Below are 72089 nucleotides of genomic sequence, written 5' to 3' on the forward strand. Positions count from 1 at the left end.
CGGTCATTTCCAAAACAGCAGCACCACTTACGAAGTGCACTAAAAACAGGCCTGTCTAGAATAGTGCAAACTATGCAATATTATAATTAAAATGGCACTTAAAACGTTGCGCCGCTCAAATCCAAAGTTCAGTAGAAATGTCTCCACATTGCCTGCCTATATGTGTTGCAACACATATATGTAGAAAGTCAAACCAAACAATATGACTAGTTACCTCAAACAAACAAACAAATTAGTCGCGGCAAGCGTATCCTAAAACTGCCTTGCCAATCAAGACTACCAAAGGCTCGCAGCAAGTACCGTACAACGATTCTTACCAATCAAGAGCGTCCAGATTCCAACTGCCAAGTTCCAAATTCGCCCAAACGGCCACTATACGGCAAACCGACAGAAGAGATCTCAGTCGAAGACCGGCGCCACCCAGATGATCAGATCGGAAGGGAAGGAAGAATACCTCGGGATGCCAGGACTAAAGACGCCGCTGGCAGTGATCACGTCCTCGGCAAGGTTCCGATCCTTCGTCACGACCAATCCTTCGAGCATCCGAGTCATCGATGAGCCCCACGTGACGGGCGCCAATTGATGAGTACAGGCCTCAGCAAGGCCTGCGAATGCAAAGGGGTTCGCCCTTCTGTGCACGGAGTCCTCAGACTACACAAAGAAATTGTCACGGAAACTGGAAATACAAAAACATAATTTAATAAACCTTTAAAGGTGGTACTACAGCCCACACAACACTCTACAGTATTGTACAAGGTAGCACAAAGAACTCAGACATGTGGTCCCCTTTTATACACAAAGAAGGGGCTCATAAGTAGGCGGTTACAACTCAAAACATGATTTACAACCATATATGGGCATTTCCTGAACATGATCGATACATGGGTGGAGTTAACGGTTCTTGAGACCCGTCGAAATGCACATTCCAATCTACGCTAATCTGAGACAGATGTGACTCCTACTGAGCATGCGCTAGACGCACAAGGAACTATTTATAGCCTGTTGCTGGGCTAACTCCAGGGGTGACAATCAGTGAGGTAGGACTCGCCTCGTGGCGAGCACATGGCAATGTATGGCACACAAGATGGATGCCAGAAAACAAAATAGAGTCTGGCCGTATATTAGGTATGAGCGGGAAAACTAGAACAAAGACAAGATAGCATGTCTTCAGTGAATGCTTAATACTATCGCTGTTTTATTTCCAACAGACGAGTAAACTGATGTACTGGCAGTTTCTTGTCTGTGGTTTGATGGTGTCTCTAGACTGCCGTAGTATGGCTGCTGCGAAGTATCACAACAGTGCCCATTGGATGCAGCAAAGATCTACACAACTGATACCTATTGCAAAAGAAGACACACCTACAAATCACACTATAAAACACACCACATCAGAGACCTTGATCCTTTCACACTACACTGTAGCACAACAAGATAGGTGACATTGTTGGTGAGATAAGGCAGCCTTTTCCACAATATCCCATCACACACACACTCCATATACTTTTTTGCACTATTATCATCATCAATCCATGGTGAAAAGCCATTTTCAGTTTTTTTCACTGTCACTCTTGTGTTAAATTAACGTGTTACCTGCAAAAAATCCACGTTTCTCTGATCCCGAGTTGTCAATCCTGGTGAATTAAATCATTAGAGTAGAGTCAACAAAGTGAATACAGTAGGTACCACCCTGCACACAAAGGAGGACATTAGGAGGAGATGGCACAACCTGTGTACAAGGGTGAAGAACCAAGCCTCCAGGCACCACCTGGAGGCCCAGTAGAATGGTGGTGATCCTCCCTGCCCACCATAGAACTCACACACTAAGAAGAGAAGGTGCATGCCATTTTGCATTCTGAGACCTTAGCAGGGACTCTTGGGGAAATGGAGTTTGATAAGTAACACCCCACCAACTGTCACAAGATATCAATGTTTTGTTTGCACACATCTAAGCTTTTGCTATAGTGTAGTCCATCTACTTTTCCAATTTGCAGTAGCCAAAGTATCAGAGATGTGTTATTGTCACTTACAATCAGTAGCCTTGCATATAAGAGCACATGTTTCAATCTCCATTACTCCCCACGTGGTAATGCTCTCTGTAAGTGCATTACCATCAAATCATCATCCTAAGACCCATGATATGTGCAAATATCTACTAACCGCATTTTGCAAACAGGTATGTAACACAAACCACTTTTGCGAGTATTGCAAGTTGAAATTGAAAGTACTAAAATTAACTTGAGGCCTTGTGGTTTGAACACTTAACAAGATGTACTAGTCCCGTTTGCCCATAATCACTTGTCAGCCATGTGACTACTTATGTTCATCTCTCATGCATTTATCCATTGGTCAGGTGTGGGGTAGGAGAGATTGAAATGACTACATCTACCATGAGGCCCTGTACCTCTAACTCTAAACAAGAGGCACCAGCGTTGTTTGTCCATGCTCACTGGTCAGCCAAGGGATTATTGATGTTCACCTTACATGCAGTTAGCCATTGGTCAAGTGTCAGGTAGGAGAGATTGACATGACTACATCCTTCATTAGGCCCCATGCCTCAAACTCTGAACAAGAGTCACCAGTGTTGTTTGCACATACTCACTTTTCAGCCGTGTCACAACTGATCTGGGGGTCATATAGACTGAGCACTCTCTACATACAATGCTCTGGTCCATAGCTTAAAAAGAATGAGGCCTTGAGCGACACCATACCAAGTGTGTACATGAAATATCAGTAATGCATGAAGGTAAACTAGCTGATTTGAATTGGCTGGTGACCTATTAGCATTTCACTGCACATATGATCGCCAATGATAATTCTACTACCAAGTTGTGTGTATGCCTGTATTGTGCACAGCGTGGTCTTGGAATGTAAATATGCACATGTAACTTCTAGATTGTGTTGGGTTCAAGTTATTGGAAGATTGCATGTCCATCCCTCTTTTCAAAATGAAGCATATCAGGACAGCAAATGATAAGACCAATACCACTTCATGTAATGGATGTCTCCAAATGTCTTGAAAATGAGTCAAACTCGATGGGGATCACAAATTGTCTGCATATTGTTTTTTCACATTGTGCACTGCAATAAATTCACTTGTCACAAAATCATTAGCTCTTGTAGTTTTCATTCACATCTATCAAGTTAAGAAGTTATCCCCATGTGAATTACCAACTATAAATAGAAACTACTTGTGTAAGCATTGACATGTGGGATGTCATCAATGTGCAACTGAGTATCACAACCATTTCACTTCAACACAGACATTCAAGTGTACAGTCTCATGACATCTTTATTCCATTGTTCCAACCTCAGGCTCGCATAATGTCAAAACCAGAGCAAAATTATACTTCACTCAAATGATCTGTGTCAGTGATAACAAATGTCATTTGCAGACCTCAACAACATGGTCGGAGCGGATATATCTGACAATGTCAAATAGAATAGGCAATTAGTTTATATCATCAGCTGGATCCATATCGAATACCTCACAAAAGGAATCCCACATCATTGAACAAAAGAGATAAAAACATGTCAATACAACAGTTTCTAAGCACAGGTTCATTCCAATCCAGTGGTGCTGCATCTGGTGGAATGTCACACACAAATGTTAGTGGTGCACCTAAAGCACTATAGCATACAAAGATATCAACAGCTACATCCAGTTAGTACACATTGAGGACTTAGCCAATGTGGAAGGAGACTAGTATGATTTGGCTGAACAACAACATTGTTTTGAAGCACATGATGGCATGTATATTGCATTAGAACCACCATATGACAGGAACAAGCCCCAATGGATTCATTGCAGCTCCCATCCTTTCACTGTGCAAGTTTTATAGGTACCGGAATTGTACACCCAAAATCTGTGCCGTATATTCCCAGGAACAATCCAAGTCCACTTCGTACTTCGAAACACTATCATATACCTTATGATGTCACAACTCTGAAATGTCCCTATGAAGATGACATGTTGAAGGTACCTAAAACAGACTTTTACAAGCAGATTAGCCAGGAAACCATACATATGAAACCAATCAAAGTCAACTTCTGAAGTACACAGTACATGAGAAAATGACACCTTCACAACGCAAAATCAATAACGTGTGCATGTTTGAAGACCTTTCACCACAAACAACTGTGCACAGAGTTTGCCATAGCTGAACATACCTAACATGCATCCATGAATGGGCCCCTCACAGTATCACAACAGTCACTGCAACAGTCAAAGTCATGACATCTCACGACATACTTACACTCATGAAAAGAAGTTGTTGATGAGCTCTTGATGAATGTCAACTCCTTCCTCTTCACCATTATCATCATCACTTGGCATTTCATAATCTTCACATGATGGCTTCTTCTATTCACCACCCTCTGTGAGTAGAGGGATGTTCCGTCACAGTGTGAGGTTGTGGGGCATGTAGCAGGCTACGGTAATCTGACACACCATACTGGGCGAGTAGAGGAGGGCTACCCCAGTACTGTCCAGACATCTGAATCTGGCCCTCAAGAGTCTGCAGTGTTTTTTCATGGGCCTCATTGAAGAAGACTCCCCCTGGTGTTGTCGGATTCCTCAGTGGTGCCAACAACGATGGGTGCTTTCTCCTAGATGGAAGACACACATATGTGCAATAATGAGTCACACACTTTCAGATTATTCGACCTGACATCACACACACAAAGTTTAGACACATCATACTCACCAACGAGCTAGACCCTCTCCGGTAGAAGTTGTGACATTAGCTGAGGTACGCTGCAGTTCCGCAGTAGGAAGGAGTCATGGGCAGATCCTAGGAATCTGGCACAGACACATGAGATGTATAAATCTGGTAAACGGACCACTTGCAGATTGATAGAATGGAAGTGTTTCCTGTTCGGGTAGACTTACTCCCTGTCGTGTGGTGGTACTAAGGCAATATGTGTGCCATAAATAGCTCCGACCACATGTGAGATGCAACCAAAACCATAAAATTCACCCTTCCCATTGGCAAAAACTTCACGACTGGAAAACTGGATGTAGCTCTCCATGTGTCTCATCATCGCTGAAAGCACATCATGTAGTAGGCCAGTGAACATAGGTTGTGACATTGCACCAGATATAGCCACAGTGTAATGAAAGGAACCTGTGGCCAGGAAATGCAGAGCTGCCACAATTCTCACCATTAGTGGCAGAGATATGGGATATTTTCTTCGAGGACGTAAATGTGGTTCTAACCGGTGATATAAAACTTCTGTTGTCTGCCTTCCTGATGACGTCTCTATCTTCCACTGGGGTAAGGTCTGGAAATGGCTGGTACATTGGAGGCTGTCATCTCCTCTCACTGCCATGGTACCTATGTCTGGAAGGTACACACATATGGATATTGGTTACAGTGTCAAAACTAATATATAGCAAGACACAGCCAGAAGTCAAGTGACCAAACATACCTGCAAATTTTAACAGCACACAGCAATTTACATCATGACTGTATATTGACAATTGCATACATATCAACATTTTATATGGGGAAATTGGAAGAGATGCTCTGGAACAGACATTTCCCCAATTGTAGGAGAGGCATTCCAGGTGGGACACAGCCTATAAAAATAGACATTGAGTTTCCTGATAAACATTGGAGCGACCTGCCTGATTCGGATCCACTTCCATTACTGCAAGTTCCACCTAACATTCCCAATCTGGACTCCACATGTCTCTGTACCAGCACTGTTCATATCATAACACAAACTAAACTTGTATGATGGACATCCCCATGTTGCGGAGTCTGCATCAAATACATTACTACCATCATGGTTGGTATACAGTGCACTGCGGTAAGCATGGGTTGGTGCACAGTAATTCACTATACTGACATTTGAGTTTTGGTATGGGCAGATCAATGGTGTAATACAAAGGGTGACATGTTACAACATATTTGTAGTGATGGAAATGCACCACTTAGCAGATCATTTATCAACGTGGGTTTAAACACTAACATGGTGGATGCCTGACCTCGCTAATGGGATATGTGGAATCTCCAGCCGCCGGCAGAAGTCAACTGTGCGGTAGATGGCTTCATCAATGGCGGTCACAGCCATATGCTAACGTTGGATATTGTGACCGTTGTGGTCCATTGGTTCTGTCCATCTACACAGAAGACTGCCTCTGTAGCGTACTTGTATGTTGTGGTTTATAAACCAACTCACTTTTGTCCAGACATGCTGTTAACACCATCTCCTCAACGTTAGCTACTGTTTGCCACCACTGGGAGCAATCATGGCACGCTGTACAGGGAACCCTTGCCCTCACTCCAGAGGAGCTGGAGACCCTATTTAATAAGGACCTTCCGCTCTATCACTAGATTTATGGATCACCAGATGAGCAGGTAAGTAGTGCAACTACAGTGTGCATCCCTGCCAAGTGACCTGCATCACATATTAGTATAACGCAAAATGAGGGAATCCCCACATCACTGCATATACTATCATCAGTCACACTTAGCAGCTCTCTCAGCTGACAGCATAGTCACTGTTGTTTTGAAAGTAATATATGTTTGATCTGTTGAAGTGACTCTAAGCACCAACTGTTGGGGATGATTTCCCTGTGGCTTTCAATCTCATACTGCCACATGGAGCTTCATCTCCGTGCCACCAATGCTTTTCTCAGTGTTGCCAGTCATGGTGCCTGATGGGTCGAGTTGGCAGTTAGGTTACTGAGACTGAGATACAAAGTGCTGTGCTGCGACCAACCAATACTGTGTGTGCACGTTTACTGCTGTGTGCTAGTCAATTTGGCAGATGATAAATAGGATTGTCTCTGAACCAACAATAGATGGAAATATAGGAAGTATGTGCTGATCCAGATGCTGCCTTAAATCCCAGGCTCTCTCACTACTGATCTAAAGATGGCAAGGCTCTTGTGACTCTCGGCTCACATATCATGCATGAAGCAACTGTGAACTTGGGCAGTGAACTTGGCGACCATTGGTGTCTGACATTTTCTTTGCGTTTGCTAAATGGGACTGACTGGATGAAATCACAAACCACAACTGATGTAGTCAACTCTCCTATTGTTAATGAGAGTACCTGAATTTCTAAGCAGACTGCAGGCCCCTAATGAAAAGCAAAATCATCCCTGGCAAAGGTTTTCAGGCGAGCTCCACACTGCAGCAGACCATGACTGCAATGGGGCCGTGGGGGCTTTTATATTTAGATCACAACTGTCCACTCATTGCTGAAGGCGGGCCCCCCTTGCCTGCATTCTACTAGGAAAATGTGTGAGTGGCAGAATGGTCAGTCCCATCTGGCATCCTACAGACCCTCACACTTGTGGATTTCACAACAGTTGACTCTCCCTAAGCTAGTTTCTACATGTTTTTTGTTCTGGGGGAGGGATGGAATTGGGTACCAGAAGGCGGAGGATACACATTGAGGGGGCAAGGGGGATGAATAAAAAGGAGTTGACGATTTATTTCAGTTAAGCACCATGATTCCCTCTGAGGCTGTATCGAACAATGGTTAAAACTTTACCAGTACCCAATAATGTGCCTAGGATATGTATATAATTAAAGCTTTTAAATTGTATCAAAATCTTACTTTTCCTAATGCTGTTCAGTCTACTTGCTTATCCAATCCGTGGCCTTGCTGCAAAAGGCACAAAGTGACCTTCAAACAAGTCCTAATTTTAGGTAGCATGTTATGTGAAAGATATATAAATAAGTGGTGTGTGTGTGTGTGTGTGATTGTGTGTGTGTGTGTGTGAGAGAGAGAGAGAGACTGGTGGAGGGGCGCATAAGGAAGTGCATGCCTGCCATTCTTCCACAGACCGTAGTAATGTTTAGTTCAGTGTTTGCATCTTCAAAAGTGAAATATTTCAAATTCTAACTATTCACATCAAAACCATATACTCAGTTTAATATTTTACCTGACAATGCTAACAAGCCATAGGTCGGGCTTCCTTTGAGAGTCTGTTTATTGTTGTAGCATATGTCCGGATAAAATATAAAAAAATAGAGGAGCAACCAATTGAACTTTGCTTTCATTTATTCATTAGAAAGTGTCCACTCATTCGGCAGTAGAATGTCACTCATACACCCCAAAAAAACATAGAAATGTCATACATATGCAGTATCAAAACTTGGCAGCTGTGAGTCTGTACTCTACAATAATTATCCTATCCAATCCCATAGGCCACAATGTGCCTCTGAATCCCAGTCTAACATCTGAGTTAAGTATGTTAGATGGGGGGCGGAGCTTGTTTACAACCAAGATGGCCGCTTGAGCCCAGAGCTCCGTATCGTCGTCACGCCATCCTTCAGTTACCCGACAGCATTTTAATAAATAAGCTTTTCCCACCTGAGATTGGGCGACCAGAGTGCAGCGGCGAGCTTCCGGCCCAACTTTGATCCTTCTCCGGTCGGCAGTTCCGGAGTTATCGCCGCCTGAGGCTGATCGGCGACTGGGCCCGTAATCCCTGTCCTCGAGTGGAGCGGAAGATGGGGCTGAGATGACTGACGTGCAGCGGGATCACCCACGCTCCCGCCGGTGCCGGGGGACTCGAAGGTCCAGTGTGGGACTGTGGGGACCACTGCGGCTAGGTGCAGGAGAAGCAGAGAGGCACTGGCAGAGGTCCGACCGGTGTGTCTCAGCACCACGGACGCCCTCGACTGCGAGGCCACAAATGCATGCTACAGCGTGGGGGAGTGCACAGCCCTTGATGAATGCCGCATTGAGGTGAGCGGTGGACTCCTAACGCGCCTGCAAACACATGCGTCTGATATATCCTGACGTGGCGAGCACTGGGTGAGGCCCGACATGGTGAGCAGCCGCCATTTTATATATCCTAGCGCCGGAGGTGCAGTATTCTAGGACCGTTGGCGTGCGCTGCAGCAGTCACAGGTGTGTTCCCCCCATCTGGGCCAGAGACATGACAACAGGTGAGCCACATACTGCGGGGATCAGGGCATGAATGTGAAATACCATATGGTGGTGCTGGGAATCAGAGAACGACCTGAAGATTTTGGAAAGAGCTGATTGGGCAGCCTGGGCTGGGCTCTGCTGGATGGGTCCGCCTGGTGCTATTGGGTTCTGGAGTGCAGTGAGGAGCCCGCAAACTGCGTGGCTGCGATGCACCTTCGAGCAAAAGAGCTTGAAATCGCATGACTCCACTATGGAAGAGACATCTAGAACGCGAACATCCATGGACGTTGACCCAGGCATGGATATCCGTAGCATGCTTCTATCCATGGAAAATACTTTGCAAGGTGCATCAACTCCTTAGGCACAAAAATGTGCTACCCCCCATCGACTCCAAAACACTATCTGAACTGATGGCACGTGTTAAGTCAGGCTCACCACATGACATTTGTCCACCTTACATCATTAGGGAGATAGCACAGGCTATCCCCCAAAGTATTCTTCCGCTCTTAAATAAATCTCTTGAACAAGGCATGGTACCTGATAGCTTTAAGCAAGCACTGTTGATCCCTTTGATCAAGAAACCTGGCCTGGATCTTCATGATCCCTCAAGTTACAGGCCGATCTCCTTGTTGCCTTTTTTGTCGAAAATCCTAGAAGCACATGTCTCCAACTGTCTATCCAATTTTATCGAAAGCACAGAATATCTAGAACCCAATCAGGCAGGGTTTCGTCCCTGTCATTCTACAGAGACAGTGCTTTTGGCAGTTCAGAACACCTTGCGTTGCAACGCAGACAGGGACGTTCACCAGGCACTGGTACTCCTGGATTTTTCGGCCGCGTTCGACGCGGTTGACTATGCCATCTTGGTCAACCGTGTCTCCAACCGCACTCAAGCTGTGAGATTGGGAACATTCAAAGCCCCTAAGAGAAAGTCCACCTGCGGAGAGCCTCAGGGATCGTCTCTGTCTCCACTTTTATTTAATCTGTATCTGCGCCCCTTACTTTACTCTTTGAAAAACTATAAGGTCACTATTTTTAATTACGCAGTTGATCTGCAACTGGTATTTCCTCTGAATTCCCCTGATGCCGTGTCGGAATTTCAACAGGTCATGTGCCACATCCAGAGATTGATGAATCTAAACCCTTTGAAACTTAACCCAGGCAAGATAGAGTTGGTCTTGCCTGGGAAAAGTGAAATTAGCTGGGGGCCTCACTTCTGGGTCCCTTACCTGGGTGCCCCTCCGACTAAATCCAACACTGTCAAGAGTCTAGGGGTTACTCTTAGCAACGATTTATCTCTTAAAGCCCAGATTGGAACGGTTGTATCTTCTAGTTTTTTCCAACTGCGGAAGATTAAGAAAATTTCTCATTTGTTGACCCACTCTGCCCTCATTCAAGCAGTCATTGCCCTAGTCTTGTCCCGCCTAGACTATTCTAACAGTCTGTATCTAGGACTCCCAGCTGGGCAACTGAAAAGATTACAGTATGTCCAAAATCAGGCAGCTAGGCTTATCTATATTCTACCCAAATGGCAATCTATCAGGACAGGACTAGCTAACCTTCACTGGTTACCAATAGGTCAGAGAGCTATATTTAAAACCGGTTGCATTATATTCAAGGCTTTACAAGGGAAAGGCCCCAAATTTATGATCAACCTGGTATGTAAATATACCCCTTCACGCAATCTTAGATCTGCTCACAAAGATCTGTTAACTATCCCCTTAGTTAGGAGGAAGCGTCAAGGTGGTAGCTCTTTTCAGTTCCTGGCCGCCTCTTTGTGGAACTCTCTGCCTGCCTCCTTGAGACAAAGCGATAGTCTCCTTAATTTTAGACACGCCTTTAAGACCTGGCTTTTCAGACAGGCATATCCTTAGATTAGTTTTCTGACTTTCATTTTGTTGTGCTGTTGTGTTGCTGTTCCCAAAAGTTTCGATAGCGCCATGAAGCCCATGGGCGTACGTGCGCTGTATAAATTAAATTTAACATAACATAACATAACAAAAATGGATGCACTCTCCTACAGGATGGACAGAATGGTGCAACGCCTGGACGAGCATGCAGAACGTTTGGACATGTCTGAAAGGAGGCTTACCGAGGTGAAAGAGGCGCACAACACGTTGAACTCGTATCACAAGCAACTCAGAAAGGTCCTAGGCATCCTACCGGAAAAAACAGAGGATTTGGAGGTGGGTTCGCGTCGCTGCAATTTAAGAATCACTGGCCTGTCGGAGACAACTGCCACTGGTAACGTGGAACAATTCATTGAGAAGCTGTTGGTTACTCTTCTGGGGGAAGGTGTTTTTTCTAACCTGTAAGTGGTGGAGAGAGCGCATCGGTCCTTGGGTCCGCGGCCTCCCCTGGGAGCTCTGCTGAGACCAATCATCGCAAAACTGCTCAATTACAGAGACAGAGACGCTGCGCTGTGCAATGCACGTGAAAAACAAACTCTGTTGCACGAAGGCTCTACTATATCGCTTTACCCGGATTTTACTATTCGTGTACAGGAGGCATGTAGACAATTTGTCCCTATGAAGAAGCAAATGAGGGACTTGGGCCTGGATTACACCATGCTGTATACTGCCAAGTTAAGAGTTAATAGGCAAGGATGGTCGCACATCTTCACAGACCCAAAGGCTCTGCAGAAGGCGCTGAAGGGTTGGTCCAAGGAGCAGAGCGGAAGCCCGGAGCGACTTCTGCTCGACGAGGCGGCTGGCGGATCAATGTATGACCAGGATTGACACAGTTGGACACCCGTTTAACGATGAGTATAACTGAATGAGAATGGAATGATGACAACTTGGGTGGTCTTGATGGGGAGAGTCTGCCGCAGGATGATGGCAGTATTGTATAACTATCATTCAATTATATTCATGCTTTGTCTGGGATGCTCCGACACTGGTTACAAGTGGGCAGTACGTGCCTCTGAGACTGGCGTGGGGCTCCGGACACAGCTGGACTGAATTCTCCAGTGATGGATGAATGGGTGCAGATATAAGCTGGGGATGAGGGACAGCATAAGTGGTTTGGCACTGGAGACACTAGACTAGGACTGTTTAGTAGAAAATGCTGTTTCTAATAATGGCGACATACTTGAGACGGAGCTAATGAGTCTTTGCATTCTAACACCGGTGCATTGTGCGACCTCCGCCCACGAGTGAAACACACTAGAATTGTAATGGTTGGGTGTGGGAGGGAAAAAGGGGTTTGGTGGGGGTGCTCTGGGGAGCTGCGCGACCAAGTTGGGGGAGGTCTGCTGTGGGTGCGGGTGGGAGGGGAAGGGTTATGGTTAGATTGTATTGGTTGCTCGCAAATTTATGTTTCTTTACACATGCAGTGCACACTGCACACACAAACTGCAGGCCAGGAGATGATAGGAAAATCGACACTCCGGATGATGACACCTAGTGAGAACACTGCTTCAAAGCTGATAGATTACCTCCGAGCACTGTCATGGAACGTTCGGGGGCTTAATGACTACCGTAAACTTCAGAAGGTACTGAGCTACCTGAATTAGCAAAACATTGATATAACCTTACTCCAAGAGACACAACTCCCAAAAACAACCGCGATGCTGCGCAGTAGAGGCTTGCTGGATAATATCAATACTTCAAGATTTATGACACACGCCCGGGGGTACTGACCTGGGTTAACCCAAGATCTGCATACACGCTTCAACAGTTGACGTCAGATAATGAAGGGCGATTTGTGTTCTCTAGATGTCAGGGCAGGGACTTGGACTTGATTATTGTTAACATATATGGTCCCAATTACGACTGCCCTGAGTTCTTCACGTCATTAGAGACTGTAGAGAACAGGTACCAGGGCGTACAGATTCTCTGGGGTGGGGATTTCAATCTGTTTAGGAACCCGCAGTTAGATAGGTCAGCAGGTCCGCAAGACAGCTCGTTGCAGCGGCACGAAAGATGGAGAGTGTCATGGTTAGTAATATGGCCCTGAGCGATGTCTGGCAGATGCGGCACCCGGATAAGGGGGGCTACATGCACTATTCTCCCTACCACAATATACATACTCCCATAGATTACTGGTTTCTCACCACGTCATTATTGGAGCAGGTTCATAACTGCCTGGTACTCCCACGTACACTCTCGGAATACTCGCCACTGTTGCTGATATTGGACACACCTAAGAAATCTATACCACCCTTCACATGGCGTTTTCCCCTATATTCACTACTAGATCGCCTCTTCAAAGAAGAACTTACAGAATCCATAGACACGTTTTTTGCTACCAACATTGGATCAGTTGATAGCTTCCAGACTGTGTGGGAGGTTTTTAAAGTCTGCAGTGTAGCAATGGCTAAGCACTCGGGGGTTCTCAGGGCGATTCAGCAGAGACTAGTAAATCTAGAACAGAAATTGGGGAACTTGGAGTCATGACAGGTGGCTGAGGGGGGCGAGAAGCTCGAAAAAGAAATTAAAGACACGCTAGGTGAATACCAGGATGCGGCAGACAGAGAAGTCAAACATCTGGGTAAGTATGCCACAGCCCGTACTTACGGTGAGAGGGATAGGCCTGACACTGTCTTAGCACAAATTATGAAGACCAAGCATGGTAAAACATTGATAATAGACATTAGGTTGTCTGAAGGAACACTGCTGACTGAAGAGCAGGCATTGCAGATAGATTTAGGAAATTTTATTCTGATTTATACACTTCTCGCTCTTCATGCGCGGGTGAGGAAATACTTGATTATTTGGAACATATCAGGCTGCCATTCCTCACCAACATGCATAGAGAGTTCCTGAGGCACCCCATTGAAAAACTAACAGCGCCCCAGGGGCGGATGGATTAACTGTCGGCTTTTATAAAGCCTTTCTTGACATTCTGCTCCCCCATCTCTCAACGTTATTTGACGATATGTGCGTATCGGGTACAATGCCTTGGACGATGAGAGAGGCGATTATTGTCGCCATCCTCCAACCTGGTAAGCCGCCAGAGGAATGCCGGTCTTACCGATCCCTCTCATTGCTCAATGTCAATACCAAGATCTTTGCCAAAATATTGGCTAACCGCCTAGCCCCCCTATCCTCCACACTAGTAGCTCTGGAGCAGGCTGGATTCATCCCTGACAGGAACCTCACTTACAACATATGCATGGTGTTCCGAACTATGCAACATGTCAAATAGGACACTAGTGCGGTGGCGGTTTTCCTGGATATGGAGTAGGCCTTCGACTCTGTAGAGTGTGCCTTCATGCGGCAGGTGTTGACTAGGATGGGACTGTGTCAGTTTTCCTTCAGTTAATTGCAGTTTTGTACAATGCACCCACAGCGAGGATTCGGTTGGGCAATTTGGTCACTGACTCCTTTGCTATATATACAGAGGGACTAGAAAGGGATGCCCATTATCCCCCATACTGTATGCCTTGGTGGCTGAGCCGCTGGCATTTGCACTCAGAGAATATCATAGACATAGAGGCATCAGGTTTCCTGTCCTATAGGACAATTGTGTTGACATATGCGGATGACACCTTATTGTATGTCAGTGATCCGGTAAACAATCTTTCCCCAGTCCTCAGGGAGGTAGTGCACTTTGGTGCACTATCGGGTTTACAAGTCAATTGGGCTAAATCTCTTGTCTTCCCACTTAAGCCGATCACAGCAAATTTTAAAATGGTCTATCCCTTACAATGGACTACAGATTCTATTCAGTATCTGGATATTTGATTACATATAGACTCAGAGACAGTGTTTAGAGAGAACTATGGCACCGCAATAGATACATTGGAGGAAAATGTTGAGAACTGGATAAGGCTTCTGCTATCTTTACTTGGCCGAATCTCCATTATGAAAATGGAGATATTGCCCAGACTTCTATTCCTTTTTATGAATATCCCTATAGTATTGCCACGCACCTTCTTCCACAGACTCAATAAATTGATGGTTACATTGGCTTGGGCGGGTAAATTAGCACGGGTACATTGGCGAGTGCTCACATTACCGTACCATATGGGGGGGATGGGTTCACCAGACTTCGATCTCTATTACAGAGCGGCACAAGGGGCTCAAGCACATTATTGGATCCACAGTGCGTCGGACATACCGTTTCTCCTTATGGAAAATTTGTTTGCTGAGCCACTCCACTTCCAGCCATGATACTTGAACCCTTGTTCCGAGGACAGGGATAATAGACTCCATTATTATGACACAACACGCCTGGCATAGCTTATTGCACCTACAGGCATGGGCTCTGCTGTATGCCCCGGCAATGCAGATAGAATGGACACTTTGGCTAGCCTCCTGTAGAGATGGCAGGGCGATGCATGCATTGCACACATTGAATATTGCTACGACAGGAGACTTTTTTTAAGATGGAGTGGTTAAGACGTCGGACCAGGTAACGAGTGCGGCAGACGCAGGTACACTGTTACAGCACTTTCAGTTTTGCAAAGTCTGCAGGGCTTTACATGACTTGTTGGGGGAGGACATGGCTGAGCCCCCGGAGGTGCCAGAACTAGCCTATAATATAAAAACGAAGTCTCCCCACAAAATGGTTGCTACTATATACAAATTGGCTATGTCTCACAGAGCGAACCAATATACTGCAGCCCGGCTGGCCTGGCAAAGGGACCTACAATTAGCAATAGACGATCCTATGTGGAATTACAGTTGCACTAACACTAGGCGAATCTCACTACATGGCAGACACAGACTCATACACTTCAAGTACATCAATAGGGCATACTACACTCCAGAGAGACTGTACAGGTATGGGTTGAGGGAAGATGCGGGCTGCGACAGGTGCCATGACGTCTTAGCGGATTTCATGCATCTAGCTTGGCACTATCTGCGAGTGTTTACTTATTGGGAGACCCTGTAGTGTCACTCTTGGGCTATTCTAAGAAACTGCCTAAAGCAATACGTAAGCTAGTAGATATGGGTTTACTCATGGCAAAGCGCAGAGTAGCTATGTGTTGAATGAGAGGCCCCGTTCCAACTGTAGACCAATGGGCTCATGATAGGCTTTATTGCTGTTTACAATCGGAAGACTTCAGTGAACTGCTCCCGCCTTGTAGCAGACCCAAGAACTTCTGGGGGCTATACACTGCATATAGATTCAATAAGGCTGCGGATGCCGAAAATCAGACGATGACAGACCCAGAGGTACTTGTTTAATACTCCAGCATCCCAGAGCGCAGTTGGTAGTAAGCAGATGGCGGGACCATCTCCGCAGCATGATTAGAGGGACGCTTGCCCCCATGGAAAAAGCTGCTAGTTACGGCAAGAGACCTGAAGGAACCAGAGACAACGGGCATCATATTAGAGGGTCAAATCCTTTTCATATACCCGCCAGACTTTAACAAGCGCTGAGCCACTCCTGATTGCAGTACGTTTTGTTTTTATTATTATTGGTATTTGGTGCTGCAAAGATGGGATTTATGTGTAATTTATAGACAATATCGGATAGGAGACGCTGCCTTCCCCCCTTGGGTTGTTGGCCTTAAAGCTGTGTATCGTATTTCTTAGTATTGAGCGGCCGTCCCCAGGGTTGTAGGGGAAAGGCTGTGTATGTTTCCAAACTTTTTTCCTGTAATAAAACAAACAAAAAAAGTATGTTAGATAGTGTGGCCCCTACATAGGACAATCATGTCATGGCACTGTAACGCCGTTGACTCCCCAGCGAGATTTTAGGCGCCCTTTACTCAGTGGCTCTCAGAAAACGGAAAATTGAAAATTTAATTGTTTAAATACCACTCTGTTTTTACGCACTGTATATAATTTTTCACATTACACTTTGCGCCGACCACGCTGTTTTCACTGTCACCTGCATCGCCGTAGTGCCACTCACCTTTGCACTCGTGCACCTAGTACAATTTTGGGCTGTCACTTGTTATTGATTAATTGCAGTGCTGATACCGACTGTAATTGCATTTGTCCTTTACAATTTTTTAATATGCTGATATAAATGATGCCTTGAGCACATACGATAATCAAACTGAGTCTCCTTGCTCCTTTACAGATAATGCTGTATAGATATCCTGTTTAATTGTCTATAAATATTACCAGTTGGGATATTGTCCATTGTATAGATGTATTTTCGAGGTCACAACAGGACCTAGCTCATGAGCAATGTGAGGGTGTCACAGAAGATGATTGCTATGTTTTTCATAAGGAGGTGCTGTTTTGTTACCCTGTTTATTGCACACATCAGTACACCTGCTTCTGAGATGTGCACATGAACATTGTCAGTGATCTGGACATAGAGGGCATCATGCAGATGTGATGGGAACATACATTATGTGGTGTTGCGTACAGGGGCCCACTAAATATGTTTGGACAAGGGATACAATGTCCCTGGCCGTTATCCACAGTCCTGTGGCTCTAAGGGGGTGGTAAGTACTGCCACACCCTCATGATTGATGTATTCTGTAGCACGTAAATGGCAAGGAGTGCTTTCAGTCAGGTACTGTAACATTTCTGTAGATTTTTACTTGTAATGTTTTACACGCCCACACTGACGCATACATACATCTTCTATGTTGTGCTGGACTTGAAGTGTTGTGAATTTTGTGTTTTGTTGTGTCTTTCATGCCTTCCACATTAGGGCTTTGAGTGGGATGACTGTATTTGGGGGAGTCTCTCACAGGGGTGCAGCTGTTGTACATGAGGGTGTGGCTTACAAGCATGTAAGCTGTACATCTGTGATTGGCAAAGTACTACTTCTGTCATTGCATAACATCCAGATGTCTGAAACAACAAGTTCCATTGCACTTACAACAAGCCAGTACTATTGGATTAAAAAAAATGGTTGTTGTTGCAATAGATATTGCAGCAACAACTGTGGCTTCATTGCCTGGTATTATCATAACACTTCAGTTCCGGCATGATGAGACTGTGAATGGACTGTTACGGGTCTCTTTGCAGTTACATCTGCAACAATGGAAGGTGGTACTGGTGCCGAATTAAATGTATTTCTCACTCTGAGGATAAGGGCAAAAAGGCAGATTCTAATGGAACCCGTCTCAGCACCTGCTTTTTCGACCTGCTGGTGCTAAGCACCGACAGGCCCAGGGCCACTTCAAGGTCTGCTAATCAACTTGTACTACTCGATCTTTCCACTGCCCTTCAGGACCCTTCATTTCCTACTTTTCATGATATGTGTTTTGGCAAGATGTGATTATTTGGAAACAGGTTGCTCACACACTCCCACTCATACTGACTAGGCTACACCCCTGCTTTGTCATGGCAAAGCATTGATTTGCTGAGGACTCTGTGCACTGGTAAATGTAAGCCTTACCAGTGGTTGCTTCAATTACGGTGTTGATTTTGGGCATCATTGAGCAGGTACAGCAGCAGCAGGATGTTTGCTATCGGCTCTATGGTGACAGAAGACATGACACAAGACATGAGGAGGTGTGTATAGGTACGTTTTGGCCTCATATACTTAACTTTCCACCAGGGGGGTGGTACATAAGGCGGTCTGCTCTTTCGACCACAGGCAAACTGTTCAACAGCGTCATCCTGAACAGAATGATGGAACTGGTCGGCGCTCAGTTGCGAGACCAGCAGACTTGCTTCTTCAAAATTAGATCCTGCACAGGCCAGACTGCAACATTGCATATCGTTACGGATCAGTCGACGGAATGGAACTATCCCCTCTATGTGAACTTTACTGACTATGAAAAGGTATCCAGCAGCAGTGACAGCAAGACATGTTGGAAACTCATCAGAATCCTCAGGGACCGAAACCCTGAGCATCCACAGAGCCAGGTGGAAGAGCCTTCACCTACATTGCAGAAAGGTCCTGGAAACAAGCACTCTATCAACATCAGACGCGGCACTACTCTGCACATCTTCAGGAGGACCCTCAAGACCTGGCTCTTTGACTGACCAGAGCTGCACCCCGAGACCATTCTGGGTGAGTTGCACGCTTCACAATTCTCTGATTGATTGATTACAGGGGAATGACCTGCAAGATAGTCCATAGAGGACATTTCCTGGAAGCATTCCAAGAGACAACCGGAGTCTGCCAGGGTTGTTTGCTCTTGCCTTTTCTCTTCCTACATGCTATAGACTAGACAATGAAGACATCCACAGCAGGGAGAAGAAACAGAATCCAGTGGACACCTTGGTCCAGACCTTCATCATCTACTGTCTGAGGAAAATCCTAAAATATCTGCTGGCCAAACACCACCAGCAACAATGACCTATTGCAGTAGACTTACCGAATCCCAGCCCATGAAGAAATTATGCAAGCTTCTAAAAACACCATAAAGTCCGATGCCACATGAGTTAGGAACATGTAGCCAATCAGGACCTAGCACACATAGTGATCACATGCTCACTATTTTGGACATCTGGACAAATTCACCACTGGCCACACTGTGTCCATGTTAGGTCGAGACTCACCTATAGTTACTATTGACCATTAATTTATGACTCCAAAAGCAGCAAACAACATTCCTCACCATATACAGTACACCACAACGCGGTATTACCTGCTGCATTTTGTATACAAGAAGGACACAAACCAAATGTAAATGCAGACAGTCTTCAGACCTACTGCCTATAACAGTTCTCCCGCCAAAACTGTTTACTAAATAAGCTGTTCCTGTTTTGCCAAACGGCTCTTGTCTTCTGATTTTTTTTAAGGATTTCTTCTTTAAGCAAAGTTTGGCGAGCCAGCTAGGAGGGTTGGGACCTTGCACCTGACTGCAGATCTAATGTAATGTAATGTAAATTGATACTTGTATAGCGCACTACTCACCCGCAAGGGTTTCAAGGCACTTGTACGAATACCGCTGTGGAACCCATCCTGGCTTTCCCTGTGAGGCCTCCACTCCTGGGCACCCCCAAGGTGGAGGCCAAGCATCCTTAGTGTTGTGGGGGCCGTTGTGGAGATTAAGCAAGCTATTGCCCAGAGTTGCAGAGTGGGACTCCATGATTGGAATAGGCACCGAGGCGAGAATTATCAGGTCCATGGAATTTTTGAGCCCAAGACCTGCCGAGGCGGATAATTGAACCCTGGTCATGGGCTAAATCTCTGCATCAGAGTCTGCCGCTCTAACCATTGAGCCACACTTCTCCAGATGAAGGAAGGTGACCCCGTCTAGGCAGATTCATGTTTGTGCAATAAGAAAGGTGGACAGACACTGCATTTGATTGGAAGTTCTGCTGAATCCCTGGGGTGGAGGTCCGTCCTGAAGCAGCCATCACAGAGGGTAAGAGACTACAACTGAACCAAAAACATAGTCTAAGCTTTTAGCACATGGTAAACTAGGGAGAAGCGTAAAATGATAACCTGAGCACCTGCCACTGAGAAGGTCTGGCATATCACCTATTTTATATGTGCTCAATGTATAAGCTGTGGGGTGGCCTTATAGGCATTCCAGCGAAATTCACTTTTGTTTGATAGCTGACCCATAACTAAGGTGAATCTCTAGTGTATACTATGTATAGCCCTTGATAACTCCCAGGACACTGATTTTTGTGACATAGCTATCCTGATTTGGCAGACCTGACACCTCAGCCTCATAATTTTTTTAGTTCAATGGTTTCCCAGTACCAAAGAGGTTTTTTTTACATCCATAGTGTCTAGAAGGAGTGTGGGAGGCACATCTATCTTGACCCTTGGCATTACAGGGTGGAATTAGGATAGGGAAAACGTGGACCAAGGAAACTGGGCATATCTCGTTTGTGGCCAGGAGAGGCTGGCCACAATCAATTTAGTAGTAGGGTTACTACTAAATTGATTCTATAATTACCACCTTTGTCTAAGATCAGACAGTGGCAGACTATCCAGTTCACTTAGAAATGTATTTCACACTAGTCTTCTCTTGCTAGAGGATAATTTTGATGAATAATTCAAAAGAGAATCAGTGTTAGAATTGTTGGCTATCTTTGAAGAATTTCAATCCGATAACCTGACGATGTTGATAGCGAGTAAAGTGTCTGCACCTCCCCCACCATGTGGAGTAGACGAACAAAACTAGAAAAACATCATTTGAATTTTGTTCCCCAAATTACTAAACTTGCCATGGATTAGCCACAAAATTATATGGAAACTAGGTTCTCCAAACAGACAAAAATACTTAAGTCTTGCCAAGAGTGGCATTTAAACATACAGGCACACACATTTCCCTGCCCTGAGGAGCGAACATTTGACACAACTATAATTGAGCATACTAAAACACATATAAATAACAGATATACAGGACAGAAAAGAGACAAAAGAGTTTCATCTTTAGAATTGTTGGCTATCTTCGAAGAATTTCAATCCGATAACCTTACGATGCTGATAGCGAGTAAGGCATCTGTACCTCCCCACCATGTGGAGGGATGGAAGTACTCACACCAGCTCCCCCTGCATTAGGATATTCAAACCCAGTACTAGTAGAAGCCGATGAGCCCCCCACCAAAAGAAGGTCAATCAGGTCTAAGCCAGAGAAATCTAAACCAAGAATGCCCGGATGCCTCAAGCATGGCCCAAGTTCCTAGAGGAGCCCCCCAAAAGCTTGACTTCCGTCCACCAAACTCGACACGTGACACCTCAAAGGTGGGTAATTATTAAGAGTGCCCCACATATGAATTATCACTAGGAGTAGACAAACAAAACTAAAATAAATTGTTGCGTGCTTATCTAGGATCCTGATCGATACTGTGACCTTATGCCCCTATTCGGCTATAAATCCATTTGTTCCCTATATTGGCATAACCGTTCAAGTGCGATATTCAGAAAGTCATCTCTGGCCTCACACGAACAGAGTCACATTTCAGAATAGTTTTCTCTGCCACTTCCTTTGCAACCAATTAGTGCAATGACAGAGCAGAAGTCACTATCTGATATTCCTAGATTAACACTTCGAGTTCTTCAACAAGATAAAAACTCAGCAAACCTGGAAATCCCCGCTTGCTGTGTTTTGATTAGTAATGGAACTCTAATGAGCAACTGATAGCTATCACTTCCTAGTGACATCTTTAATTGACGTCTTATGTCCAGCAAACTTATGTCAAACAAGGCACCTTTCAGGTATAAATACTACCAACGTTGCCTTAAGCAATTGCTGGTGTCCCATTGCTGTTGTATGCTGTATGCAGTACGCTGATGCTGCTGCGTCCCGTTGCTGTTGGTGAAGCTACTGATACCATTATCGCTGCTAAAGCGCGAACGATGGTGTGGTGAGCTTAGGAGCTGAACAGCCGTCCTCTGCGAAGAGCCCAGCAGATGCCAGCTGCCCGCGGACGCTGTCCCCCCTCCTCCTCCTCGACGCGCTGAAGAAGAGACGCTGCCTTTCTCCTGCAGAGAAATCCAGCTCCAGCGTTTCTGGTCTACCCTTGCGGGTGACTGGGATACCGAGGTTCCCCTGAAGGAGATACCAGACCTCCATCATTCTATTCAGAGGTATGGTGTTGACTAAACCCTTAGAAGAGAATTCTTGAAGCAAACCTTGGCAAAACCAACTTAACTTAAAACTACTTACTTACTCCCCTTCCACGTGTTAGGCTTAGGTCAGGCACACTGGGGTAGGCGTAGTTAGAAGCACCAGTTGAGTATTTTAGCCTAATGTATATAGGACTGTATATATGTTTTATTACTTTTAAACCATTGTATGGCTAAGAAACCATATCAATGCTTTTACAGAATTATCTCGCAATACTTATCTTACTGTACGTACTTTTTATAATAACAAGTCTTGCAATTGTGGCAATACATTTCTCTTGTACGAGAAGAAAGACTGTTCAATAAATGTTAACCCTTTATTGACAAACGTCCGTCTCTCTATTCTCTACATATTGTGAAAGTAATCTGCACTAATCTGACTGAGTAAAATAACTGTCTATTGTTTCACACGACCCTAGAGATTGACTCTTGATCTGAGGAGCAAAGTTGTCATGTTGCACGGTTGTTGGAAAACTGAATCCGTTCTTGTCTGTGCCAGGGAAGCTGATCACTTCCTATGCAGAGAAGAAAGTTTCCAGTGACCTCTGAGCTAGGTGGTAACAAACCCAATTAAGTTTAGCATAGTCAGTGGAGGCCTGGAAGATCCGCACTTCTACGTCGATACTACTGTTTATGTTATTCCAATGCGCAGGGCCTAGTGGGAAACTAGGAACTACACTACATGGCGCCCAATGTTTGGTAAGGCGATAAACTAACGCAAGACGTTAGAGTAACTCAGTCGTGCATATTTCACACAGACCCCTTTCTCCCGTAAATACTCCAATAGACGTCTGGAGTGGGTGAAAGGTTAAAATCGGACCGACCTTAGTAGGAAGAGATTCCTATGTAAAGCTCTGGTTTATTCAACGTTGAAGGATACAGTGTTCCAAAATATTGTGCACCTAATCTTTGTCTCCTTGGAGACCAACTCTGCAAAGCCTGCATTAATAAAATGACAGACAGTGAAGAAGAAAGGGAAGCAGTTAGACCGCCAGCCCTACTAATAGAGGAAGACTCGAGTCTACTACAGATTGACCCGGATGCTATCGACATCCCGGTCCACTTGAGAAAGTCTATAACGTTAAAACTTATAGAAAACGGACTGACACCACAAGGTGGTACAGTAATTTTCGTGATAGAGGCACACGAATATCGGCAGACAGAGGTATTCTATTCATGGATAAACTTTCCAGCGGCAAACGCTAGAACAAAAGAGTTTCACTATTACAAAATAGAGGAACCTCCGGAAGAGTACGCTCCTTTCGAGGAGACTGAAATCCCACTAAAATTCCAAGAGCACCTGCTCTGGTTTAATGGCGCCCTAAAACATAATGATCACATTACCAGGCTCGGTCCACTAGGTAGACCAGGAGCAACGTGGCCGGTTCTTGCCGGCTACACACCACATCCTGACATTGCAAAAATGAAGAGCTGTTAGTACAGCTAAAAACATTAATAAAAATACATAGGCAATTAGTCCAATATGTAATGCGGACTGCAACAGTCCAACCAGCTGTAAATGTACCACAGCTGACCCCTCATCAGGGGAACACTAATAAAATTACACCACAGAACATACAGTCATGTCTTGGTAAAACACCCGTAAAACGGGAACAAATTCCTTTCTGGTTAGCACAGAAAATCACTCAAATAGAGGCAGTATTTCCTGATACTACCCCTATAGAGAAACACAGAATCTTGACCATCTGCTTTCCTATGGGAATCGCACCACACGTGGAGGACTGTGACACTTGGGGTACAGTCTTTGCTTCCATTTACACAAAAACACATGGTGTTCCGTCTATGCCGGTAATATCAGAAGTGCTAAAACAGATTCAGAACGAATACGGTCCAGAGCCCGCTTTAACTCTTGGTATGAAATTATTGAAAGACTTCAAGCAGGTCTCGGCTATATTATTAGCCAAAATAAAAGGAGAAGCAGCATCTGTGGCGATTCGCCAGAAGTTGAGGCAAACAGATATAAAAGATCAGCCAGTTGAGCTTGCCAAAATCATAGAAAAATGCTATGAAGAATTAGGTAGAGACAGCTTGGGTGGAAAACCGGTAAAGCCCCAACTGCTCGAAAATCCTGAAAAATTATTTATTAAAAATAATTTAAACACTCCTAAAAAGAGCTGGGATGGAAATAAACAATCCACTCCCAAGGAAAAAGTTTTCCAGTCCAGAGGAAGGTCTTCTCGACCGAGGGAAAGAACTCCGACTCGAGAACACCAGTCTCCCCAGAGGGAGCCCTCTGAGAAAAGATATAACCTTAGAAATAGAGATAATCTGAAAAAACCTGATAGATATCAAAGTATTGATACACATCCCTCTCGATCTTTTTCGCAGAAATCGGAAAGAAGAGGACGGTCAGACCCAGGAGAGCACACCAAGTCCAAAGACAAGGAACCTGCTCAAAATAAGAAATCACAATTTCCTAAAAAGAAGGTAGCCAGTATTAGAGTAATCGAACATGCCGAGAATACTGAGGACACAGTTGAAAAACGGGGAGTGGGCATTGACAATGTTGGACAGTGCAGCAGAAATCAGTATAGCGCGCAAGATCTTGATGAGTCATCTGGAGACAGTGGACACGAATGAATACATTCAGGTTGAAACTGCTGACACCAGACTTAGCGAGCCCCATAAGATATACGAAATAACATTGCGTATAGAGGGTGATAAGACTAGGAAAATAAGGGGTCTATTTTGGGATAAACTCTCAAAAGGCTATGATATTCTGTTAGCTGAAAAAGATTGGCCCCCAGAGTTTTTCAGGGAGTGCCCTCGTGACGAAGAAATGATTATGCCTGCCTTCTCGAATCACATTCCGATTCACAAAAAATATACTTTGGCAAGGAAATGGGCAGCCTGCATTATATAAAAATCATGTAGGATGGGATGAGGACTCTCCCCCTCACAAAATCCAATTAAAAAGTGAACCAACTGCCCAAAGGCAGTATCCCATTAAGCAAGAAGCTAAAAAACAAGTCAGGGAGATCTTAGATCAACTTGAATACCAGGGGGTGATTGAAACATGCACCTCTCAAATGAACAATCCTTTGTTTCCTGTCTCCAAGCCAGACAATTCATATCGTCTAGTTTTGAACTACAGACACCTTAACTCGTGTTGCAAAACATTTGCAGTACAAAATTCGCATAGTGCAGCCCTAATGAATAACATAGTTAGGAAAAAATATAAAACGACATTAGACATATCAAATGGTTTCTTTTGTCAAAACATTGCACCAGAAAGCAGATATTTAACCGCTTTCTCAGCATTTGGGTCGCAGAAAAAATTCTGTCAACTCCCACAGGGGTTCAAGAACAGCCCAGGACTATTCTCAGCTAGAGTAACAGAGTTACTACAAATATATGATGATGAGGCATTATCTTAAGTAGATGATATTTATCTCACAGACGACGACTTGGATACTCACTTGAAAAGAGTGAACACCATTATACTTGGGTTCGCAGCAGAGGGTTACAAATTCAACTTTAAAAAGTCTTGAATTGCCCATCTGACAGTACTATTCTTAGGGTACGAATTATCAAGTGAAGGAAAAAGCCTAGCGGACAACTTCTTAGAGAAGTGCGCTGTACTCCAAGCTCCAAAAACGCAGAAGAATTTACAATCCATACTAGGTTTTCTGAATTTCGGAAGAACTTACATTCTAAATTACGCAGAGAGGGTTAAACCTCTCTACGAACTAATTAAACCTGATTTTAAACAAATCAATTGGACTCAAAAACACACAGAAATGTTGAGATCACTGCAAACAGACATGTTAGCAAAAACAAAATTAGATACACGTGACAACACACGCGATCTTGTAATACGAGTCATCCCAGGAGGATGCGGATTCACGTACCTGACCTCTAATGAGGGAGATAAGGTACCAATTTCAATTAAATCTCACTTGCACACACAAGTAGAAAAAACATTCAGTCACACAGAAAGAACTGTGAAAGCAGTGCAAATTGCATTAGCAAATGAAAGAGAACTAGCACATGGCAAACGGATTAATATCCTCACAGCGGAATCCGCCTTCGAGGCGCTATTCCGCCCAGTAAACCTGCCTACAGTGTCACTGGATCCGAAATGGATACAGTGTGTAGATTCTCTAGGAGCGGAAGATGTGAAATACTATTTCGCTCCGCAATTTAAAGAACTGAATGATTTAGAATATGAGGAAGAATATCCTCTGCCAATCGAAGTTCTGCCTCTCCCACAGTACGCCTGTATAATCTATACAGATAGATTTGTACAGCATTTCAACGTAGAGAGCAAATCCTACGATGCAGCCTGTGCGATTGTTAAAGGTCGTTGGCTGTGCGGTAAATTCAGACCAAAAGTAACAAAAACTGAATCTGTAAGAAACTGTTCGGTTCAGAGAACTGAAATCAGATGTTTAAAGATGGCGCTCGAAAATGCAGAACGTGAATTCCCGACACTTATCGTGTGCAATTCTCATTTTTGCGTCAACTCTTACAACAATAAATTGCAGAGGTGGATTGAAAACGATTACAAAGATGACACAGGTGCGACAATAAAGCATAAATTGCTCTGGAAACAGGTAGCTCTTTTACAGAAAGAACTACAAAAGACTCACGTGATTCACGCACAAAGTCTTCAACGTGATGGCGTTCACGTTGCAGGGAATTCATTGGCTAATACAGCCACAGCGGAAGCAACTAACCCGGTTTCCGTAGCCACAAAAAAGCGTACAGAAAAATACATAGATGGGGAAACCATGCTGGCAGTTAAAACGACCGTAAAAGGCGACTGTGCAGCACTGCCCGTGAACTATCCACTCAATTATGCATACGTAATCGATGCAAACTCCGTTCCTTTTGCTCGAATCCCTGGAGTGGGGGACAGAGTAATTCCAAACAGGAGCAGGAGGGGCTTCCTCTTACTGGAAGCACACATGGGGTTGGGTCTGAGACACCAAACAATTAAGGTTTATCTGAAAGAATTACAATCAGAGTACTGGTGGCCAGGAATGAGCATAGATATTCAATGTTTTGCTCAAAATTGTGAAGACTGCAACAGAGATCGCAGTAATGAACAGGCCAGTGTAGTTTCAGGAACCCTGATGGACAGCATAAGGCGGTCTATCTGCGCAATCAAAGAAGAGAAGCGCGTCCCATTGTACACAGTTAAGGCTAAACACACTTAAAAAATGTAGCCTCCAGCGCTTGGCTGACGCCTAGAACTGTTATAAGAGAGATCTGCGAGTCCATATCGGCATATACGCAATTACCACGTTCCATTCTGACCAGGGTCCTGCTTTCAGCTCTCGAGCTTATAAGGAGGCCATGGCCGGCATGGGAATTGGGTTGCGGTATTCTTGTCCGTCGCACCCCGAAGGGAATAGTGTGGTTGAAAGAAAAAACGAGACATAAAGCGATCTATAACAGCGAAGGTATTAGGTTCAGGCGCTGGGTGGGTCAAACATTTAATAAGTGTCCAGACTAGTCTTAATAACTTGCCAAGAAATTTTCTAAAAGGTTTCAGCCCATACGAACTATTGTTCGGAATTAGAATGAACATTCAGGACCTCGATAGTCAGATGTCAGTGGTACAAGAAAAAACAACGCACTTTGATGTAAAGGATCGTTTGGCTGTTTTACAGGAACTGAATGAAACAAGAAAATCCTTAAGCAACATAAAGTTAAAGCAACAGCCATCTACCACTGACGAGGCACCACAAGCAACAGCCCCAGCAAGGCCTGTCTGGATTCCAAAGATTGGGGATCTAGTCAGAGAAAAAATCGCGGTGAAGAAGGAATTTGGGCCTTCTTACAGAAAAGCAGTACCTGTCTTGGCAGTCACCGGATCAAGATCAGTTGTACTACCGCCCCTTGCTGGTAAAAAGGAGAACAGAGTTGTGTCTATCGACCTGGTAAAACCACAAGCATGTGGCCTATAATCAACAGTAGGCCCAGTGGACTCCCAAGAAACAACAGAATACCCAAACTTGCAACAATCCAAGGGGTTCAAACTGAAAGACTAATCACATTCGATCAGCCTGCAGTGCACAGAGAAGGACTATGCAATAATGCCATGGAACTCGTGCCTCTTGGGACACAGATTGAAACAGTTCGTCAAGAAACACCAGTCTACAATAATGTGGCATCAGAATCTGCTACTGAGAGACAGATTGAAAGAACAATCCCAACAATTGACAGAACTGCCTCTGGTTATTTCATCAACTTCGACAACTTCTCTGAAGATCAAAACGACCCCGAAGTGATGCCAGAAACAAAAAAGTATTTTAAAGAAAAAGAAACGGAACTCTTTCATCAACTGAAGGAAATCTACCTTATTTCCCTATGGTTAGAGTTCTGGTTCGGTCTAGGTGTATTTTTCCTCCTGCTTTGGCTCATCGTGGTACTTTGTTTGGGAAAATTCATTGAGGGAAAATATAGTACAATGGACACAGCAAGTGAGAACATCAACTTAGTCCTGAAACCACACAGATCATCCCACGTGAAGAAAAGAGAACTGTCAACAGTAAATGTCACAGCCATTCCAATACCTGGTGGGGTAGTATGGGAGAAAACTGACTATGAGATCTATGGTCCGGTCGAAATCCTGAAGTATCCTCATCAACTGAAGGTTTCCTTAAGTGACTTTGTAAATCCTAGTACATTCTCTGATGATTGGGACTTTAATAGTATTAATGACATGATGTCTGATTTAGTAATGTCAGCTAGATTCACAGATTATGATTATTTACAAGGTTCATCTAGTTATGAGCAATTATTCTGTTATACACATTATGGTGATCATTATTTGCATAAATCTGCACAGCCTAGAAATGTTTTTATGTATAATCAATGGGAACATTGTGCTACACCACCTAAAAACAGTTCTAAGACATTCTTTGAGAAATTCAAGTACTTCTCAGGGTTTAACACCAGTGATGCAGAAACGTTTTATTATAAACTGTTAGATAAAACAGGGGTGAAAACAATGCTGACAAATTCTAAATTGATATATTCAGAAGCATTTTATGATAAAATGATGACATTTGGTTTTGATTATTGGAAAAATAACATTGAAACGAAAACAATTTGGGGTACAAAAGATTGGCAGGTACAAGGCCTTGAAGCACTATTCAGAACCTGCATGATACCAGAACAAATGATGTTTTTAAATGACACAATTGAATTCACCAAACATCCTGTCTTGGCCTAGCTAAGATCAAAGACCTTAAAACACCGTCTATTCCGAAGCCAATACCTGATAATACAACTACAGATATTGAGTTAGACGTTTCACAAATTTTACATTTTAACAGAACACATCCTGATTGGAAAAAGTGGTTAATCTGGCCTACTGACACAAACAACTGTCAAGATAGATTCCTGAATAAAACACAGGGGTTAAAAATGACCAGACAAGACCCTAGATACTCCCAGAGACAACATCCAGGGATAGTAACAACATACAGTGTAGGGAAACTCTGCCTCGAATGGCTAGGATCATCCACACTGGCTGAAATTAAGCAACACTTGTCCTTACTAAAAGATGGTGCTGATTTGCGCGATTTCATTCTTGGACCACGCAAACAGCGTCAAAAGCGTTTCATAGCGACCAGTATCTATGCTGTGTACAACGAGGCTTGGAAAGTCACACAAATTGAAACAGCTGAAAAAATACGAGAAATTGATCGTATTAATTTGGAGAAATCACTTTCTGTAGTGGACAATGGGTTAATGACTCTGTCCTCCAGAATATATTCGTTGGACAATATTGTATCTTCTGCCTTTGACATAATAGACAGAGACTTGCTAATGTTACAACATGGCCAATCTCAATTACGTTCTATTGTACAATTGGGCTGGACGCTGCAAAATCTTCGTTCAGGCTATGTGCCTTGGCGTTTAATCAACACAACGTCATTATTTTCCATCTTTAACCTTACTGATTAACAAATCAGTTTGGCACAGAAAGGAGCAGACTATACAATCCTGAGCATCGAAAAACTTGAGAGATCACCATTGACAATGTCAGAGAGTCCTGTCATTGAATGGATAATACACGGAATTATCACCATTCCGATAACAACTTTCCGATTTAAAAAGTGCCTTGAGTACATATCTACTGGCCAGTATGAACGATTGGGTAAAGGATATGTAAAATCAGAATGGAAATTACCATACACACATTCTTGCTATAGTGACAGTGACAAAAATGTATTTCTTAGTGGTGAAAACTGTAAACATTCACTAAGCGGTATACTTTTGTGCCAGTGTATTAATTTACACGGAGCTTGTGATGGAAATTCTAACAACCTTTCATGCCACCAGCTTTTCACACCTGCAACTCAGATGGAGCCCTTCTTTATGCAACCACGGGCGCGCCAAAGGCGAGCCCGTCTGCGCCCGTCCGCGCCGGATCCGGGCCTAGGGCCACCACCCCTGGCCTGTCTGCGACACAGAAAAAGCTGACCTACACGCATAACAGCCTATTGGCACTACGGCCGCCACCTAATCTATGTTGTACGAGATTAGACCTTTGTCTGACCCCAATGGACCTCACCAAACAATGTGTATATTGTTATTACAAAATACCTACACAACTGCCTCCGATTAACATCCCCCAAGTAAGCAATACAAAAGAGAAGCTCACTACAGTTGCTCTGATCAACGCCCGCTCACTTGGTAAGCACAGGCAAGAGATTGCGGATTTTATAACTGACACCAGACTCGACATCCTGTTCGTCACCGAAACTTGGATGGACGAATCATCTGGGCCAGACTTGGCAATTGCAGTACCGGACGGATACAAAGTATACCGTCAGGATAGAGGCAGGAGGAAAAAAGGAGGAGGATTGGCTATTATAGCCAGAGAACAGTTCCCGGCCAGAACGAACTTAAAACCATCCACCGCTTGTGAAGCGATGCAGTTTGATATTAAGCTAACAGCTCTTTCTAATTTTAAAGGAATCTTGATATATCGCCCACCTGGACCGAAGGCGGGATTCCTTGCCAGTATCAACACTATTATGGAATCAGTCGCTACTGAAAGCTCACTCACTGTCCTAGGCGACCTAAATTTTCATTTGGACAAAAATAATCAAACTGATACAGTTGCGCTAACATCAGATATGGAAACACTGGGCCTAAAACAATTAGTCACTTCCCCTACCCACTCGGCAGGCCACATTCTGGATGCCATATTTTCTAGCGTAGATGGTCTCCAAATAACCAACATCCTTCCTATGCCATGGACAGACCACTACGCCATACTTGCCAAGCTCGCCACTAACTCCTTTCTTAATAAATCATCAGTCCCAACATTTCAAAAATCGTTTAAAGACTGGAAAAATATAAATCAGGAGGAGTTTAGCACCAGACTGGACCAAACTTGCCCAATTATATCTGACGAACCCAATTTGGCACTACAACAATTCCAGACCTGGTTGGGTCAGGCAGCTAATCAGCTAGCTCCGACCAAAGTAATTTCCAGAAATAGAGCCAAACCTACTGCCCCGTGGTATACTAAAGAACTGAGGGCACAAAAACTAATTAATAGAAACAAAGAAAGATTATGGAGGAATACCTACGACACAGCCAGTAGGATATGCTACAAAGAGTCACTGGCACTGTACAAAGATATGATCACAAAGGCAAAAAAAGCTTTCTACTCGGAACAAATTCATGAAGCAAAAAACTCAAGTAGACGACTGTACCAAATCACTAAACTTCTGTCAGGTAACACTCCAGATCTTACCCCTCCCCCATCACAAGCATTATGTGATTCCCTGGCTACTTATTTCTACACCAAGGTTGACGATATCTATCAAACTTTTGCTGCCAAACCATCTCTAGGGACCGGCAGCTCCCTCACACCTCGGACAGAAAACACGTTCTCAAGTTTCCAAACTGTAACAAAAGATAACATAAGAACAATTGTGTCAACAATAAAAACAGGCTCGGCCTTAGATCCTTGCCCTTTCTCAATTCTACCGCCTGTAATGGAGTCCATTATTCCAGCACTTACCCAAGTCTGTAACTCAATTATGCTTTCAGGCACATATCCAGACTCGCTAAACAACACTTTATTAAAACCCCTACTAAAAAAACCCTCCCTTGATAAACAAGATTTGAAAAACTACAGGCCCATTGCGAGTCTCCCCTTCGTGGCCAAAGTAGTAGAAAAGGCCATGAACACCCAGCTATCCGAATACATTGAAAAACATCATATACTAGATGACACACAATTCGGTTTTCGGAAACACCATGGGACAGAAACAGCCTTGATAAAGGCTGCTGATGACATACGGGCAATTAAGGATCAGGGGGGAACAGCGATCCTGGTAATGCTGGATCTGTCTGCAGCCTTCGACACGGTCGACCATACCATCTTGGTCGACCGTGTCGAAAAGATTGGCCTCTGTCACTTTGCCAAAGACTTGCTGGCATCTTTTTTAGCCAATAGAACCCAAGCAGTCACCTTAGGACCCTATCAATCGACACCACAATCGTCACCATGTGGAGTTCCTCAAGGCTCATCCCTCAGTCCGACACTTTTTAATATCTATGTGTCGGACCTTGCTAATGTCATCAAAGCACATGGGATGAGCCTAACCTCCTATGCTGACGACACTCAGTTGGTGCTAGCTATTAAAGGCGATGGACCTCAAATAGCAAAGAAATTTAATAAAGGACTGCTAGATATAGGAGAATGGATGGCCAGTAATTGTTTAAGACTGAACTCAGATAAAACTGAGGTGGTCATCTTTGGACCCCTTCTCCCAAGTTGGCCATTAAATTGGTGGCCAGAAACTTTTGGCATCCCCCCAACCCCAACAGCCAAGGTGAGGAATTTGGGCATCATCTTCGATGATGGACTAAACTTTATGGACCACGCTAATAAAACAGCATCCACAGCCCATTTTAAATTGAAGATGATTAGGAAGATTCGTCCTTTTCTCCCAGAAACAGCCATCAAAACTTTGGTTAGCTCATTAGTCCTGTCCACTTTGGACTACTGCAACGGATTATTCCTTAACGCACAATCCAGAGTCATAGGGAAACTTCAATCCATTCAAAATGCGGCAGCTCGCCTACTCGCGAGGAAAACAAAGTTTGAGCCCACATCAAAAGTTATAAAGGAATATCACTGGCTCACAATCAGGAACAGAATACACTTTAAATCCTTATGCATAGTATATAAGGCTTTGAATGATCAAGGTCCATACTTCCTAAAAGAGCAACTCCAACTCTATAAACCAGGCAGACCGCTCCGATCAGCCACCCTCCAGCAGTTAACCGTTCCATGGGCCAGAACAGTTTCCTGGGGCGATCGCCGCTTTTTGGTGGCTGCCCCAAAACTGTGGAATACTCTCCCCCGACATATCAGGCAAAGCCCTTCCCTTTTTCAGTTTCGTAAACAACTAAAAACTTGGCTCTTTGAGCAGTAGCCTTCCCACCATGATACTCAGCTTTCCCAATGACAAATAATTGCAGTTTAGCGCCAAGACGCCCACGGGTATATGTTGCGCTTTAGAAATGTCAACAAATAAATAAATAAATAAATAAATAACTTGCAAACGGGAGTTACATTCTTAGAACGGATCACATATGTTGTGGCCTTGTGCCAGGGAAAAGTTATCTAGTAAGAGTAACATCCATGGTCAAATGCTGTATGCAGGCATTGTTTCCGAGTGGGCCTGCAGACACAGTGGCTCCCATCTGGCCTCGTCTGAATCTCTATTCTATACGAATTGATACTTTAAGCAAAATGAAGTCTGTGCTTTTACAGACAACAGTGCCTATAACGTCATCAAAAGAGACGTATGTCAAGTCAAGTCAAGTCAAGTCAAAGAATTTATATAGCGCACTACATACCCAGAGGGTTTCAAGGTGCTTAGGGAGGGGAGGAGGATTACTTGTCAAATATCCACGTTTTAAGTTGCTTTCTGAATGCTAGGTGGTTCTGGGTAAGGCGAAGGTAAGTGGGGAGTGAGTTCCATGTTTTAGCTGCCAGGTATGAGAAGGATCTACCTCCCATGGTGGTCTTGTTGATGCGAGGTACAGTGGCGAGGGCTTGGCTGGAAGAACGTAGTTGGCGGGAGGGGGTGTAGAAGGACAGTCGTGAGTTGAGGCATTCTGGTCCGATATCGTAGAGTGATTTGTGTGCGTGGGTTAGAAGTCGGAAAGTGATCCTCTTATTGACGGGTAGCCAGTGGAGGTTTTTCAGGTGATCAGAGATGTGTTCGTTACGCGGGATGTCTAATATGATCCTGGCTGAGGCGTTTTGGATTCGTTGGAGTTTTTTCTGGAGTTTAGCGGTAGTACCTGCGTAGAGGGTGTTTCCGTAGTCCAGTCGGCTTGTGACCAGAGCATGGGTGACTGTTTTTCTTGTTTCGGTGGGGATCCAGCGAAATGTTTTTTTGAGCATGCGAAGAATGTTGAAGCAGGATGAGGAGACGGCGCTGACTTGTCTGTTCATTGAAAGTGAAGAATCCAGGATAACGCCTAGGTTCCGTGCGTGGTCTGTCGGGGTGGGTGCTTTTCCAAGGGCTTCCGGCCACCAAGAGTCGTCCCATGCAGAGGGGGATGTACCTAAGATGAGGACTTCTGTTTTATCTGAGTTCAGTTTCAGACGGCTGTGTTTCATCCATTCGGCAACTTCTTTCATTCCTTCGTGTAGGTTAGTTTTGGCGGTGCTGGGGTCATTGGTGAGAGAAAGGATCAGTTGAGTGTCATCCGCGTAAGAGATGATGTTGAGGTTGTGTTGGCGGGCGATGGCCGCGAGGGGGCTCATGTATATGTTGAAGAGGGTGGGACTGAGTGAGGATCCTTGTGGTACGCCACAGATGACTTCAGTGGCCTCGGACTTGAATGGTGGAAGGCGGACTCTCTGGGTTCTTCCGGTGAGGAACGAGGTGATCCATTCAAGTGCTTTTCCTTGTATTCCGATGTTTCTGAGGCGTTGTAAAAGGGTGCTGTGGCAGACTGTGTCGAAGGCTGCAGAGAGGTCGAGGAGGATGAGGGCGACTGTGTCTCCATTGTCCAGTAGAGTTCGAATGTCGTCTGTTGCTGCGATGAGGGCGGTCTCAGTGCTGTGTTTTGTTCGGAAGCCAGACTGTGAGGAGTCGAGGGATTTGTTGGCTTCGAGGAAGGCGGTGAGCTGGTAGTTAACAGCTTTCTCGATGACTTTGGCCGGGAAAGGAAGGAGCGAGATGGGGCGGTAATTTTTGAGTTCGGTGGGGTCCGCTGTGGGTTTTTTCAGAAGGGCGATGAGTTCAGCGTGTTTCCAGCTTTCCGGGAAGGTGGCGGAGTTGAAGGAGCAGTTGATGACGTCTCGGAGGTGCGGTGCTATGACGGAGTCTGCTTTGTTGAAGATGTGGTGAGGACATGGGTCTGTGGGGGATCCTGAGTGGATGGAGTTCATCAGGCGGATGGTGTCCTCAGTGGAGATTGGGTTCCAGTCGTTGAGGGTGTTCAAGGGGGGAGAATGTTCAGCATATGGTTGGGTGGGTTGGTCTCCGGGTTGGTTGTCGAAGCTGTTGTGGATGTCTGCAATTTTGTTGTGGAAGAATAAAGCCAGGGAGTCGCAGAGGGCTTGAGAGGGGGTGATGTCGTTGGAGTTGGCCGAGGGATTGGTAAATTCCTTGACGATGTTGAAAAGTTCCTTGCTGTTGTGAGCGTTGTTGTCTAGTCGATCCTTGAATGCTGATTTCTTGGCCTTTCGGATTAGTTGGTGGTGTGTGCGGGTGGCCTTTTTGAAGGCGTCCTTGGTGCTAGTGGTTGGGTCTTTTTTCCAGGCCTTTTCAAGGGAGCGGCAGAGTTTCTTGGACTTCTTAAGATCATCGTTGAACCATGAGGCCTTCTTGCTGCCAGGTTTGCTTTGACGTTTTTTCAGTGGTGCTAGGATGTCGGCGCTGTTGGATAACCATAGGGTGAAGTTGGTGGCGGCTTGGTCTGGGTTAGAAGAGTGGGCTGGGGTGTTTAGAAGGAGCGATGAGGAGATCTGGTCGATGGTGATTTTGTTCCAGTTTCTTTGCAGAGTTGGTTAGGGGTGGTTGATGGGTTTCGGCTTGTTGTAGGTGAAGTGAACGCAGCTGTGGTCAGTCCGGAGGAGATCCGTAGTGTGGCTGAAGGAGACATGGTTGCTGGAGGTGAAGATAGGGTCGAGTGTGTGACCTGCGATGTGGGTGGGGGAAGTGACCAGTTGTTTAAGTCCGAGGTTGGCGAGGTTGTCCAAGAGGGAGGTGGTGTTGCGGTCGTTGTTCTTTTCAAGGTGAAAGTTGAGGTCTCCCAGAAGGATGTAATCTTTGGAGGGGAGCGAGTGTGGAGTGATGAAGTCCGTGATGTCTTCACTGAATTTTGCGCGGGGTCCTGGTGGTCTGTAGAGGAGGGTGCCTCTGAGTGTGGTCTTGGGGTCGATGTGGATCTGGAAGTGAAAATGTTCGGAGTTGGCGAGATTGACGTCAGAGCTGGTTGAGATGTGGATAGATTTTTTATGGACGATAGCGATTCCTCCTTCTGTGTGGCCGGTACGGTCCTTGCGTGTGATCTTATATTCTTCAGGGATGGCAATGGTGATGTCTGGGGCGGAGGAAGCGTTCATCCATGTTTCTGTTAGGAAGGCGACGTCTGGAGAGATGGTGTCTAGTAGATTCCATAGGTCAATGGCGTGCCTGTGGACCGATCGGGTGTTGAGAAGGATGCATTGTAGGTGGTTGGTGTCGGGAATCTGAGGTGTGATCGTAGCGGAGTTGGTGACGGTACCGATGAATTTGCAGGAGTAGCATGAGAAAGGTCCATGGGTGTGTCCAGGAGCGGCTTGGACGCAGTTGGGGGAACGGCCGGGGTTGAGGGCTAGGAGGGTGGTGGCATCGTAGGTAAAGCGGGAGGGCTGGGCAGCGCGAGGGGCAGGGGGTCTGGCGCTGGGCGCAGTCCAGGCGCGGACGGGCGTAGACGGGCTTACCTTTGGCGCACCTTCGGCGCAGATTGGGTGCGGTCGCTGCGCGTGAACGCTGCGCGCGGGAAGAACTGTCATATATGGATAGTGGGGGGGAGGGGCGAGGGCGGCTCAGCTGGGAGGCGGGGCGGGCTCCAGAGGGCGACCACAACAAACAAACAAAATGGAGGCGGAGGGGTCAGCAGAGCGGAGCGCTTGTGGAGAAACGCACAATACCAGTTACAGTAGCAATAGCGCTTTAAATATGCTAAAAGAGTAAAGCGGCAAGCAGGGCAGACTGCAGGCAACAATTAGGAGGCAGTAAATAAAGTAAATGCGGAGCAACGATACCACAGGTCACCAGGGGAGCAGGGGAGCGACCACTCAGCTCGAGAGCGAAGCGAGTCACAGCGCGTTCAGGTAACGGAGCGCTGTTTGTACTTAGTGGGAGGGCGGCTCAGCTGGGAGGCGGGGCGGGCTCCAGAGGGCGACCACAACAAACAAACAAAATGGAGGCGGAGGGGTCAGCAGAGCGGAGCGCTTGTGGAGAAACGCACAATACCAGTTACAGTAGCAATAGCGCTTTAAATATGCTAAAAGAGTAAAGCGGCAAGCAGGGCAGACTGCAGGCAACAATTAGGAGGCAGTAAATAAAGTAAATGCGGAGCAACGATACCACAGGTCACCAGGGGAGCGACCACTCAGCTCGAGAGCGAAGCGAGTCACAGCGCGTTCAGGTAACAGAGCACTGTTTGTACTTAGTGGGAGGGCGGCTCAGCTGGGAGGCGGGGCGGGCTCCAGAGGGCGACCACAACAAACAAACAAAATGGAGGCGGAGGGGTCAGCAGAGCGGAGCGCTTGTGGAGAAATGCGCAATACCAGTTACAGTAGCAATAGCGCTTTAAATATGCTAAAAGAGTAAAGCGGCAAGCAGGGCAGACTGCAGGCAACAATTAGGAGGCAGTAAATAAAGTAAATGCAGAGCAACGATACCACAGGTCACCAGGGGAGCAGGGGAGCGACCACTCAGCTCGAGAGCTTCTAGTTGCAAGGACAGCTACTGAAGTTCATGAACTTTTATCAACAAATTGCCCCGTGCATTTCGTAGAAATGCTTAGCCAACTCCTTAACATGTCTAGTGCCACAGGCATCCCAGGCATATTTAAGACGATTTTTACGGGACTGCTAACACCTTTTCAAGCAATTCTGGGAATCATTCCTAATTTTGTCCACTCTGTTTTTGGCGGCATACCCCTATTTTTGGGACTTGTAGCAGGGATTTTATTTTTGACCGTCCTGCTTCGTTATGGCAAGCCAAAGCTCAGACATAGCTCCCATGGGAATGGAAGAAACAATCCTAGCAATGCGCTACCGGGACAGGATAACTAACGTCCTTGGATTGGCCAGGCTGAGAGATCTAAACATGACCTGGTTCCTTTCATTCAGACCTATATGGCAGAACTGTATCTTACCGGTACTTCGATGTATGCTATGCGGAGATGAGTGCGTGTTGGACATCTGTCTTTCACTTCCATCAGCAGTACCAATGGACGTCGATACTTTGCTCAGTCCGATAACGGCTCACGCATTGTGTTGTCCCCAGCGGCTACCAATCCTGATGACGGCATTCGTTGAGACTCCTGTGCTACGACTAGGTGGTAACAGTGGAGCGAGTGACAAAAGCAACATCACCCAGGTACGACCTTCTGTGAGCATTGCTGCTCCTGATTATGATGACAGCAATCATTCTCACACCTGCCAAGTTACAGCACTATGGAATTTGGTTGAACTGTCACCTGATTTTGTAGACCAATTCTTTGAGAGCCTGTCTGATATGATGTTCTCACCCGAACAGAAACAATAACTTTGAGAAGCTTTCCGACACACAGCGTTCCCATGAACTCTGAATTCGGCCTTCAGTTTTGAACAACAAAAACTGCTAAAAGCGTTGGAACTCTATTTCCCCGTTCAAGCATTAATTCTTTTGAATTGAACATTTTTTAATATTGACCTTTTTTGGCACGAAAAATTCTTTGCCTAAAGTAAAAACTATTCTTAGAGAACAGAAGCTTCAACTTCTATTTCTAAAACACATCTAGAGACATAATAACTTTACATCAGCCTCTAGCACATTTATTGCAATGCATTTATATGTGATGATTTATCTCGCCCTTCTTCTTTTTCAGAGATATTTCATGTGTAATTATTTTTGCATAATCATTCATTGATTCCATATGCAGTAATTTTTGAATGATTTCTATGCTTCAAAAAAACGTACAGTACCTAAAATTTCACGTATTACAATATACGCCTATTTCAAATGCATATATGTATTTTGGGGTGGGCAATGTTACACATGCATCTTATTGCTCTAGTTTTAGTAATTTGATGGACATGAACCCGTGGAGTGGGTGTTGCGTGCTTATCTAGGATCCTGATCGATACTGTGACCTTATGCCCCTATTCGGCTATAAATCCATTTGTTCCCTATATTGGCATAACCGTTCAAGTGCGATATTCAGAAAGTCATCTCTGGCCTCACACGAACAGAGCCACATTTCAGAAAAGTTTTCTCTGCCACTTCCTTTGCAACCAATTAGTGCAATGACAGAGCAGAAGTCACTATCTGATATTCCTAGATTAACACTCCGAGTTCTTCAACAAGATAAAAACTCAGCAAACCTGGAAATCCCCGCTTGCTGTGTTTTGATTAGTAATGGAACTCTAATGAGCAACTGATAGCTATCACTTCCTAGTGACATCTTTAATTGACGTCTTATGTCCAGCAAACTTACGTCAAACAAGGCACCTTTCAGGTATAAATACTACCAACGTTGCCTTAAGCAATTGCTGGTGTCCCATTGCTGTTGAATGCTGTATGCAATACGCTGATGCTGCTGCTGTCCCGTTGCTGTTGGTGAAGCTACTGATACCGTTATCGCTGCTAAAGCGCCAACGATGGTGTGGTGAGCTTAGGAGCTGAACAGCCGTCCTCTGCGAAGAGCCCAGCAGATGCCAGCTGCCCGCGGACGCTGTCCCCCCTCCTCCTCCTCGACGCGCTGAAGAAGAGACGCTGCCTTTCAACTGCAGAGAAATCCAGCTCCAGCGTTTCTGGTCTACCCTTGCGGGTGACTGGGATACCGAGTTTCCCCTGAAGGAGATACCAGACCTCCATCATTCTATTCAGAGGTATGGTGTTGACTAAACCCTTAGAAGAGAATTCTTGAAGCAAACCTTGGCAAAACCAACTTAACTTAAAGCTACTTACTTACTCCCCTTCCACGTGTTAGGCTTAGGTCAGGCACACTGGGGTAGGCGTAGTTAGAAGCACCAGTTGAGTATTTTAGCCTAATGTATATATGACTGTATATATGTTTTATTACTTTTAAACCATTGTATGGCTAAGAAACCATATCAATGCTTTTACAGTATTATCTCGCAATACTTATCTTACTGTACGTACTTTTTATAATAACAAGTCTTGCAATTGTGGCAATACATTTCTCTTGTACGAGAAGAAAGACTGTTCAATAAATGTTAACCCTTTATTGACAAACGCCCGTCTCTCTATCCTCTACATATTGTGAAAGTAATCTGCACTAATCTGACTGAGTAAAATAACTGTCTATTGTTTCACACGACCCTAGAGATTGACTCTTGATCTGAGGAGCAAAGTTGTCATGTTGCACGGTTGTTGGAAAACTGAATCCCTTCTTGTCTGTGCCAGGGAAGCTGATCACTTCCTATGCAGAGAAGAAAGTTTCCAGTGACCTCTGAGCTAGTTGGTAACAAACCCAATTAAGTTTAGCATAGTCAGTGGAGGCCTGGAAGATCCACACTTCTACATCGATACTACTGTTTATGTTATTCCAATGCGCAGGGCCTAGTGGGAAACTAGGAACTACACTACAAAATCAGTTGAATTGTATTCTCCAAATTACTAAACTGGCCATGGATTCTCCACTAAATCATACGTAGATTAGGTTCTCCAAATAGATAAAAATACTTACATTTTGCCAAGAGTGGCATTTACACATAATGGCACACACATTTCTCTGCCCTAAGGAGGGAACATTTGACACAAATATAATTGAGCACACTAAAACACCTATAAATAACAGACATAAAGGAAAGAAAAGAGACAAAAGAGAATCAATGTTAGAAATGTTGGCTATCTTTGAAGAATTTCAATCCGATAACCTGACAACGCTGATAACAAGCAAGGCGTCTGCACCTCCCCCACCATGTGAAGGGATGAAAGTACTCACACCAGCTCCCCCTGCATTAGGATATTCAAAAATAGTACTAGTAGAAGCAAAAGAAGGTTAGTCAGGTCTAAGCCTGAGAAACCTAAACCAAGCAAGCCCAGAGGCCTCCAGCATGGTCTAGGGAAGGCCCTCAAAAGCTTGACTTCACGTCCACCACACTTGACACGTGACACCTCAAAGTTGAGTAAAATACACATTACCATTCAGTCGGGTGAAGGATAACTGTGTGCTAGGGACGTTTGTGGAGGCTCCCGATAGTGACACAGTGAGCTCGAAGATGAAGAGAGCTCCAGTCCCCCGGGAACCAGTGATGAGGGTGGGGCTATTTCTTTTGCCCAAGTAGCAGAGGAGGAGAGCAAATTTGAGGGTGAGGGCAAGCTAACTAAAGCAGCGTGTAGTTCTATGCAAAAGGAACAGTCCAGATGGTGCGAGGAAGAGAGGTGTGATGGAGGCTCGAGAGATGATGGGTATGTGTAGCGGGGTGGGGAGGCTACGTAGGGGTGACGAGTGGTGGACCCCCAGGAATGACCTAGTACACCCTCATTCGTTGCAGACTGAGACATGGGGGTCGGACCATGACGAACCTGATGAGGAGGAACATGGCTCCTTTAAGTGGGCGTACTCGGAGGAGGAGGACCGGCCTTCGACGCACGTCACCGGACCCGGATTGGATATGAAGGAGGAAGTGTATTACTTGGCGTGTGACATCACCCCAGGAGTGGCGGCGAGGAGCGGAGACGGAGACGAAGAACCGGAGAGCGAGGAGAGAAGGAGAAAACCGGAGGAATTCCTAGAAGCAAGCGGAGGAGAGTCCGAGGGAGAGCCAGGAGGCCAACGACCCTGCGAGCCGCCGTGCCACTCTCCCGGGGGAGGAGCGTGGCTTTCCCAGGTACGGCAGCGTATGGCGGCTTGGGTGGAAAGCAAGTTTATGTGATAGTGTAAATAGCCACTGTTTGTGTCCTGCGTGGTCCCACCCCTTTTGTTTCACTTTACCCCGCGTATACCCCTCACCGTCTTGTACCTTCCCTCCCCCACACTGCACGGACCTAGGATTGAGTGACAAGTTCACTGGTGACAACTATTCCCTCACATCTCACCTGTCCCTTCGGTGCATATCTACCCAGTGGACGGCTGAACTAACGGCTCCCTCTCTGTTGGTCTTATCTTTACATGGGGCACCGGAGCCAAGACCTTGCCTAACCCCAGGACCCTGACCAGACCTAGAAGGCAGCGCTGTGTCCAGGAAAGGAAACGGAAGAACACCAACCGCCAAGACGGATCCCAGCCAGTTCGCAAAGGAGAGGCTCACCTTTAGAACCAGGAGAACATTGATGCTAAAAACTAATCGAGGCATCCCAATAAAACCTTCGTTAACCCCACGCACCGCTGTCGCAGTCGTTTCTGTTTCGGCACCACAAACAGCCATCTCTAGTGCCTCAGGTCAACCAGCCCAGTCCACAGTGGTGTCAGAAGTGGGATCTACTCCCTCCGAACAGGACCCAATCATGGAACAAGTCATTCAAACCCTCATCGAGGGACAACAGAAACTGGAGTGGGCTATTGGCCAGCAAATCAGTGCTGCGGATGCAGACCGAGCCCTATTTCGCAGCACCATGACCCAACAGATGGATAACCTTCAGAAAGTGGTGCAGACACCAGGGGCTGCAGTGTCGGTAGACCGGAGACCCTTCGGGCCCCATCCCTCGGGGGTCTCCCTCCAAAAGTACATCATAGGTGAAGACCCGGACGCCTTCTTAGTAAATTTTGAACGAGCTGCCCGAGCCTGTGGGTGGCCAGAAGATAAATGGCCTTTCTTCCTCGCACCCCTGCTGACGGGAGAAGCCCAGACAGCATACCAGGTTGCTAACAATACCGGAACATCCACCTATGCCGAGATCAAGGGGGTGATACTGGATCACCTTGGTATGGATGCAGAGGCATACAGGCTTAGGTTCCGGAAAGAAAAAGGTATCACAGGGGAAAATCCTAAGACTCTATATTTACGTCTGAAAATGGAGGCCGAAAAATGGCTGAGACCGGACAACAGGAGCAAAGAAGAGGTCATGACAAGTATTATACTTGAACAATTCATGGAAGCTCTGCCATACGGGACTCAAAGATGGTTGAGGCAACATCCAGGCCTGACCGCAGCCCAAGCGATCGAGATGGCAGCGAACTATACCAGGGCCGCCCCTCGGACCTTTCCATGGGAGACGGAGAAGTCGTCTAAGACCCCAGTCCCTCCACCCAAGTTGGATAAAAAGAAGACCATTGTCGAACCACTGAAACCAAGGCCCTTCCGCACAGACCTTCCACCTTTAAGGGGTCCGCAGTGCTTCGAGTGCGGGGAATGGGGCCACATAGCAAGGTTGTGTCCCAGGAGAAAACCCGCGGAGGAACCCATGGAGGTTGGATATATCCCTAAGGCAGTTATGTACAGCGCAGAAATGGGTCCTTCATACTATGTAAAGGTACGGGTGAACCACACTCCGGTAAAAGCACTCCTGGACTCTGGTTGTAGACAATCTGTAATAAGGGAGAAACTAGTGTACCCCAGTCAGATAGGGCAGGAGGGCGAAGTTCACATTCGGTGCGTTCATGGGGACGTCAAAACGTATCCTATAGCGCGCATAACCATTCACCCTATAGGAAGGGAGCCTTGCACCGTAAGAGTTGGAGTGGTGGGGTCCTTGCCGGAAGAACTGATTTTAGGGGTGGACAATCCACAATTCCTAGCCTTGTTCAAAGGGGAGATAGACAAACGCCCTGCTGAGGCCTACCTCTCTACCGAGCCCTGGGTCATAGACAGGGGGTTCCAGTATGCACAAGCTAACGATCCCACCCTGCTGAATGCGTGGGAAGCCGCCCACGTTGCCCTGACTTCTGACTCTCCTCAGCGATACCCCCGCTTTAGTATAGACAATGACCTGTTATACAGAGAAGGGAAGGAGGGAGAACCCAGGCAATTAGTGGTACCCCGTGCATTCCGAGAACAGATTTTGTTCTATGCACACACCCATTTGACAGCTGGACACAGCGGGGCAGAGAAGACTACCCAAAACATTTTGCGTTTGTTTTTCTGGCCAGGCATCTATAAAGAAACGGAGGTCTATTGTCAACAATGTGAGGTGTGCCAGAAAAGGAACATGTCCAAGCCCCCAGCGCTGCCGTTACAACCCCTCCCTGTGATTGGCAATCCCTGGGAACGGGTGGGTATGGACCTCATAGGGCCATTGCCCCGTTCATCCAGGGGGCATACCTATGCATTAGTGGTGGTGGATTACGCCACCCGTTTCCCGGAGGCCTTTCCCCTAAGCAGTCCCACCACAAAGAATGTGGCAGAAAGGCTAGTAGAACTGTTTTCAAGGGTAGGGTTTCCGAGGGAGATCCTAACGGATCAAGGGACGCCCTTTGTATCACGCATGATGGCAGAAGTATGTAAAACACTAGACCTACAACACATCCGCACATCCGCATACCACCCACAAACGGATGGTTTAGTGGAAAGATACAACCGGACCCTGAAATCCACCCTCAAGAAACTGTTGTCATCTGAAAATAAGGAGTGGGACAGAATGCTTCCGTTGGCTCTCTATGTAGTAAGAGCACAGGTCCAGAGTAGCCTTGGATACTCTCCCTTCGAACTGCTATATGGCCGGCAGCCGAGGTCCTTGCTAGAAATAACCAGGGACACATGGGAGAGAGAAGAGGCTAACGAGCAACTGTCCCTTCTAGAGTACACCCAGCAGTTGAGGTCCCGGTTGGGGAAACTGAGGGATTTGGCCTATTCAAATCTGAAGGCAGCCCAGAGTCGCCAAAAACGGTGCTACGATAAAGGCAAAAGATGGAGGACCATGGCTCTAGGGGACTGGGCATTGGTTTTAATGCCTTCCTCCACACAGAAATTTAGGAGCGAGTGGAAAGGGCCATATCAAGTAATAGAGAAGTTTGGCAACACCACATATCAGTTACAAATGACGCCCACACGTAAACAAACCTTTCACATGAATCTACTGAAGAAATGGTTGGGACCGGTACCTCGCTCCTCCAATCTAGCCCTCCCTGAAAGCAGGGAAGAATCCACCCTGACCTTCTTACCAATCAACCCGGAGTTGTCGGACTCGGCGAGACAAGAACTATTGGATGTGCTCCGCCCTTTTTCTCCATTGTTTTCGGATACCCCTGGCTGCACCCACCTGGCAGAACATGAAATACGCACCACCCAGGGCAGTATAGTAAAACAAAGGGCCTATCGCGTACCCGCCGCAAAAAGGGCGGATGTGAGAAGGGAAGTGGCTAGTATGCTAGAGCTTGGTGTCATCAGACCCTCAAAAAGTAATTGGTCATCCCCAATAGTCATGGTGCCCAAACCTGACGGGACCACCCGTTTTTGCATGGACTTCAGGGCATTGAACGCCGTTTCCTCCTTCGATGCGTTCCCCATTCCCAGGGTGGACGAATTGATTGAACGCATAGGGGAGGCCAAATACATAACGACCCTGGACCTGACAAAGGGTTATTGGCAGGTACCCTTAAGGGAGGGGGACCGCCACAAAACTGCCTTCGCCACCGAGGAGGGACTATACGAATTCAATGTACTCCCCTTCGGCCTCCACGGTGCGCCTGCCACCTTTCAGAGGCTTATGAATACGGTACTGGCCCCACATAGCCGATACAGTTCCGTGTATTTGGATGACATAGTCATCTTCAGTAATACATGGTCTGAGCACCTGGAACATGTATCACAGGTCATGGCCTCTCTGCGTGACGCCCGATTGCAGGTCAACGCCCGAAAATCCAGAGCGGCTTATTCAAGAGTGAAATATCTCGGGTTTATGTTGGGGGACGGAGTGATAGCACCCCAAGAGGAGAAGATCAAGGCAATCACCGAAACTCCGTTTCCAACCACCAAAAAGGAACTCAGGGCCTTTTTAGGCCTCATGGGATATTATAGGCGGTTTTTACAGAATTTTGCTGAGATTGCCACCCCCTTAACCAATTTGCTCCAAAAAAACGTCAAGGACACCTTACCACGGCCCCCTTCACAGGAAGCCATGAATGCCTTCATTTTGTTGAAGAGAGCCATAACCACTAGTCCTGTGTTACTGCCTCCAGACTTTGAAAAGCCGTTTTCCCTAGCCACTGATGCTTCGGATACGGGTATAGGAGCAGTTTTATCTCAAATGGGAGAGGACCAGATCGAACACCCGATCCTGTACATCAGCAGAAAGCTCCACCCTCGGGAACAGCGGTTTCCGAGCGTGGAAAAAGAGTGTCTGGCAATAAGGTGGGTGGTGGAAAAGTTGCTATATCACCTGGAGGGGAAGGCCTTTATCCTCTACTCGGACCATGCCCCTTTGCAGTGGATGCAAAAGAACCGGACCCAGAACGCTAGAATACTGAGGTGGTTTCTCTTCCTCCAGCCCTTTTCCTTTACCGTTGTGCATAGGAAGGGGAGGGATAATGGGAACGCGGATTACCTGTCTCGCATGCCGATGCCCATTCTCCCCGATCGGGAGAATCCAGGGGGGGAGGAGTGTAGCGGGGTGGGGAGGCTACGTAGGGGTGACGAGTGGTGGACCCCCAGGAATGACCTAGTACACCCTCATTCGTTGCAGACTGAGACATGGGGGTCGGACCATGACGAACCTGATGAGGAGGAACATGGCTCCTTTAAGTGGGCGTACTCGGAGGAGGAGGACCGGCCTTCGACGCACGTCACCGGACCCGGATTGGATATGAAGGAGGAAGTGTATTACTTGGCGTGTGACATCACCCCAGGAGTGGCGGCGAGGAGCGGAGACGGAGACGAAGAACCGGAGAGCGAGGAGAGAAGGAGAAAACCGGAGGAATTCCTAGAAGCAAGCGGAGGAGAGTCCGAGGGAGAGCCAGGAGGCCAATGACCCTGCGAGCCGCCGTGCCACTCTCCCGGGGGAGGAGCGTGGCTTTCCCAGGTACGGCAGCGTATGGCGGCTTGGGTGGAAAGCAAGTTTATGTGATAGTGTAAATAGCCACTGTTTGTGTCCTGCGTGGTCCCACCCCTTTTGTTTCACTTTACCCCGCGTATACCCCTCACCGTCTTGTACCTTCCCTCCCCCACACTGCACGGACCTAGGATTGAGTGACAAGTTCACTGGTGACAACTATTCCCTCACATCTCACCTGGTCCCTTCGGTGCATATCTACCCAGTGGACGCTGAACTAACGGCTCCCTCTCTGTTGGTCTTATCTTTACATGGGGCACCGGAGCCAAGACCTTGCCTAACCCCAGGACCCTGACCAGACCTAGAAGGCAGTGCTGTGTCCAGGAAAGTAAAACGGAAGTACACCAACCGCCAAGACGGATCCCAGCCAGTTCGCAAAGGAGAGGCTCACCTTTAGAACCAGGAGAACATTGATGCTAAAAACTAATCGAGGCATCCCAATAAAACCTTCGTTAACCCCACGCACCGCTGTCCCAGTCGTTTCTGTTTCGGCACCACAAACAGCCATCTCTAGTGCCTCAGGTCAACCAGCCCAGTCCACAGTATGCAGCAGGGATTTGGAGAGAGGGTAAAGGACAGCGCACTCTCCTCATGAGGAGGTTAATGAAAGGCTACTAGCAGGGCTCAGAGCCACATTGTTTGGTCAACATAGGAGAGGAGCTGACCAAGAGATGAAGGAACAAGGCAGCCTGGTACTTACCCAACTGCGACGCAGTAAATACATGATGGCACCAGGAGGCGCACATGAGGGAAGCAGCAACAAGGATTTGCATTGCTCCTCATGGGTGCACAACAAAAATAGACAAACTCAGAGGGATGTAGTAGCTAAAAGCAAATGCAAGATATTTGGGTACCCGTTGTGAGACCTGTTAGCAGACTGGACTGAGGAGAGGGAACAGTATGACAGGTCTTGGCCAAGGAAAGGATCGTTTGAGCCAGAGGACATGGCAGTAGAGAAGGACTGCATCAGGCATAAAAAGGAAACCCTAAGTGTGACTTCCTCTACATGCAGCAATGCCTCACAGGATGAGAACGCTATTTTGAGATGAAACCCATAGTGTGAGGGTGTGCCCCTTACTACAGGGCAAGGCGGGTATTGTAATGTGCCCCATGCCCAGTTAGATAAAGAGGGGTTGAGGACAAAGTTAGCGTCATTGCGAAATTGGGCAGGAAACGGACTACATGTTTCAAGAAAAACAACACAGTTATCAATCTAGTGATAGGAGACATTAAGAGTTTGCAAAGCGGTCTAATTGGGGAGCAGAATAACATTGTGTTTGCCCAAGCTCGCATTTCAGCAATCATGCTAACAGATACCCAGCATGACGGGCTGCATTTCATATGCACAGACACCAGATCTGGACCATCCTGAGAATTACTACTTGACTTCCTGGAGGGCTAATGACAGAGACCATGAAGCCAGATGAAAGCATAAGTGGTTTCCTGAATAGAACGTGGGAAAGATGGTGACAAGAAACCAGACAGCCTACACATTTCTCTACAATATTCACATTTTTCTACAATATTCTTAAGAAAGGGTTACCAACAGAGAGACAGAGTGGGCTGGAAAGCGTAGTTGCTTTAGACACCAAACCCTGGTGGGACATACAAGCTCATTCACTCCACTACCACAGGAAAGAGCAAGATGAGGGTAGGTAGAGAGAGAAGAAGGACAAAAAGAAGCAGAGACAGAACCAGGATACCACTGTGGATTCATCACAAGGCGCCTGGGAACCGATGCACCTGTAAAGAGCAGCTGTTGCCATAGCAGTGAAGAAAGCAGTGGTAACAATGTGGGTACTGCTACAGAGTTATATAAAGGGCAAAGCAGGTAGTAGGGGGACAAGAGGAAGTAGTACACAGTGGACAGAGAGAAATGGCCAGACATCACAGAACTCCCATTGACAAGACACAGTCACAGTTCCTCCTTAGTTCCCATGAGAAAATAGGGCACGGGACAACCATGGTTGACCCAGCATCTTGTACATGGGGAAAACACACAACCACACTTTCCACATATTATCAGTCATGCTCCAATCTGAAGAAGAACCCACATTAACAGTACTTGCAAAAAACACACCGTATAGTGTTCTGAGATACACTGGGCAACAAAGTCATACCTAAGGGATCAGGTAATCCCTTTATCAACACGTATGACAATGGGCTGAATGAAATGAGCGAAATCAGCCATGTAATATGATACCAATAACATTTATGGTGACCCTCTGTTGAAAAGAGCCAACAAACCCCAGCAAACTGTGTCACAACGTGTGTAGATTCATTGAAAAACAGTACAGTGACTTTGACGGCCGTCATGAATATATTTGCACTCCTCCCACTGCAAAGAGAAATTTTGAGGCCAAAAAGTTTATAATAATATTGACAACCTGCTTAATAAATACAAACCATATTCACACCACAGATCCTTCAAAATAGACAAATTTTAAGAGGAAAGCGGCAATCCAACCGAACCTGACCAAAGATTGCCGGTATTGAGACACAGTCAGGCAAGCTTGAACGTAGATCCAGAAAGCGGAAGTGACCTGACGCATCTCCTTGTTGACAAAAACCGAAGAGGGACTGTGAAGCCGAAGATGCCACTGCACCGCAGAGCAGGAGAGACGCGTAAGTGAACGAAGAAGCACTGCCTGCATTGAGGATTCTCCGCCGTACCAGCGCCACCTACAAAAGCCTGGGAAATATGGCGACGCCCTAAAGTTGAGAACCGGTTGACGGCAAAATACGAAGCCATATGGTATGCCAAAAAAGACCATGAGCAACACGCATGTGTGTACCGCCTCCCACTTTTGAAATCGCAGCATTGTTGACCACAACGCTATGGGTGAAGGAGATCACGGTACAAAAAAGATGCTTAGAACACACCGTGGGCCTGTCTTCCATCTTCATTACTTTGTCTGCCATCGCGGGTACCATTTATTATAAGCACCACTGGAAATATCACAGTTGAAGCCTGGAAGCACCTTCGTCCCCTGTATGTTTTAACACAGTAGACATTTTAAAGGAAACCCACTCCATGCAATTCACATGATGTATAGGATCCATGTGTCAGACAATAACCGGCACTAATGCTTCCTTCCCACTTCTCCCTGTTTCTCTTCCCCAGCTCACACCACAGTTAAGAAGCACAAGGACCCCACAATCAGACCTTATTGGGCCTCTAACAAATCATTACGGTATGTGCTTGGTTCCCATTCTCCTGAGATAAGTTCCTTCTCAGAAATTATACTTATTGAATACACTGATATTGATGTTAGTTTTTGTTTTTAAACTCACTTAGGTACGCAAGTCCTGTTGTGAATGATGGAGCAAGTATTTGCACGTTCAGCAACTTGCTTGTATCAAAAACCTCAAATAATGTTAATAAATGAATTCAACTTGTTTGTCTTACTAATATTGCACATTTTACACTACACGGGGGTGTCCTAGAGATGCTTGCCTATGTGTTTACTAAACAGTAATAATGCTTTAAAATGGTCGCTGCTTTGCGGGAAGTTGGTCTGCGCATGCGTCGGTCATGTGATGTGACGCACTCGCAGTTCTGGAGGGAACTTGTTGCTCATGCGCAGTACTGCTAAAATGGCCGCTTTGTTTTCTCACATGCTCAGTGCTTGCATTGCCGCTTTTGCAAAGCTGTCTGTTCTGCCTAACTCCTAATGCTATAGTTATTATAAAGTAAAGGGTGTAGTATAGCCACTCACGGTATACAGTATATTCATTTTTTCCTGTGTTTCTAAATTGTTTTCGTTTATTTTGCATGTATCATACTCCTTGGGCCTGGGAGGCGCTTGCTACTCCATATTCGAAGCTCCTATGGTCCCAGTCACGTGATGGGGGGAAATGAACCTGGCCGCAGTGGAAATCAGCCAGCTGCCAGCCGAGGCTAAGATGTTCATGAGAAACGACCTACTACCCAGCAAGACGAAGCTGAACTGTATCTGCATTTGCAACATTTGTATTAAACCTACTGTGTACCCTATTGTATTCTATAAATCTTATGCCATGGGAACGGGAATGTAAGGGGTGGGTTCAAATATGAATATTAAGCCTGAGAAAGTCTAAATTTTAGGAGGTCCGATGACCTAACCTCCTCCTTATGACCAATCAGAATTTAGGGAACCTTTCACTTGCAACATTTGTGGGTGGTACACCGACCCGAAAACAGTATAACTAGTCTAGGTTTAGCTAGAGAAATTGTCCGACTTGTCCGAATAGCTGACCTGTCACTGACCCAACGAACTCTATAGGTGATTGATACAGAGAGCTGCGGAGCACTCTGTCCGTAATTTCCACAGACTAAATCGCGGTTTGGGAAACATTAAGTGTTGGCGAAGCACTTTGCTGGGAGATTCGAGAACCCATTCGGGGTTATTGGCAGATTCCTTGCAGAGAGGTGGTAGCGCAGGCGTTGCATCCGAAGCTGCAGGTGTTGGTCGTGCCCTTTGGTGAGCCCGGTCCTGATCCAAATCCTGGGGTTATCCTGTCCTGACTGTCCATGAGCTGTACCTGCTCGCCTACTGGTAGCCTAAGTCCTTGAGGGTTCCTTCCCGCCTTTTCCAACTGACCCATGGCCAGGGTTAGTCTTCAACCTATCCTACGTAAATATAATTGAGTGTGGGTGTTTGTCTATCTAAACTTCTCTCTATTATCCTGAATAAAGCATAATTGCCTATGTCCTTTCCCTGTTACCTATACATAAGGTTTTCGTGTAAACTGGTCTATTAGCATGTTCCATTTTCTTCCTACCCTTAGTCAAATGCAGAACCGTTTGCATATATAGTTTTTTCCATTCTTACTTTCCCTTTACAGAATAAGCGCATCTGGATAAATCAAATTGCATAAGTTTTGTTTCTTATAAACCGTTAGTGAAACTTGAAAGTCTGTTTTTGATTAGTATGTTCCCTTTCTTACCCGCCTTTAGTGAAGTTGTGAAAGTCTGCTGACTAAAAATAGCGTGTTCCTTATTTCTCCCTTCCTTTTATTTTTCGATTTCTAAATGTTTTTACTCTCATTCATAGCTATACCATCTTTTAAATTCTAGTTATAGACAGTTTGATCTGTGTAAATTTGTGGCTCATGGCATTCGATGAACAAGATGATTAGATAAAGGTGTTGAAAACCTCTTGCGTCTGTGGTCATTATAAAAAGTACAAACCATTATTGCAATATTGCATGGTATTTTTGGTGCTGTCTACTTAATCCCACAGCTAGCTCCTGATCCATTGTGATCTTAGGTACCTATTTCAAGGATTGGTAAGTCAGGTACACGGAAGTAGAAAGAAGTAAACAGAATTACTTATAACAGTGTGTGGGTTACCTGATTAAAGTATACATGAAAATTATTTTTATGGGCCCAAGTGTGCATTGTGTTTAGTCGGGTGACCTGCGCGCTCTATCAGTAATTTTCTGGTAGCAGTAATATGGTTAGGACTAGTTAAGATAGGTAGATAGGTTACTTGTTGATAAACTGCGAAAAATAAAAAATTGCTGTTAACAATTTTATTTCTGCTAAATCGATCAATCGAAAATAAAATTGCTTTGAAATGTTATGAAATGTTTTAGAAACGTTTTGATGAAATGCTGCTATATGATTTTTATGTATTAACAACTCGTTAGTGATTGTTTTATGTTGTCTGGAATCCCCGGGGGAAGAATAGTGGGTGGTGAGGAGAATCCACTTTGCAGAGAGGTCACTTACAGTGAGGAAAATTAGTGCATGGTTAGGCAGAACTGGAAGCGCTTATTAGGGTTTCTGTATGAATAGTTGAATAAATGATAGCAACGAGTTTGCTAATGAAACTTCAGTTGTGATCTAACCGAGTAAGGGTCACACGAGAAGGAGTAGTAGGTTCGTCGGAGCTTGAGTGATAGCGAAGGAGTTCGCTAGTAAAACTTTAGACTTAGTATATATCCCGAAAAGAGTGGATGAGTCAAAGAAGTAGCAGGTTCTCTAATGCTTGTGTGAAGGGTAGGCAGAAAGGGTCTATCCGTAGTGTATGAAAAGTAGACAAAAGAGGTTTACTTGCAGTGAAACAAATCTTTCCTTTCTAGACACTCGAGTACAGTGGCGAATGTTATACGTTGTAAATTAAATAAAGCACTTGCACTTTAAGAAAGAAATCAAGTGTCCGTTACCTTGTGAAGGAGGAAGTCAGTCGCGGAGCTGCGCTGACGTCACTCTGTGCCGCGCTGGTATTGGTCGAAACAGCGGGTGTGTAACGGAGCTGGTATTGTAAAGGAGGGGTGAGTGCTGGAGCGTGAGACCATGTCTCACGGAAAGGCCGCGCACCCATTGGTTGAAATTATTTGCAATCACAGTGTTGATTGGTTGGTGAAATTTACAAGACGAGCTAGCATTGGAAGAAAATTAGTAAACAAGAGTACATAATTCACGCACAAATTTAGTTTTACGAGGTATATGTGGTATCCCGAATTTTTACCTGATCCGAAAGATTTAGGTTTTGGTAAGGATCAGATGCTTAGAGGCAGACCTTGTAATATGTACGGAAGCAAGAGAAAAATGACTCTCGTAGACAAGGTTAAAAATTACTTCAAGAAGGATAAACTCATCAAAACTAGAGAGCGTATACTCATTCCACCACCTAATACTCCCTCATCTTTCATGTTATTTGCTAGAGGGTATCATACCTGTGTATGGTAGGAAAATTGGGTGGAATATACCAAAGATGACGAGGTTTTTACATTTCCCTTATATGGTACCTTTAATGGTAGAATTCTGATTAATTTGAGGACCCGAATGAATGATTTACATCCCAGACCAAGATTGACGCAATATGAGGCATTAGAAGAATGGGAGATTGAGGCCTTTGAGCGAGACAGACCTAGAATTGACAAGGGAATAAGCAAATGGTATCCGAAAATGCATGAGGAGGCAAAAGAGAAAAAAAATGAAACAGTGGAGACAGAACATGATGATAGAAGGACTATTCCCAGTACGTGCTGTAGACGAACCCATAGGAGGAAAAAGGACAGAGAAGATCCGACACTTAATGACTGCGGGTGATTCAGAAGACGAATACCTGGAGGATTTTTTAATGAAAAATCCACCCCCATATGATGAGGAGTCTAGGTCCTTGAGTTCAAAAATCCATTCTTTTGGCCTTCCAGTAATAGAAGGGCCAGTGCAGCTGATACGATAGGTCCAGGTTATAGGCCTAGTAGTAATTAGGGATTGAGCATGCCCGATACAACTGTTCCATGTTATAGACCGTCCTGTGGTGAAGGACTAAGTATGACAATTCCAACTGCACCGAATGTTTACCCTCCTTTAATTCCACAAGTAATACATGAACCCTCCGTGGAAAAGGTTTTGCAGGAACGAGAAAGAGAAGCCTTAGCTAAACAGAGAAATTAACTCATTCAGAAAATATCACAGTTAAATTCAAGTCCTGAAGCTCTGATAATTCCAGTAACCACTGGCCCAGTTGTTCCTCTTTATGGGGATAGGCAGGCTAGACCAAAGACTCCAGTTATTACTCCAGCTGTAATGCAGCCAAGAAAAGAGCCCTTAATAGTTGATGACCAGGCAAGTGAATGCAAGTCTGTAATTTCCCTGATGGATTTGCCCATAAGGGAACCGGAAGGCAGTGCACAGAGAAAGAACACTCAGACTAGTGCAAGGAAAGTCCTGACAGAGTCAGCTTCAGGTACTCGAAGTGACACGGTAGTGACTCCGGAAGAAATAAATCGATGGAGAATTAGATTAGATAAATCCTCAGCCAAAACCATTAGATATTTACAAGTTAAGAATAGAATTGGAAGAACTAATGCTGGGAATGTAGGACTGGACAGGCTGAACACGCTTAGTGAGGAAGAGCTACTGTTTATTTGTAAAAGTATTACCAGAAACACCAGAGTGTTCCATGAGAAACTAATGGACCTAGCAGCTAATATAGGAATAGATGTCAGCAGATCCAAAGTATCTAAAAAACCTTACAGGGCAGAATTTTCTGATAAAGATTTAGAAAACATGAACGTGTCAGGGAAAAAGGTGCAGATAAGAGAATTGCTGAACCTATTACAGAAATGGGGAGATCTAAAAAAATGGAAAGCCAGGTGGGCAAAGAAAAAGGAAGACAGTAGATCCAGACAAGTGTCCTCTGAATATGTCCTAAAAGAAGCTGACAAGGCAGAAACATTGTATCCTATGAGAGAAGTGCCAGGTGGAGGATATGTACATGTTCCATGGTCCAGACAGGATATTGTGTCATTTACAAATGATTTCCAAAAATTACGAGAGAAACCTGTAGACTGGTACCGATAGGTCGAGAGATTTGTTAAAGTGCAGAAATGTCTCCTGAAAGATCTAGATGGGTTCTTTGACATTGTGGTTCCAGTAGATTTGTGGACAGAATGTAAAATTGCTGTTGATTGGCCAAGTGAAGAATATGCCAGAGACAAAAAGACAGGAGCTCCCTCTGTGGAGGTGATGAGAAAGTATGACCAGGTAATACTGTACTTGAAAGGAAAGGTAGCTGCTAAAGAAACTGATTGGACCCGCATAGATAGAACTACCCAAAATCGTGATGAAACTGTGCATTCATACTATGAACGACTGTTACAGGTGTTCAAAATGTACAGTGGACTAGATAAAATTGAGATGAAGGATATGACCCATTTCATTTATCGATTCGTGTTAGGGCTGAGACCTGAAATTTCTCAATGGATCAAAGACTTGGGGCCCGATTCACAGAACTAACTTAAGGCAAAATCTTAAACTTACTACTTTTGGTATTCACAGAAGTTAGGATTTTGTCTTAAGTTTGTCTTAAGACAGACTTAAGACAGACTTAAGTTAGGATTTTGTCTTAAGTCTGTCTTAAGACAAACTTAAGACAAAATCCTAACTTCTGTGAATACCAAAAGTAGTAAGTTTAGGAGTTAGTTCTGTGAATCGGGCCCAATAACATTTGTTGGCAAGCCAAGCCCATTGATGAGGTTCTGAAGTATGCTAAATATTGTGAAGATGAGCTGGAAAATAAACGAAAAGAATTCAAAGAAAAAGTTATGTGAGCCCAAGTAAAATTAGCAGAGCGCCAAGAACAGCAGTTAAGTAAAGCGAATAATACCCAGAATCAGACTCTGGGGGGGAGGGAAGCCCAGAGTAAAAATGAGCCGAGAAGAAGCCCGAAATAAATTTCCCTGTCACAGGTGAGGAAAGATAGGGCTCTGGAGGGACGAGTGTAAGGCTGTGCAGAATGATAACGTGCAAATTAATGATTTGAATCCACAGGTGCAGAATGAGGGGCCACGAAAGACATAGCAACATGTAAAACAGCAACAGTTGCCTCGTGCACCTAGGCCAAACTATAGGAGCAAAGCACAACAGAGTGAGGAAGCAGAGGTTTGGGAAGGAAGGGAGGATAGAAATGCAGCAACTTCGCAATTCCTGTTGAATGATACATTTCTCTGTGATGAACCTTACTGACGGTGCCTGAGGGGGGAGGACGAGGAGTGCGTGCTTGGCGCCTCCTTGCCGGTAGACCAGTCAGGGCCATACATTGAAGGAAAGGTTGAAGGAAATGATGTCACTTTTCTATTGGACACTTGTGCTACCCGTTCTACTGTGAGAACAGCAGATGTTCCAAACCTACCCCTCTCGGGAGAAGCAATCCAAGTAGTGGGTGTTTCTAATCAATTAATTAGTCCCCCAGTTACTGAGCCCATGGAGATCACAATAGGGAACTTCAAAGAAATGCACAGATTTGTTGTCTGTGACTCCAGTCTTGTGAACCTATTAGGACGTGATTTGCTGTGCAAAACGAACTGTACCATCTTTTGCACACCAAAAGGTGTTGAAATTCAGACCCCAGATGTAGATGGAATTTATAAATTAATGTTAATAAGACCTGACTCAGAAATTAAAAGACTGACAATACAAGACTTACCTGAAGAGCTCCAACTGACAGTGAAACCAGAGGTATGGGATTTCACTGGGAAAGATGTAGGATTAATGGCAAATGTTGACCCAATTAAAATAGCCATAAAAGAAGATGCAGTTTACCCAAATACCAAACAGTACAAAATGAGTGCAGAAGTAAAAGCAGGGGTTGACATCGAAATAAAAAGATTGTTAGAAGCAAACATCATACAGGAGGTAATGACCAGTCCTTGTAATTCTCCCATAATTGGAATCAAGAAACCGAGTGGTAAGTACAGGGTAGTCCAGGACCTGCGCAAGGTAAACAAAATTGTCGTTCCTTGCTGTCCTATTGTGCCAAACCCTGCAGTGATTTTGTACCAAATTCCATGGAATGCTGAATGGTTTACTGTCATTGACCTATGTCACACCTTCTTTTCAATCCCATTGCATCCAGACAGCAAATTTCTTTTCTCATTTGAATTCAACAGTCATGTCTACGTCTGGAATCGTGTCCCTCAGGGGTACACAGAGAGTCCTTCAATCTTTAATCAGATTTTGAAAAAGTGCCTTGAATCCTTGGTCTTACCTAGAGAATCAGTCCTGGTGCAATACATAGACGACCTCTTGGTGGCGTCTAAAAGTCGTAAAGACTGTGTCGTTGACACCATTGCCTTACTGAACCATTTAGGGGAAGGAGGGCATAAAGTATCACCAGACAAATTGCAGTTCTGTACCTCTTCAGTGAAATATCTGGGGCACCATATAGAGAAAGGTATCAGGAAAGTAACCACAGAGAGAATCAGGATAATTCGAAACATGCATCTACCGAATACTCAGAAAGAGATCAGAATTTTTCTTGTAGTTGTAGGATACTGTAGACAGTGGATTGTGGGATTTGCAGTTCTAGCAGAACCATTAATGAAAATGACAAAGAAAGGAGCAAAGGACCCAGTGGAGTGGGACGAAGAAAGCATGTCAGCTTTTACAAAATTACGAGACTGTCTGTGTACAGCTCCTGCATTAGGGATGCCTGATTATTCGAAAGAATTTGCATTGTTTTGTGACACACGCGACAATTGTGCACTGTCAGTCCTAATCCAAGCGCATGGTTTGACTAGACGTCCTGTAGCATATTTTTCTGCTACTTTTGATCCAGTGGCTGCTGGATTGCCTGGATGTCTGAAAGCAGTAGCTGCAACTTGCATGAGTCTTGAGCAAAGTGAATCCATCATTATGGGACATCCTGTAACTGTGTATGTTCCACATGCAGTTGTAATCTTACTGACCCGAACTAAAACCCAGTATCCCACACCTAGTCGGCTGACTGAGTATGAAAAAATTCTGGTGGGTGCAGCAAACGTAACCATTACTTGATGTAACATATTGAATCCAGCTACCCTATTACCAGATTCGCTAATTGCAGAAGTAAAGGGAGAGGTCGAGCATGATTGCATTGACCTGACCGAGTTCAGTACAAAACCACACCCAGATATCAAGGAAATGCCCCTGCCTGATGAAGATTATGAACTATTTGTAGATGGCTCGTGTCTAAGACATGAGGATGGAGGCCTAAGCGCTGCTTATGCTGTGTGCACATTAGAACGCGCAGTAGAAGCATTCTATTTGTTTGGAGTGAAGTCTGCACCAGTAGCCGAATTGGTTGCATTGGCAAGAGCCTGTAAAATTGGGAAAAACAAGAGAATAACCATATACACGGATAGCCAGTATGGTTATGGGGTTGTGCATGACTTCGGCCAATTGTGGCTGCAAAGAGAGTTCCTGACTTCTTCAGGTACTACTATTAGAAATAGAAATGTCGTACAGGAGCTACTGGAAGCAATCCAGTTACCAAAAGAATTGACAGTGGTCAAGTGTGCTGCTCACAAATCTGGCAATGACGATGTGACAGCAGGTAATCGATATGCTGACCAACTGGCCCAACATTGTGCAAGATATAAAATGTCAGTTAATATCAAGTTGGGGGGAATTGGAAACAGCTGCCAACTTATGGTGTTTGAGGATGTACAAACGTGGGAAGAACTGAAAGAATTGCAAAATGCAGCAGGAACAAAGGAAAAGAGAAGGTGGAGAAAGTTTGATTGTCAGAAAAGGAATGAGGATGGTGTCATGGTTTACACTGATTGTATGCCTGTATTGCCTGACAGCTTGCTTGCTCCTATGGCTAGGCTGATACATGGAGATGCACATATAGGGAGAGATGCTATGGTCCGTGTCTTCAGACAGACATGGTTCAATTCGAAATTCAGGAACATTGCAGAGGCACTCTGCCAGAGGTGCTTAACCTGTCAACAATACAATCCTGGAATGAAAACAGTAGTTTTACCAGGTACAATCGGAAAAGCAGAAGGTCCTTTTATCAGATTACAAATTGACTTTATTCAGTTACCCCCCTGTAAAGGAATGAGGCACGTCCTTGTCATTGTCTGTCTTTTTTCAAAATGGGTAGAAGCTTATCCTGCAAAGAAAAATGACGGCATTACTGTATCCAAATTGTTACTGAGGGAACTGATACCTAGGTACGGTTTTCCAGTCACAATTGAATCAGACAGAGGTGGGCATTTTCAGAATGAAGTATTAGGCCAAATCTGTGAAGCATTCAAAATTACCCAAAAACTGCACTGTGCATATCGCCCAGAGGCTTCTGGAGTGGTAGAACAACTGAATGGCACTATCAAGTCAAAATTAGGAAAAATGTGTGAATCTACTGGAATGAATTGGATCGCCGCCTTGCCCCTTGACCTGATGGGAATCAGAAGTATTCCAGATCGGAAAACAGGCCTGATCCCCCATGAGATACTGATGGGAAGAGTAATGCGGCAAGCATGGGTGCCAGGACACAAACTGATAAGCATTTCTGATGATTTGGTGCTGGAGTACTGCAAGCAACTGGGTGACCAAGTGCGTTCTATCTCTCACCAGATAATCTGAACCCGGGTGATTGGGTTGTACTAAAGAAACACACCCGGTCGAGTTGCCTTGCACCGAAGTTACCACAACAGCGGTGAAGTGTGCAGGTGTGCCAAAGTGGATCCATGCCAGCCGTACGAAAAGGGTGACTGAAGACGAAGAAACTGAGGCTGAAGGTTGTGCAGCTGAGGGGTCTCCTGATGTTGGTCCTGAAGTAGCTGAAGATGAACAACCGAGCACCAGTCAAGATGAGTGGGTCCCAGTAATCGACCTGACACTCGATCCCATAAGAACCAGAAGACAAACCTACTTAGAGAGAGTGGGATAGTGAGGACGAGACAGGAATAGAAAAAGATAATCAGATCATCGAAATCCATGTCAAATCGAATAACAAGGAGGGTCAGATAGGGACAGAACAGGTTATCGACACACCTCCAAGAACTCCTGAGATTGAAAAGGGACAAATAGAAAATAGGGCCGAAGTTCAAGCAGAAGAAAATCAAAGGTTCGAAGTGCTTGAACAGGATCAGATAGAAATAGATAAATGTGTTCAGGAAGAAGAAATTGAAATCAAACAAAGTTAAATCCAGCATATACCTGAACCAGGCCAGCTTAGTGACCAGGCAGAAGAAACAGACACAAGACCTGGAACTAGTCAGACAGATAGGAAAAAAGAAACCATCGAAGCAGATGTGCCACAACTAAACGAGAATAAAAGAGCATTAAAAGAAAGCCAAGTAACAGTGCCAGTCAAAATATTCAAGAAAAAGAATAAAGAACCAAGGTTCATAAAAAGACTGAGACTAAGACTAAAGACTGTAGAAGAGAAACTTGAGCAAAGGAAACAGGCCTCCAGTAAAGCAGAACAGTCTGGAGTAAAACCTAAGAGAAGAAGTGCTTGAATAAAGAGACAGAACAGTAAATATCAGAATCCTGAATGGACTTATCTGGTGTTGGAGGAATTTGAGAATCTTGATATAAGTGACGAAAGTGATGAAGAATTGATTGCTAACCAGAGTACCGAAGAAGAACCAACCTGAAGTTGCTCTGTGTAATAGACCTGTATAAAGTTACAAAGAGGGGTTGAAAAACGTATTTTGAGCCAAAATGTCTGATTCCAATGTGAATGGAAGACCTAGACGTAATTGTTGTAAAACATGCTGTCAAATATGTATATGTAGTATAGCATTAGTTCTGATACTATGGATAGGACTGACTATAACCATTCCTTCTATGATGATCAAAAACCCAAGTCTGTACCCCAATAAAAACCTACCAGATGACACTGTAGAATCACACACTAGAAGTACACCACAAAGTATAGACGTACTAGATAGACCACTTAGCCTGAAACAAACAAAACTAGATTTAGAAGCACCAGATGAGGGAGAATTACACTTTAACAAGATTAAGAACAACACTCATTTAAATGTTTTTGCAAACCTACTAGTACACTATGTAAAGACGATGAAAATAGACGACTGTTATGTCTGCATGAAGCTACCCACTTCAGTAGCTGAAGGTGTAACTTACCACCACTTACCCTTAACCTATGGAATTTCCTGTAGTATACTGACTAGCTTATTTTACAGGAGAGGACCTTTACAGTATTATTACTCAAACCTTGATGTGACATTTTCAGAAATTCCTGTTCGGAGAAACCTGAACCCTGTACATACGACTCGAGATGTAGCTAAATACATGGGTGATTATTTTCTAACTGTAGGAAAAATTAACATAGATGACGCACACAAAAATAACTTGACTTGTTCTTTACATGAAAAGGAGAAAGGATTTCTGGATACGGTAGAAAAGAGAAGAGAACGTTTCCAAAAGAAGGCCAAATACAAAACTTAGAAAAATCCTAAATGGGCAGATAATATAGGGCGCACCTCAAATGGTGGAGCAAATGCTGCCTTGTTGCTGGATTTCGAAAAGACAGGGAAACTTTGTCTTCACAGGGAATTGACTAGTTACTATAATAACATATTCATTGGTTCCAGTGAATGCGAACATAATTACAAGGTCATTGGGGGTTGGGAATTCAAAGATGGGTCAGAGCCAGTGTTTCCTGGAATCTATTTTATATGTGGAAACAAGGCTTATTTCAAATTACCGGACCATTGGTACGGAAGCTGTTACTTTGGTATTGTCTTTCCAAAGATATACCATGTGGGTAAAAGCACTGGAAGCACTGAAAAGACTAATAAATTAGCACGCACAAAAAGAGAAATTGCCAGAGAAATAGTGGGAGATATTTTTAGTGCATTGATACCTGCAGTGAGAGTCACTCTGAATACACACAGAATTTGCAAATTGTCAACAGTAGTGGATCAGTTAGCTACTGACACTGCTGGAGGTTTCCTGATGGTCAATACCGAAATGGTTGCGATCAGATCTATGGTTTTACAAAACCGACTTGCTCTTGACACCTTATTAGCAAAAGAGGGTGGAGTCTGTAGAATGTTGAAAGCGAAACATTGTTGCACTTACATACCTGACAAAAGTGTGGGGATCAAAAGGTATGTGAGGAATATTACAAATTTGGAAAAAGAGCTCAAACCACTGGAAGTTGACAGTGCCTGGAAGAGACTAACTGATGGTCTCTCCTCTGTAGGTCATTAGTTTTCTAACTTAGGGGAAAGTCTTTTAAGTAAAATACTGATGCCAATCATGAGGATACGTATAGTAGTGTTTATCATATTATTTTGTTGTAAGTGTCGCAAACATCAGAAAAAGTACACTGTGAATAAGAGAGGAGTGAAGCGAAATGTGGATGAAATGGAACTGGAGGAACGGAATAATCCGATTTATAAAAGGGTGAAAAATGTTCACCCTAATAAAAGAAACGAAAGAAAAGATTAATCGAATGCTTGAAGAAATTGAACTGGGAAAATGTGAAAAGTTGGCATCTGGTTCCATTAATAGTGATGATAGTAAATAAAATCAAAGAGGGGATTGATGGAGCAAGTATTCGCACGTTCAGCGACTTGCTTGTATCAAGAACCTCAGATAATGTTAATACATTAATTCAACTTGTTTGTCTTACTAATACTGCACATTTTACACTACACGGGGGTGTCCTAGAGATGCTTGCCTATGTGTTTACTAAACAGTAATAACGTTTGCCTTTAAAATGGTCGCTGCTTTGCGGGAAGTTGGTCTGCGCATGCGTCGGTCATACCCATGTGATGTGACGCACTCGCAGTTCTGGAGGGAACTTGTTGCTCATGCGCAGTACTGCTAAAATGGCCGCTTTGTTTTCTCACATGCTCGGTGCTTGCATTGCCGCTTTTGCAAAGCTGTCTGTTCTGCCTAACTCCTAATGCTATAGTTATTATAAAGTAAAGGGTGTAGTATAGCCACTCACGGTATACAGTATATTCATTTTTTCCTGTGTTTCTAAATTGTTTTCGTTTATTTTGCATGTATCATACTCCTTGGGCCTCGGAGGCACTTGCTACTGCATATTTGAAGCTCCTATGGTCCCAGTCACGTGATGGGGGAAATGAACCTGGCCGCAGTGGAAATCAGCCAGCTGGCAGCCGAGGCTAAGATGTTCATGAGAAACGACCAGCTACCCAGCAAGACGAAGCTGAACTGTACCTACATTTGTATTAAACCTACTGTTACCCTATTGTATTCTATAAATCTTATGCCATGGGAACTGGAATGTAAGGGGTGGGTTCAAAAATGAATATTAACCCGGAGAAAGTCTAAATTTTAGGAGGTCCGATGACCTAACCTCCTCCTTATGACCAATCAGAATTTAGGGAACCTTTCACTTGCAACATTTGTGGGTGGTACACTGACCCGAAAACAGTATCACTAGTCTAGGTTTAGCTAGAGAAATTGTCCGACTTGTCCGAATAGCTGACCTGTCACTGACCCAAAGAGGTGATTCATACAGAGAACTGCGGAGCACTCTGTCCGTAATTTCCACAGACTCAATCGGGGTTTGGGAAACCTTAAGTGCTGGCGAAGCACCTTGCTGGGAGATTCGATAACCCAATCGGGGTTATTGGCAGATTCCTTGCAGAGAGGGAGTAGCGCAGGCGTTGCATCCGAAGCTGCAGGTGCTGGTCGTGCCCTTTGGTGGGCCCGGTCATGATCCAAATCCTGGGGTTATCCTGTCCTGAATGTCCATGAGCTGTACCTGCTCGCCTACTGGCAGCCTAAGTCCTTGAGGGTTCCTTCCCGCCTTTTCCAACTGACCCGTGGCCAGGGTTAGTCTTCAACCTATCCTAGGTAAATATAATTGAGTGTGGGTGTTTGTCTATCTACAATTCTCTCTATTATCCAGAATAAAGCATAATTGTCTATGTCCTTTCCCTGTTACCTATAAATAAGGTTGTTGTGTAAAGTTGTCTATTAGCATGTTCCATTTTCTCCCTACCCTTAGTCATATGCAGAACCGTTTGCATATATAGTTTGTTCCATTCCTACCCTCCCTTTAGAGAATAAGCGCATCTGGATAAATCAAATTGCATAAGTTTTGTTTCTTATAAACCGTTAGTGAAACTCGAAAGTCTGTTTTTGATTAGTATGTTCCCTTTCTTACCCGCCTTTAGTGAAGTTGTGAAAGTCTGCTGACTTAAAATAGCGTGTTCCTTATTTCTCCCTTCCTTTTATTTTTCGATTTCTAAATGTTTCTTACTCTCATTCATAGCTATACCATCTTTTTAATTCTAGTTATAGACAGTTTGATCTGTGTAAATGTGTGGTTCATGGCATTCGATGAACAAGATGCTTAGATAAAGGTGTTGAAAACTTCTTGCGTCTGTGGTAATTATAAAAAGTACAAACCGTTATTTCAATATTGCATGGTATTTTTGGTGCTGTCTACTTATTCCCACAGTTAGCTCCTGATCCATTGTGATCTTAGGTACCTGTTGCAAGGATTGGTAAGTCAGGTACACAGAAGTAGAAAGAAGTAAACTGAATTACTGATAATAGTGTGTGGGTTACCTGATTAAAGTATACATGAAAATTATTTTTATGGGCCCAAGTGTGCATTGTGTTTAGTCGGGTAACCTGCGCACTCTATCATGAACTCTTACTTTCCCTGACGAAGACCTTCACAAAAAGAAGTGCCATCCAGAAGGTCGAAACGTGTTGCCCCTACCTGAGAGAGGTTCCAGTCTGAACCGAGCTCAAATTAGGTCGCACAATTGGCCTAAATTAGCCCCCCTTCTTTTCTAAAAAGTAGGGTCTAGTCTCGAGTTCTAAGAAACATCTCTGGTCTCTCCACCCTGGCTAGAAAATTAGAAAAGCTTAAGGACAGTAAAAAGTAGGAATCTACCCTTGCGCTGATCCCCAAGCGACAGAGGTTAAAAGGATTATTCTTAACATTGGACGTAATGTTCATTTTTGTATATGTACCTGAATTCATTTTTTGATGCATTGTTTATGATATAAAGCACTGTATGTTTAATTTCTGCACTGTATATAATTGTTGCACACATTGTTTTTTTGGGTAAACAAATTTGCATTGCTTAGTTGTACATATTGAGAAGAGAGGACAAGAAAGTGTTGGTCTAGTTTGCTCAGTGACTGGCATGATTGTTTTGCAAATTTAGTAAGAAAATTTATACAAATGCATATATCCCAAGGATAATTAAAAAACCGTTTGAGAAGAAAAACGTTTGTTTAATTTATGGAGTCAGAGGCAACCTGTTTTTGTACACATATTTTGATGCCAAAGCAGCAGCAACATTCATGGTGCGGGAGTTAATACCCAGATTGGGGGTGCCCGATGTTATCAGATCAGACAATGGGAAACACTTAAAGAACACCATGTTTGACAACATCTGTACCATGCTAGGAATAATACATAAATTAGAGCCAGATGACCATCCTCAAAGTAACAACACCGTAGAAAGGCTCAATGGTTTATTCAAAGAAAAACTAAGTAAAATGTGTGCCACCCTCAAGAAAAAATGGTAATGTTGTCTACCATTGGCCTTGTTTGCACTGAGAAGCCCGCCTAGCAGTGATCACCATCTCACACCACTGATCTAATGGGGATACGCATCTCCCCAACTAGTGGCAGGTTAAATACAGAGGCTAGCTGCAAAGCATTGATTGATGAACTGTATGCCTACTTATCAGAATTCAGCCCAGGCAGTGTTTTCCACCTTCAGACTATGACAAACCTGCTTCTCCTGCACTAACTGGGGTTTACTACTAACATGCCGAAGTCACACCTGACTCCCGCTCATATGCTTCCTTTCATCTGAACTGTTGTGAACACAGTGCAGTTTCGGGCCTATCCTCTTGAATGGCAAGTCCAGGATGTTCAGGCTATGATACCAATGTTTCCCCTTGCAACCTGGATTTCAGTGAGACTGACTCATAGGCAGTTAGGCTTCATGGCCTTCTACATCCTGATGGTAACGCATGCCCTCTGGCACATGCCGGCTCTGCAGTGATACCTGAAGCCCCAGTGGGTGCAGCAGAGGACTCTCTCTGACATGATCCAGATTTGGAGAGTGCACTGCAAACTTCCTGCAGTGGTGGCTGACAAACTGTGACTGGGTCACTGGCAATCCACTCTCCGTTTCCCAGCCAGAGCTCACTGTTGTGACAGATGTGTCACTTGACTGGTTTTGCCATCTGGTAGAGGTTGAAATCAGATGACTCTGGTCTCTGGTGTAGACCAAGCTTCACATAACCCTATTGCAGCTTTTGGCCACAGCGTGGCATTAAAAGCCTTTCTTCCTTCTATCAAGTGAAGGCTGGTGCAGGTGTTCATGGCCAACACCACCTTCATGTGGTACTGTAACAAAAAGGGAGGGTGGGGTCTTAGACTGTGTAAAGATGCTCTCTACCTCTGGACTTGGCTGGAATGTCAGGAAGCTTCCCTAGTGGTTCAACACCTGGTGGGCTCTCTGAATAGCAGTGCAGACAAACTTAGTTGAAGATGTCTAGATGGACAAGAATAGTGTCTCCATGTAGTCCAAGGTCTCTTTCAGCAGTGGGGAAAGCCTTGATCAGTTTGCCAATGCAGAGATTGCACAGTGTCAGCAGTTCTGTGCACTGGAATTTCCAAGGTGGCTTGGAGACACTTTTTGTCTCACGTGGATCTCTGGCCTCATGTACGCCTTCCTGCCAATACAATTCCTGCCAGAGTTCTCAAGAAGATCAGGAACGACCGGGACCAACTCATTCTTGTGACTCAGGATTGTGCATGACCATAGGTCCTTCGTTAGGCTGCCTATGTGGGAAGATCTTCTGTCACAGAAACAGGGCAGGGTTCTGCACCTGTGAACTTTCCACCTCTATGCATCGAGATTGAGTAGCAACAGTTGACAACTTTTGATCATCTTCCCAAAGTCTGTGATGAAATTGTGACAGCCAGGCATCCCTCCACCAAAATGATATATGCCTTCCATTGGGAAAAGTTTGTATTATGCTGTGCCTCTGGCAATTTCGTCCCTTTATCGTACCTCTGTCACAAGTTCTTTTGTGTGCACTGTCTTTGGCACAGAAGGGTTCTGCTTTGGGCAATGGTAAAGGGTTATCTGTCTGCCATCTCAGTGTTTTTGCAGTTGTCAGATGAACCTTCTCTTTTCACGTCACCAGTTCTGGGTAGGTTCCTTAAAGGTCTGCAACATATGTTTCCACCTAAGTCCTTTATCATGCCTCAGTGGGACTTCAACCTCTGGCTTCTTACCATTAAAACTGCCTTTTTATTGCCCATGACAGAGTTCAGGAGGGTCCCCAAAGTGAAAATGCCCTTGGCACACACTGCTTATACCACCTTTTATCTAGATAAACTGGTCCGCCAACAGATGCCTCCTTTCATCCAAAGGTTTTAACTCCTTTCCGTATAGGCCAGAACATCACCATGCCTACCTTCTTAGTTCCACCTCATTCCTCCAAAGAGGAGGAGAGACTCAATCTCCTAGACCAAAAAAGAGCATCTAAGGTAGTACCTTGACTGCATAACAGAGTTTGGGTTAGAGAACCAACTTTTTCTGGTTATGGGGGAGCAAAGTAAGTGAGAGCTGTAAGAAAAAATCCCATCTCATTAAGGATTGTCCTGTGTATTAAGATCTGCTATGCATTGGCCAAGAAACAGCCACCTGAGAGCTTGTGGGCTCACTCTACTAAAGCCAAGGTTTCAACCACTGCATCAGTGTGTGGTGTTTCTCTCCTGGATCTCTATCAGGGAGCGATGTGAGATCCCTGAACACATACTTTACTGTCTGAACACTCGGGCCCCTCGTGATGGGCACTTCATCATTTCAGAAAAAGATCAATTGATGGACAGAATGCAGAACAATGTCATACATTCACCCCAGTACAGAGATCTGGTTCTAAATCCATCGTTTTTTGCTCACCATGCCTTTCCAGTTTGGACCCAGCCATATGCAAATAAGTCTATCATTCTGCCTATGTTCACTTCATCAGTTCAGCAGTCCTACAGGATTTAATGGTTTAATCAGATTCGCAGACCCACCCCCCAGTGATGTATTGCTTGGGTATCTATTCAGAGGTAAAGTCTCTATCAGAAAAACAAGTTACTTACCTTCTGTAACGCCTTATCTGGTAGAGACTCAATCCAACCACAGACTCCTTAACTACCACCCCCCCCCCCCCCCACCCCCTGTTCTGCGAACCGGTTCAGGTATAAGGGACAACCTTTTAAGGGCCTTAACCTTTTCCACACCAGTGGTCAATTCTCATTCGCACTCCTGGCATTAAATTAAATGACGTCAGAGCACCAAGATGGTGCCTATATAGGTATTGAACACATCACTGCAGTCGCACACAACACCGACATGGAACTGAATGGTGCCACCTACTGGAACACATGGATACTGCTCAACAATCTTCAGGATCTAGCCTGACGCTAGGGATATTTAAAGGTTAGGAAGCTGCGACTAAATGAGTCTCAACCAGATAAGGCGTTACCGAAGGTAAGTAACCCTTCTTCAGGGACATATATAAATATATATTGGAAGAAAAACAAGACTTAGCCACACAAGGATCCTTAATGTTAGTCAACTATACACATAACCACAGAGAAGGGGTTGAGCAGACGTAGCATTTTAGCGCCTTCCAAGGTCTACCAGTAATGGTAAATCTGGGAATCCATGTGAGGTTCATGGGAACACTCACGCAACACCCATGTAATGCCTTCCTGGGGCAAAGTAACGTAATGCAGTGATTTGCACTGTGTTGTGATACTCCAGATTTTTCAAGCCACTCAAGAAACACAAAGTGATAAATCACATTTTGGGATTGCGTCATGCATGCACCACATTGCTTGGTGCAACAGCGACACAACCCCTTGATAAATAGGGCCCTTTATCCTTATTTATGGTAAAGCAACTTTAGAATGCGGATAACAGGAAGTGCAAAAACTACAGGCACAGTGGCGTTGGTCAGATTCAGACAAACCTGTTTGCATGCTAATGAACTTCTCAGTTGAATTTGTTCTTTGAATGTCTGGTTTTATTTGGGAAGGGGTGAACAAAGTTGGCGAAGTTTTTCTTACCAATTTGTGATTTATTTTTTAACATTCCATCATGGATAAGTTTATGAAGATGGCACGATTTTGGACAGCCATTAAAACTAGACATAAAATAGTTTTCCTTGAAAATTCTTTGACAAGGCTATATTTGTGTTCAGAATTTTTCCCAGAAGCGCAGTGGGTGAAAGTTAATAAACTTTACAAATTCACAATGTTTCGGAGTAGTGAACTTTGCATAGTTTTATTGGTGGAATAGTAATTTTACACTTAATTCATGTAGAATAAAGAAAAAAACGCACGCTAGAACTGATATAAAAATACGTCTTTTCCACAAGAAAAAGTTTAACCAAATTTTACAAAGGACATGCATTAAGGGCCAGATGTAGGTAAATGTAATTTACCGATTTTTAAATACCGAATTTTACCGATTCGGTATTCAAAAATCGGTAAATGACATGTAGGGAAAAATTCGGTATTTTTTACCGAATCGGTAAAATTCGGTATTTACCGATTCGGTAAATACTGAATCGGTATTTGCTATTGAATCCTATGGGCCTTGAAGCCCATAGGATTTAATAGCAAATACCGATTCCGTATTTACCGAATCGGTAAAAATACCGAATTGCTAAGGGGGACAGGGTGTCACTTTGACACCCTGTTGCACCCCTGTAACTGGCTTTTGCGCCATGTGGCACACAGACATGCCCTTAGGGCATGTCTGTGTGCCACATGGCACAGGTGTACATGCACAGATGTGCATGTACACATGAATTTGTAATTTACCATGCAATTGTATTGCACGGTAAATATCGAATTCTTAATGCCCTGTAGCACTGTTAGACATGCTACCTACATCTCAAATTACATATTCGGTATTTTTACCGAATGGTAAATTTACCGAATTGGTAAAATTTACAGAATCGGTAATTTTACCGATTCTGTAATTTTACCGATTCGGTAAAAATACCGATTCGGTAAAATTACCGAATATGTCCATTTTTAGTGCCCCCTACATCTCCATAGCCCTTTACCGGTCGGAAGCGGCCGAAAATCGGTATTTTCGGCCGATTCCGATCGGTAAAGGGCTACCTACATCTGGCCCTTAGTTTCCTACTGACAGATTGAATATTTCTAAGCCAACGCAGCAAATGATGCAATTTGGTGACTAAGGTACAGATAAAATAGTCTGAAGAGGCAATCTGTCGACTTCCATCAATTAGAACCTTATTTGCCAAAACGTCTAACAGTGAGGGGCAACGGATTTTAGGCCTATGATAATGACAATGACAGAGGTCGTTGACCTTGGCAGTATATGTCTTTATAAAGCGGGACATTTCCCTGTTAACCAGCACTATCTCTTGTATTTCTTTTTCTTCTTTCCCGCATAACCTACCTGTTGATGTGAAGAAATTGGCAACGCTCTAGGCCAAAATTATCTCTTTAAAAATAATACAGGACGCTTTTAGTTCTCTGGTCTGAAACAAATTTAATCCAATGGAAGTATAGTCAAAGTCTGTCTGGTTCTTGAACAAAAAAATGATACAGCATCAAACTTAAAACAGACTGGATGACTGGGCAGGAAACCAGACTCAGCCTCAGCAAAAATGTTCAAACTAACACCACACTGCAAGATTCCATGACAACAATGGGGTCATGGGGGTTTGGTTAGGTCTTGGCTGCCAATCATGGGTTGGAGGCAGCTGCTTAGCCAGCAACCTACCTGAAAAAAGTCAGAATGCCAAAATGATCAGTCCAGCCCTGAGAACTCTGCAAGGGTTTTCAGTGCTATAACCAGAATAGAAATGTATCTGAAAGAGCACGAAGCATATACCTTTTCAGCCTTTTGCAATCATTTGACACATCCATGAGGTGTCTCCATAAGGCTGCCTTATCTCACCTTATGGAAGCTACGGCCCTGATGGTGGAGCATTCGTTTATTTGGTCTGGCATTAGCCAAGCCCTGTTGATTTTACTAAAAGTATATGAATAATACACTTACTTAAAGGGTGGTCTGTTGTAGTTGAATTTGCATTTTGCTTCCGCCCACTACAGCATACCGCATGGGGTAATGATCAGCTTACTTCAGTCTATGGCTAACTACATTTTAGGTGATTTCATTCGAATATTTCACAAGGAGTGCGTCCGCTGACATGGTAGTTCCCAACATTGCCAGTTTTTTAGGGCCACATGTATCAACATTTGTAATAGTGATTAACTAATTGCGATTTTCTGCAAATTGGAATTAGGTAATTGCTATTACAAATGTATGTAACTCATAGAGTTTAATTTAGCGATGAAGTAT

The sequence above is a fragment of the Lissotriton vulgaris genome, chromosome 8 (genome assembly GCF_964263255.1).
Source record: "Lissotriton vulgaris chromosome 8, aLisVul1.2, whole genome shotgun sequence".
Classification (NCBI taxonomy): Eukaryota; Metazoa; Chordata; class Amphibia; order Caudata; family Salamandridae; genus Lissotriton; species Lissotriton vulgaris.